Below are 72089 nucleotides of genomic sequence, written 5' to 3'. Positions count from 1 at the left end.
CCTGTCTTTTAGAAATTCTATTTCTTAACACCTTGCACAGCCTCCCGCCAGACTAACAAATATTGTTTTGGAGAAATTGACTCACACACCGGAAGACACTAACGTTTATTTACGTTAGAGCATGTGAATAACAGTTTAACCGAAAAAGGTTGTAATTGTGATTTTGTTAAAATTCAATAAATCGTCTATCAACAGAATTCATTTAGAAATTGTTTTATTTCATAAACTATAAGACAATTAAGAGAGTTTATAGGTCATATCCGTCGCTTATGTTCTTTTAACTCTAGCGTTCAGGATCCAAACCCAGGTGCGGACGATTGTGTTTCTTGAATCTCTTGTAATAATCAAAAGTCGATGTGTAGTCCTTCAGTACTTTCTCGAGTTGTGCCATGGATATTTTATACGATCAATACTTGTCATGCTCTTTTGCATTTTCCTTAACAAACGGAAAAAGTTCAAGGTGTGTTTACGGCTGTGCTTCACATCTACACGAGAGCAGTACAGGACACGGAGTGAGGAGTTCGTGAAGCTTTCAGTTTAGTGCTGAGTTCAGAAGGAGGATTCGCTCGCTGAATGATCAATCAAGAAATCCCGGGTGAGATTCAACAGGTGTTTTCTGCAACAGCCACGACAAGTGTGAAGCAATCTCTGGATTTCCTGACTTTAAACTAAATTATTAGTTCAAATAATTTAGGATTTAACAGAACTTAAAGAGGTACATTTAAAATAGCAGCGCAACCCTGCAGCACGTCGAGTTTAATTGTGTAAACTGCATTTAATTGTGTAAACCTGGCTCTCTCTGAACACGAGCAAAGAGTTCTCACTCAACAGAAGTTTGGGATGCGAGTACTCTAATATAAAAGCACCTGGAGATACCAGGGATTGAACCCGAGACCTCATACATGCGAAGCATGCGCTCTACCACTGAGCTACATCCCCGATGACAAAGTTTATGGAACAGACTTAGAGATGTGCAAATGCTCACTGATCACACCACTCACGAAGAATGCCTGCAGTTTCCCACTTTCGCGTTTCTTCTACTACAGAGTAAATTCATAGGAATGAAGAAATAAGGAAGGAAAAATAATCGCATCGAAGCTTCAAGAGACTGGGCACAAATTAATCTGTTATTTTTGTATCCAGTTACATGGGCGACGGTGGTTGATTCCCAGACGGGGGAGTGCTTTTTTTCTACCTCCTTACTCGACTGTCTTTCAATTCTATTTTATTTGAAAGCTTTTTGCATCTTTTAAGTGCTCTTGATTAAACTATCCATAGAAAAACAGCAGTACTGATGATTTAACGCAAAAGGGTGAAACAACGCCCCAACCACAGGAATGGTAACAGGAAGGATCGTGTTCTTATTTAATATGTCCTTTTGAGATGTCTTGTCAATGCTCACAGGTGGTAGAGCTGAATAATTTACTTTTAGTGGTGTTTTTAAACAAAGATGGAACACGTTCTTTCTATACCAGGAGAAAAGGAGCAGACTTTACCTTTAAGTGGCAAAAATGACACCTTATCAAAGCTAATATTAATTAAAATGATATCACAACAAAGGATTTGAGCCTTGAGCTTTCATTGGACGTCTGTGTCTCCATAACTTTGCAGGTGAGAGAGAGGATTGTGATAATTTGTAGGTGCTTCTCGGAAGTGCGTTGGTGGTACAGGCACCTTCCAAATAATTGAGTCAGGTTTGAATCCCAGCCAGTGCAAACCCAAATCTTTTCAAGATAATCTGTGGTCCGCTAACACATCTTTTGAAACACTACAACAGGTAACACCCCGTGTGAAACATCGTGAGCATCTGTTAAACCTCTCTACCTACCCGTTCCTCACAGAGACATGACGAGGGTCTAAAGGGACATTTTGAGCCGTAGAAACATTTTATCATTCTGTACTTTCCTGTGCGGTCAGGCCAGTTCCACTTTAACTGCGCCCGACAACGGAGGTCGTTTTGAAAACAACGAGAGTAAAGGGACACTGCACGTCTGCAGAACATCACGTCCGAGTTTAAGGACAGCAAGAGATTGGAAGCTAGGGAGTTTCGGGTCTGTGTTTTTATTATAGGTTCAAGAAAATCTGAAGACCTTTTCAAGAAGTATTTCAGAATCCCAGTCAAATCCAGTACAAATGCCGCATAGATCTGCATTGTACAATTAGTTTGTACTGTTTGTCCATTGAATCAAACATGCCTTATGAAGCATTTCTAAAACAGGAGAGATCGTTAGGGAATGCGTCTTCCTGTAAAAATAAAATGACTTCAAGGGCACTATAAGCAGAGGTGCTCTACAGGAAAAACTATAGCCAGAGATGCCAAAGAGGTCGAGATTTCACCACATGAGAGAAAGCATCTCAGAAAATGAAGTTGCGGTCGTTTCCACGCGTTATAAAACCACTAGGTCAAACAACAAGAGCTGAAGAGCCGCTGTTGAGAGTAACACGGCCGAGCGCTCTAAGGAGCTGGCTTAAACCTCCAGTCTCTTCAGGAGCATCTGTTGGAGTCGCACTGCTACAGCGCATCTCCTTGTTAAGTATCCCTTTTATTGTTGTTGCTGCCTCCAGGCGATGTAATCCTGTTAATTTGAAGGCGTGGTGGCCAAGTGGTAAGGCGTCGGTCTCGTAAACCAAAGATTGTGGGTTCAATCCCCACCCGTACCTCTTTCGTTTGTCTCCGCTTACCTTTAGTTTCAAAGTCTTCAAAAAAAATGTAGGAGTCTCAATAGTAAGAGAGCATAACTGTCGCCAGTGATTAGTATTCATGCTTATCCTGCCTTGTTTTTTAGTCGACAAAGCTTGTCTCTCTTCACACCCATCTTCCAAATGATCGCCTCAGCATTGGGAAGGAACCTACGCTTGGTACAGTCCCCCACTCCATGGTCTGATCACAAACAGATCTGGTGAGCTGTCAGTCCAGGTTGGAAGTAACGTTCGAAAGCACTAAAAATCTGACTTAGGAACGAGAAGACCATGTTTTTTTATACGAGTAAACGATAAAATAATATACTGCCTGCAAGACTATGTCAAGTTCAAGTTCAAATTCAAGTTAAAAGTTCAAGTTCAAGTTTATTGTCATTATACTCATACGCAGGTATATGGAATAACGAAATGGTATTTAGCTAGCTCTCGGACATAAGTAGTACAAAGAAAAAAACACAACAACAATACAATTGTATAACAAAAGAAAGAGACAACAGCCGATGTGCAAAAAACAACAACAGGCAGTGTGCAAAACAACAAAAAGGTAACAGGTTATGTGCAAAAACATGCATCAAAAGAATGAAATAAAGGGATAGAAATGATGGGGAGTGAGCTTTTGACATGTAAGGGAGAGGTAGATTTTCAATGTGTGTTTGGGTTTTTGGTAAGAAAGAAGGCACCGTGAGGTTCAGATCATAGGTGAGAGGTGAGGAGAGAGTGAGAGAGGCTGGGAGTTTAATAGTTTGATAGTGCGGGGCAAAAACAGTTTCTGAGTCTGGCAGTCCGGACCCGAATGCAACGGTACCATTTTCCATATCGAACTTGAACTTGAACTTTATTGCCATATGTAACCGGTACTGGTACAATGGAATTCTTACTTACAGAAAGTCTTTCGATTATAAAACAAGTGTAAAAAACAAAACAAAGTGCAAACAGTGCATCGACACAATGTACAAACAAACAATAGAAAATGTGCAAGTAAACATGCAGACAGTTTGAATGTAAACAATACAGACGTGTAAACAATGACTGGAGACGTACAATTAATAAATTACAATGAGGTAGATGGTGATGGTGTAGGTGTGGTCCGAGGGGGATGACTAAATGTGTTCGCCAGTCTCACTGCTTGTGGATAGAAGCTATTGAAGAATCTAGTGGTAATTGTCCGTATGCTCTTATATCTCTTGCCTGAGGGCAGTGGGGTGAAGAGCTCATGCCCTGGGTGGTGACTGTCCTCTGTGATGGGCAGAATTCTACCACGGCAGCGGTCCTCGTAGAGCTGTTTAATCTCGGTGTTTAATCTTCTGGGCCATATTGACCATTCTCTGCAGTGCCTTTCTTTCTCGCGAAGAGGTGTTGCCATACCACACGGTGATCCCGTTGGTGAGGACGCTCTTGATAGTGCAGCGGTAGAAGTTCACCAACACATGTATTGGCATCCCCCATCGCTTGAGGCACCTCAAGAAATAAAGGCGCTGCTGAGCCTTCTTCATTATAGAGTCAGTGTTCACAGTCCAGGTTAGATCTTTAGAGATGTGAATTCCCAAAAACCTAAAGCTGGTGACTGTTTCCACTTCCGTTCCATCAATACTGAGTGGGCTGTGAGTGTGTGGCCTGTGTCTCCGAAAGTCCTATCATGCTAAACGCCACAAATTGTGTTCGTCCAGTCGTATCAATCATCCTAAAGTTACGGAAAATCGCATGCAACTAGTGCAAGCAGCACCCATTTTTTCAGGATAGGCGAGCGGTTAACAACAGCAAATTCAGATTCGTGTCTTTTAAGCTTTGTGTTTCGCTCTCCAAATAGAGGCACGGGTTCAAATCCCACTCCCGACAGTCAGGCGTTTTACCCTGTCTTTTTTACCTGCCTTTACACTGTTTCAGTCTTGTTGTGCTCGCTGACAATCACAGTACGAGGGAAACGGAGAAACTATTTAGCAAAAACATAACGGACAGAAAAAAGCTTTGTAAACACGTGAATGTGGTTAGCAGCAGTAAGGTATGCATTCAAATGTTTTAGGCTGATTTATAAAAGCAGCAGAATAAAGGTGCAGCCTTTGTGAGAATTCGCGGGTTTTTATGCTGCTTGGACTTCTTTCAAGCCTATGAGGTGACCCCCGTTTTATTTTCATTTTCAAACTTCAGAACCGAATAACAAAAAGGTTTCATGTGTGACAGCATTCGGTTGCAAATACCGTTTCCACGATATATTCAGCGACGGGAATGAAATATTTTAGTGCTGGCTCAAATGCGAGGAATTTCAGAAAAACCCGGAAAAGCAACGCTTGCAGTAAATGACAAATTTAAAGCGTGTAGTCAGCATGAACAGAACAACGCAATGCTCTGTAAAAACGATCTGAAGCAGCAACTCTTTTTTCTCGGGCAGTTCATTCCGATACGATGTTTCCGCAGAATAAATGAAATGCCGAACTCCAAACATGTTGTTGCCATTATTGTTACTCCTGCTGCTGTAGTTTTAAGCTTTAATCAGTGGGTAGGTAATGTTGTAAAGGGGCTGGACTACTTTGTTCCGTCAAAATTCCATTATGTGAATTTATGCTTTTTTAATATAAGCATTAACAATACAATGCGTGCTCAAAAACCGTTACTTATTAGCTTAAGAAGCGGCAGTGTTTTGACAAAGTGTGGTATTCGAACAGTAAATGCTGAAGTGTTTAATACTTGCTTGTGAGCAGATCTCCCTCGATTTAGACAAACTCTTGTTCGGCCGATGTGGAAAGAAAGCTGAATTTCGCTGGGTACTGGGTATCACTGTTACGCCATCAGGTCATGCTAGAAGGATTGGGGGATCAAATTGACACAGAGGGACCCGATGTGGGGGCTGAACCCACAGTTCTGAGATTAAGAGATTCTTGCTCTATGGACTGCGCCTATATAACTCTTATGCTCCAGCAGTAATGTTTCTGGGTGTGGATGAACATGACATAATAGACTGACAGTAGGAACACGTGGCCCACAGGCAGTGACAGTATCGCTATATTTGGCTGCAGTATATTGTGTTGAGAGCAGCAATAACTTTCCTGCAGAGATGGGAGTGCCTTTAATACAGCTCTTTCAATCAGACAGAGTAACAGGAATTGACCTAAAGTTTCTGCTGTGGATCCATCTCCACATGGGGGAAAGAGACAGTAAAATAGCGATGAAGAAACAAAAAGATTTGTGCTCGCTGCAAAGTAGGAAAGAGGTGGTCAGACACATAAAACAGCTTGGTGATAATTTGCAGCGACAGTTTTATGTTATTTAGTACACGGATTTCTCTTCATGTTCCTTAAGATGTGTAATTTGTATGTTGGTTGTATGAGAACAGTTTTTTCTAAAGTCCTGTCAATTGACAGTGGAGAGCTAGCTGGTGCACATCTTCAAGAAGACTCTCTTTAAGGCGATTACAAGTTTCTCGAACAAATCTGTGTCATATTTTTAAAATAGTTTAGCTAATGAGCAACGAGAGTATAAATGAATTCTCCCACCCTCCATTCGAAGATAAAACTCCATGTGCGAGTCTAAGTTTCCTTGAAGCTACTGATGTTCGTCATTATTGGACATTCCCGGTGATATTGACTAAGAAGCTCAATTTTTACGTGTTGTAGATCAACATGTGCAAAACATTCGTATCCCCTGCAAATATCGGCAAGGTCAGTGATATTCTCAACAATTTGTGCCATTGCAATTCGTGCAATTCGTGCCATACTTTTTCGAAATGTATCCTGACATCCCAGGATCAGAGGGTCATATTTAAAAAACTGGTGCATTAAAATTTCTTGTACTTCAGGATTTTGATAGTCTGTTACATTGTCTTTCACACATCGGTGTCAGAACTGTGAGACATTTTCATAATCGGGGGGAAGGCCGTAGCAATAAGCAGAAAGTACAGTCACCTTTTCCCAGTGTAAGTCCGTGTTGTGGTGAGTTTTTAAAATTGGTTTGCGATTTTCTGAAATCTATTCCATACAAAAATATAATTTGGACAGTCGCTATTTATTTGGATATTCCTTTTCAGTGAAGATGTCTACAGTATTCCAGCCGGATTAGTACTGATCGAAGAGAGCCATCTACAGGCGAAAGGTGACATAACATCACAGCAGCACCATTTAAGGTGGAACGAAAAACACGCATAAGAAGCTGGCGAATAAGAAGCCAACTTAAGCCTCGTAGCAGACCCTTGGAGGCACGCTCAAAATAATCATCTTTCCCAGTACTTCAGAGTCATATTTAGATCGCTTTACTGCAATTTTATTTGATTGATGGGAGATGTGAAGCCATCGAGCCTGTACTGCACTTTCACATTGAAACTGAAGCCATTTCTCATGCTTTCTCTCAGTTTCGGGGCTGCAATTGAGTGTAAAGGAGGCGACTTGAAATTGAAACGTGTAATCACCTTACAGAGGGTCTTCACGACGGGGTGCGTCAGCTAGTTCTCCATTATTGTCAGTTTACCGGACTTCTGAAGAAACCTATCTACAGCGAAGATACAAACTGCACAGTTTAAGGCACATGAAGAGAAATCTGTTTGCTGATTGACTCAAAAACTGTCGATACAAATAATCTGCCAGGCTGATTTACTTGTCTGACCACCTCCCTCAGTTCCCCTTTGCTGTTAGCACAATTCTTTCAGTTTCTTTTCTTGTATTTTCCTTGCTATTTTAGTGTTCCCCATGTATAGATGGATCCACAACCGAAACCGTTTTCACCCTGTGTTTCTGCAGCGTCAGTCTGTATGAAGAACACAAGTTGCACAGCTCCAGTGGCGCAATTGGTCAGTGCGTGGTAATTATACAGCAGTACACAGCAGAGTCATGCCAAGGTTGTGAGTTCAAGCCTCACCTGTAGCAGTGTCTTTAGCTACTGAGAGCAACTGTCGAGTTTAGATACTCTTAGGTATTTGATGGAGATAAATTAACATCAAACGAACAAGTAAAGATTTATTTCGAGTCACAATCAAAGAAGGCTCCACAGCTGAAACGTTGTGTTTACCTCTATTTTCAGCATGGAATAAACCTATACTTTTCCATTTGCAGCCCACGCATGCTGTGATGCAGCTCCCTACTTAAATTACAGCTGTGTACCTCCAGTTGACCTGTACACAAATATATGAGAGAGGTCTACTTAGACAAGAGGAGCACTGAAGACTTGATAAAGTTCTGCATTAGATTCTGTGTTTATGTTGTTCCCCAGATTTGTTTTTAATGTTCTTTCTCTTTTGAAGTTGTTGCGTTTGGTTTTTTTTCTGATTGGTAGCTACAACGGGTCAGTTGCAACAAACTGGCTGCTGAAATTTGTCAGCAGCTCTGTAGCAAACCTGTTCTCAATTGCAACAAACCTAAAATAACAGCTGCTCCCCATTAGATGTTACTAAAGTAGGAGACTAAGCAGACGAAGTGGAACAATAGATTACATTGGAACTGTCCTGAATGTAGTGGAAATAATATCGTCATTAAGTAATGAACAATTGCTTTCCAGACACTACAATTATTCACAAGGAATTTTATCAATACTTATTTTATTAATAAAAGTGTAATATCTTAATAATGAAGTTTAAAGTTATCTATATCAGTAGCTGTATTACAGGTAATGCATGCACAGACTTTATTATACTATAATGAATTTTCAGGTATCCCGGGGAGAGAACTGAAATGAAGGAAATACATATTTAAAAGGGGTGTAAGTCTTAAATGTGTTCTGTCACATAGGGGTGTTAATTGAATAGATTTGTTGTAATATTATTTGACTCTACACTTCTGTTTCTCAGGAGACAGCATTAATATTGGGGATTTGTGGATACAGATAATAAGTTGTACAATACAGGCAAATGTATGGTTACCTTAATGAAAAAAACTCTTATCATTAACCTTTTCAACATTATTATTTAAGACAGTCTTTCAGAACAGTATTCTCGTATTAGTGGCTATAGTCTAATGATAACGGTGGTGAAACAGGTGAAATGTGCGGAAAGAATTGGAGATGGAACAGGAGACTCATCCAGTCGATAGAAAGCTTGGGTAGGACTGCACAAACACCGTGCCAGTGCTTAGTAGCGTCATTTAAAAATAATACGTGGTTTAACAATATCAACTGCTCTTCTGTGAGCTCAGCTCCACTACTAGTAATACATTGCCCAAATTTTCAAATTAGATACATGTGTTTTCTACATGTATGTAATTGGTACTTTTTTTGTTTTAACTGATTTAAAATATAATCTTTATAAAACAGACAAAGGGTTTATGTGTCGCGCTGAAATTCACACACAAGTAAGGAAAGATATCGCGCTTAGGAAGAAATCCAGAGTGGAGACACCGGCAATTGAAAACAACCACATACAGCCTGTATGTGCTCTACCACTGAACTAAACTTCTGACAACTACTGTATCTTTATCTGCAGCACTTTCTTTTAGGAAGAGTGAGGAGTCTACAAGCCTAGAAAATAAGACAACTAAGTGAAAGATACATTTTCACTTTTTGATTAAAGAACATAAAAAACACCTTTCTTCCAGCCAGATTCAAACCAGAGAGCAAAGAGTTTCCAGCTGTTTCCACTATATTCCTCCGCTCGTACAACTGAGTTATCGAAAACACAGGAAGCCCACCTTTTGTCTTACATAAAGCACAATGTAGTGCAGTGGTCCTATTTATTTAAATCCCAGTTCGAAATCAAATCTCATTCCCATAGTCCTGTTTAGTTTGAATTTAAGCAGTTGTAGCAGCAATACTTGGTAATAAGACAGAATTAAGCGTTGCTGTGCTTTCCTAAATGAGGCCCCATCTCACTCTCCATCTCTGTGGTGCAGCCACAGAGAAAGTATTCATGCAGGCTGATTTAAGATATTTTCTTTTGATAAGGGACAGCTCCCAAACGGGGATGCACTTAGCTTAGCCTGGCTATCATGATCAATGGTCATCCATTGGTGCCTATCTGTCTAGGGAGTGCCGAATGGACATCTGGACTGCATTCCTAAGTGTCAAGAGTAAGTGACTCATATCTCACCTTGATCAACCAATCAGGGATTGGCAGGGCGTGGTAACACCACGTGGGTCTCCAATGCCCGCCAAAATCTCAACCAATCAGCACACATCTGTGTCTTGGTTAAAAAGGGAGCGCAACCTCAGATCGGGGCTCTCCTTGGCCATTTTCGCGCATCCTCAGAGACAATCACATGATAACTGCTGTTGTCTGCACTGGGACTTGGACTTTGTTCTAAGTGCGAGGCCGAGGATCCCGTACGTACTCAGAATTCTACCAACGTGAATGCTCCGCTTGATCAACGGCAGCCTACAGTTGGACCCTCGTCGACAACCTGAATAGCTTATTCAGTAGCAGCGCTGGTCCGGGAACGAACCAGCTTCTTCCCGGGCAAAAGAGTGACTTGTGCGGACTTGCGGTCACACTCTGTGCATAGATACTTTCTACTAGCCAGCCGGACTGCTGGTAGATCCCCTCGGAGCAACGACTGCCCTGCGCATCGCAGTTAGATTCCTCCGCCCGTCCAACTCCGAGCTGCACCTCTACTGGTTGGCCGGTAGCCAGAGGATGCCGAGACAACGCCCATTGGACAACCACTGGAACCAAGGCTGCAACAGAGCCTGTCAGCTGGTTTGGTGTTCGTGCCGGGAAATTCCAAATCCATACACAGTGGATAAGTAAACCCCATGTCCTACATTGCGTCTCGAGAATTCAATTGTACCTCAACACAAGTTGTTATCAATTTAATTCACGAGTATTGCATTTACTTCCGAGTTTAGAGTAACAGTGGGAAATAACACTGATTAGCGATTTGGTAACCGAACGATATATATTGACATATATTCTCTGATGTGTATCTCTTTGTGTTTGCATCTCTTCGAGATTATATTCCTTGTATATTGATAATCCTCACAGTAAGGTCTGCCGCTTGTATCCAGGCAGACTGGTATATGTTTGGTGCACAATTTATATTAATAACTGTATCTCGTGTATTGAACATGTATGTGTGCGTTGTTAGTTGTTCTGACGATTGATTTTCTAAAAACCACAGCGAACCACCTCGTGATTACTGCTACAATGAATAATTGTCTCAGTAAACCCATCAAACCTCTACACAGCTAAGGAAGAGTAGCTCGGAAAATACCCAACTCAACAAGCGAGCGCGTTGGTTGCTCTTGCTCTTAGTGCAAGGAGCTGTTTTTTATTTCGCATTCATCATTATTAACCAGAAACAGCTGCACAACTGGTCGCATTTGTGATTATGTCACTTCTCTGCTTCAGCAAGGTCAATAAAAGACTCTGAAAGTAGTAGAGAAAAACTGAATTAAAATCATATTAGCAATTCTGAGCGATATCTGCATACAGGCAATCCAACAAGAACGTTGAAATCTTTGAATATCATCTCTCTATATAGTGCGCTGCTTTTCACTTGGAGTAAAACTATTGGATTGAAGGGTTAAAATGTATTGTTGTTATTTGGAGAAATCAATGAACTCGTGATTTTATATGTTTTAAAAGGCGGTCATGCGCACAGAAAAAAGACAGTGCTGATTATTTTTCTGGAGACGGAGCACTGATGACCTATCCGAGCCAATTGATAAAGCCCACCCAGTGGATACTCTAGCAGAACGTGGAAGAACGTTCACCATTGTAACCAAGGCAACCACAGGCACAACATCAAGAAGCACAATCAATTCCCCATTTAAATCTTTCGTGTAAGGTATGCCATGTGAAAGCATGAAGTAAATCCCCTGATCTCTTTTGAACATGGACAAGGTATTTCTGATGGAGCACAATGAGCAAAGATTTAATAAGCTACTCCTGCCGATGATTCAGCTTAAAGAAGTAAAAGCTTCACAAACAAAAGCAGCTCGCTACCACAGCCAATATTAAATGTACTTGGTGGCACATTACCATTTGCACTGGCTCAAAAGTGGTCTCGGCAGACGTTGTTCCCTACGTAAAGCTGAAAGCGCCAAAGAGCATTTCCATTGAGAAAAAAAAAATCTTTCTTGATGTTAAACATAGAGAGCCTGCCTTTTAGAAGTTCTCCCTCTAAACACCTTGTGCAGCCTCCCGACAGACTAACAAAAAGCGCCTTTTCACCAACTCAATTTATAATACGCCCCTCAAAACTCACAACCGAATAACAATCCATCCGTATATTTGATTTCCAAGATCCATTCAAGGCAACTTGGGTCTTCGCAAGCAAATAATTTCAGGGAAGAAACTCAGTTTAGTCAACTACTGGTGCATTCAGCACACCACTTGCTTTTGCTTGTCAGGGTGGCCGAGTGGTCTAAGGCGCAAGGACATGTGTCCTTCCAGCTGGCTTGGGTGTTCTGGTCTCCAAATGGAGGCGTGGGTTCAAATCCCACTCCTGACAGCTTCTGTTTTTACCTCTCTTGAATTGTTCCAGTGCTAGCTGACAGTGAATGACTGAAATATAAAAGCAGCAGAAGAAAGCAAGCAACTCAGTGCAATTTGTGAGTATTCTGCACTGTTAAAATGCACAGGTTTTCATACTTTTTGGAATTCGTAGCTCAAGAAGTGACTCCTGTTTCATTTTCTATTCAACAACTCGATTTGCATTCCGCCCCTCACACCTCACAACAGAATAACAAACGGCTTCATGTGCCACAGCATTCCCCTGTAGATTCGGTTTGCACTATGAATTAGGTGACCCCGAATGAAATATTTTAGTGTTGGCTCAAATGTGAGGAATTTCATGAACCCTCAAAAAGGAACGCTTGCAGAAAATCCCAGCAATTCAAAGCGTGTAGGCACCATGAACAGACCAATTCTGCAATTTCTTTTATCACTGGCGGTGCTTTTCGATGGCTCTGCATTAGAAATGAGAAGTGCTGAACTCTAAACACGTTCTTGCATAACTTCTACTACTGCTGCTACTCCTTCGTCCTCGAAAAAAGAAAAGACAGGCATGTTTTGAGTCTCAAAATGATCTTCTGGATCCACAAGAAACATGTACATTTGATTGATTCCGCAGTATTTTGGATGTACTGTACTTATAACTTCCATCGAAGAGAGATTTCATCAGTTGCATGAAATTGAAACTTTCGACTTTTTGTCTGGTGATTGAAAATATGTTTAAAAAAAACCATAAACAATTTTCTAACGAACAACTCATGAATTATTGCCAGGATCTATATTTAGCGTTCGGTAGTGATAACTCTGCAGATATTGATTGAGTAGAAATCTATGATGTATTGACAGCTTTATCTGAAGCGAGAAGTCCTAGAACGCCATCTATAAAGTTTTAGGATTCATACCAAGAAATGCCTTTTGTTTCCCACCCCAACTGCTGCTTTGGCATTACACATTATGTGAACATTACCAGTTTTGGTAGCTTCTGGGCACGATTTTCCTAAACTGAAACTTATTACAAAATTCTTGTAAATCAGGACTAATTTTAATATCAAATGAAATTACTACAGAAGAAAAGGCTTAACTGAAATATGAATAAGACTATGCAAGCCTAAAAAGTAGAACAATTCAATTTCTATAACTTATTTTTTAATTTTTTTAGAAATTGGCTCACACACTGGAAGACACTAACATTTCTCTTTGTTAGAGTATGTGAATAACAGTTTAACCCCAAATGTTTGTTGTTGTGATTCTGTTAAAATTCAATAAATCGTCTATCAACAGTAAGAAATTATAAAGAAAGAAAAAAATTGTTTTATTACATAAACTATAAGACAATGAAGAGAGTTTACTTTGCTTTTGTTCTTTTGACTTATGCGTTCAGGATCCGAACCCATCTGTGGACGGTTGTGTTTCTTGAATCTCTTGTAATCATCAAAAGTCGTTGTTTTGTGCTTCAGTTTTTTCTCGAGTTGTACCATGGATATTTTATATGATCAATACTTTACATGCTCTTTTGCATTTTCCTTCACATACAGAAAAAGTTCAAGGTGTTCATATCACTGTGCTGCACATTTACGCTGGACCACCTGTATTAGTACAGGACACGCAGTGAGGAATTCGTGCAGCTTTCAGCTCAGTGCGGAGTCCAGGGGGAGGACTCGCTCGCTGAATGATCTCTCAGGAAATCCCAGGTGAGATTCAAAATGTAAACCTGGCTCTCTATGAACACGAGCAAAGAGTTCTCACTCAACAGAAGATTGCGATGTGAGTACAGTAATATAAAACACCTGAAGATGCCAGGGATTGAACCCCGGTCCTGTGGAGCAGTAAGTGACTTGTAGCGCTGACATAAGAGATACTTACATAAAGTGCTTTTACTGACCATATTACAAATCTCAGGAAGTAAGGTCTTAAAACATTGGGCAGTAGTTTGATTTAAACCCACGCCCCTGAGAGAGTGGAGCCTAAAAATCCAGCATATTAGACCATTCAGCCACACTACCTCTGGCCCCTTCTCCTTTCCTCTCGTTGCTGAGTATAGGTGCCTTCATGCAATTGAGCCAGGTTTGAATCCCAGCCAAATCTTTTCAAATGAATCTGTGATCTTGTAGCACATCCTCTGAAACCAGCAATCGAAATTGGAAACGTCTTCTTCAACACTGAAAAGCTCAATTAGGACGAAGCATTTGTACACAGGACAGCAGTACCATATGTGTTCTTGATTTATTTAGACTCGTTCTCAGTGGTTCTTGCTCACCAAATATCTTAAAAGCTGAGGAAGAACGCTACGAAAAATACTAATCAAAATTCAAAATAATAATCATTATTAACCAGAAACAGCAGAAAAACTGGTCACAATTGTGATTATGTCGCTTCTCTGCTTCAGCAAGGTCAATAAAGGACTCTCTGAAAGTAGTAAAGCACTAAAGCACTGCAAAACTGAATTCAAAATCATATTAGGAATTCTGAGTGGTGCCTGCTTACATGCAATCCAATACAGATGTTGTCTTTAAATAAGAATTCGCTATGTTTCCCTGCCTTTTCCCTGGAGTGAAACTATTGGATTGAAGGAATTCTTATGACAGGTTTACAAGGTGCTGTTGATATTTGGATAAATCTATGAACTCGTGATTTTTATATACTTTAAATAACGGCCATATGCACAGAATAAAATTACTGATGATTTTTCCTGAGACGAAGCACAGCTTATCTTTCCAAGACATCTGATAAAGGCAAGCCAGTGGATACTCTAGCAGAAAATGGAAAAACGTTCAGCTTTGTAACCAACCAGGTATGCTTTGTGATTGCTTGAAGTGAAACCCACAATCTCTTTTGAGCTTAGACAAGTTATTTCTGATGGAGCGCTATGCGGAAAGACTTAATCAGCTCTACCCCTGAGGATGACTCGACTTGAAAATGCAGAACATTAACGTTTCACAGATAAAAGGAGCACAACCAACATTAAAATTGAGGGCGCACTGTGATTTGCACTGACTCAAAAGTGATCTTGGTAGACAAACTTCCCTGCTGAAGGTGGAAAAAAGAATTTGTGTTGAAAAGAAGAAACACTTTTTTCTCCCTGCTTTGATGTTAAGCTGATAAAGTAGCTTTTAACACATTGCTCCACTTGGTGGTTGTAACACAAAAACTCTTAGCAGCAGTGGGATTCAAACACACACCTCCAACAAGACTGGAGCCTTAATCCAGCACCTTAGACCCCTCAGCCACACTAACCACTGTGTCCTGTCTCTTTGTCTCATTACTTGCCCGGAGGAAGCCGGGTGGCTTTTGCTCTTGTCCGACAGTGGCGTTATGACTATGGAACCGACTGCACCTGCTTTTTCTGAGATGCTTCCCCTCTCATGGTGAGATCTCGAATTCTTAAACACCTCTGGATAAAGTTCTTCTGTGGAGCAGGCTACAGACCTCTGCGTACAGCACCCTTGATGTTGTTTTATTTCTATAGCAGCACCCATCCGGAATTTGTTTTTGTTTTACTTTTTATTTGAACAAAATAGATTCAATATAAACAAGAGCACATATAACGTATTAATAGACTCGTGAGGGGCACATAAATAATACAATCAGACTTTATGGAAAAAAAGGTTAAACAAAGTAAATAAAAACAAGGTCCACACAGCTTTCATGTTCCTACATTTCGAAAGAGTCTGTAAATATCCATTTACATCTATTTAGAACTATTCAAACGTAGAACTCTTTGCTGATTTAGGTGGTATATTTCCTCAATTACAGGACAGCACAAACAGTTCTTAATGCAGAAATGGAAGCCTGTCTACATTTTCCTTTCTGTTAAACACATTTCGGGAAGCACTTTTTTTGGGACACTGATTTTTCTCCTTTGGGGAGCTAAAGAAGACTATAGGGTGTGGCACAGTGGTAGTGTAGTTGATTCTAGATCAGAAAGTTGTGCGTTCAAATTAGGTTGGGGTCAGCTAAGAGTTTTTCACCATCTGCTGGTGCTGAACCCAGACTTCTCACCATGTAGTTGAGTTCTTCTCAATATCTCAGCATCTCCAAAACATCATGGCCAACTTTAGAGACAGCTACATCAGACAATGAAAGTTTGAGACCACTTTATTATTACAGGTTCTAGCAAACCTGAAAGCTAAGGCGTTTCAGGTCACTTTTTTAATTAAAAAAGTGTCTGAAACCTCTAAATAAAATTAGGCTTTTTTAATTGTGTATGAAATTCACTCCCATGGGCTCTGAAAGGGGAAATATACTGTTGGGATCCTCGCAAGTGAGGTGTCTCTTCTTGTGGTGAAGCACAGTCATACCTGACTTGTCCGGAATGACCCACGACAGACTTTATCCAGAAGCGACGGCACCACTCCAAGTAGAAAGAGAGAGAAACACAGCACGACACGGGGAGTCAAGAGGCTCCCACAATTCACCTTTCCTCACATGACTGATTTCTTCACTAACATTTTGACCGTTTTACAGTCACAATGACCGTTTCACATTAAATACGTTTTTAAACCATCAATATTTAAGAAAAGAAATAGTACATTTTTTTTCAATTATTAAAAAAATAACGATTTGCATTGACTCAAAAGTGATCTCGGCAGACGTCATTCCCTGCATAACGCAAAAGGTGGCAAACCGCATTTGGTTTGAGTGGACGCAAGAAAGTTTTTGTTTTCTGCCTTGATGTCAAGCTGACAAAGTATCTTTAAACACTTTGCTTAGTTTCTCGAGAGACTGCCAAAAAGCAGCTCCTTCCCTTTTGAAGTCAGTTGGAAGAGGCTCGGTTACCACTGTACTGTGTCTCTTTGTCACATTACTTGCTCAGAGAAAGCCAGGTGGCTTTCGCTCTTCTGGTCCGACTTAGTGGCATTACGACTGTGTAACGAACTGCACCTGCTTTTTTTGAGATGCTGCCATTCTCGTAGTGAGATCTCGACTTCTTTAACACCTCTGGATATAGTTCTTAAATGAAACAGGCTTCAGACCTCTGCGTGCCCTTGATGTCATTTTATTTTTACAGCAGCCGCATCCGGAAAGTTGTGTCTTTTACGTTTTATTTGAACAACAAAACTACATACAATACAAACAAGAGCACATATAACGTATCAAGAAAATCGTCAGGGGCACATGCTATAATACAATTACACTCTATGAAAAACGTTTACACGACGTTAATAAAGATAAGGTCCGCACAGCTTGTTCTTACATTTCGAAAGAGTCCGTAAATACCCCTTTACGTCTATTTTGAACTGTTCAAACGTAGGACTCTTCCCAGACCATTTCACTTTATACCACATTCCTAAATGAGGATGCATCTCCCGTTTTAGAACTATTTTGGGCGGTATGGCTTATACAACACACCCACAGTATTCTAATGGTGGACTGCAGATCTGTGCTATAGTTCAGTCGAATTCGAAGGATCCAGCAATCGTACTGGATTTGACTAGGATTCTGAAATGTCACTTGCAAAAGTATTCGGGTTTGCTTGAACCTTTGATAAAAAAAAAGTGATCTAATCTGAAACTACCCAGCTTACAATCTCTGAGGTAGTTGTCACTAAACTCGGACGTGATGTGGCACACATGTGCCGTGTGCCTTTACTTTTCTAAAAAACTGGTATCGGGAAAAGTTTCTTAATATTTCTTTTGATTAGCATGCAAGAAAATGTGATCATTACCTATGGAATTTCCCGCCAGCGTGGAGCTTGAATTCACAACCTTGAGATTTAGTGTTCAAGAGTCACAGAAGAGGTCGGCCTGCTCTTCAGTTTGCCAACGATAAGCTCCGGCAGTGCTCCTCTGTAAAGCAGCTTGTTTGGATCGGTTATGTGGGACGGCAAATACTAAGATCATTTGCAGTGCACTCAAAAAACATAGATGAAGAAGGTGTCACAGTAAGGTGAACCCAAGGGCGAGGGATGTTCCTGCTTCGTGTACATCTACACCACCTAGCAATACAAACGGGGTGCTAGGGCCCCTCTACATTACCACAGGCTCTGTTTGTCTCCCAGAATCACCAATGCACACACAGACCAGCGACAAGCATTTGTATTGTATAAGTGCCCTTTTTATTTTCCAACTACATTCACATTCACTGTCACCCAAAAACACAACGAAAACAGAATTCACAGCAGCAAAAGGTCCTTCCCAGGGTCAAAATGAATACAGAGGGGCAGCAGTCTTTCCTGTAAAATACATAAGAGAGGTTACTCGATCGTCTCTACTTAGTACCTGTAGTCTCTGATGGCCCACTTTGAGGAGAGGGGTATCGCCCAGTCCTATTTCCCCAGTCTCTGTTCAGGTAACAATAGAAATCCTCTGTGACTATATTACATTCCTCTCAGTTTGAATCGGCTAACTGTGCCAGTTTCCTTGTTCCTCACCTTCAGGTGTTAAAAGTCTCTGTACAGTACCTCTGTTCCAATGCCAATGTCTCTCATTGTCGTCAGTTACTGAACCAGTAGATCCTTGCCTCCAGGTATTAGAAGTCTCTGCAGAGTTCCTCCGGGGTCTTGCACTCTGCAGCTTCCCTTGTGCTGCCTGTGTCGTCTCCAGGATCCAGTGGGAATCAGGAGCCCCCTCTGTTCTGTCTCAGGTCTTTTTTATCCCTCTCCTTAGCCAATCCCTTTCAGGGGGGTTTCCACTGTCCCTGTCAAAATCAGGTCTGCCCAGTATTTTTCCAGGAGGAAGCTTGTGTTGTTTGAGGGGTGTTGGAGTGCTGAGCTAGGTGTCATGGAACCTTATCAGTTCACCCGTTGGTCTGGCTAAAACTGGCTCAGCGACTCCTCACACCTCCAAGTCTCGATACCTAATTGCTCCCTGAACGACTTGGGTTTGACTGTTTTTACTGACTGTTCCTGTATTAATTGGGACAACTGCAGTCACCCCCTTGAGTGAGAGGCAACATTGACACCATCCTGGAAATCAACATAACCTAATCAATCACAGCCTGTTACTGCCTCAATGACCAACACCCTGTAACACAAATCAACATAACCCAATCAATCCCAGCCCGTGACTGCCTCAATGACCCACATCCTGCGACACAAGCTTCACCTGGAGCACAATGGCTGTGTTTTCAGCTACGGAAACTTCCTGTTGACAAGTCGGTGTTTGTGTTGCTTTTTCTGCTCAATGGAGCTGTATTAATGCAGGCACACGTGCTTCCACGGCAAGTTATTTTATTAGTGCTCACAAACCAACACACTGCAGACACCTCTGATACTGTCACTGCTTGTGGGCCATGTGTTCCTGCCGTCAGCCTACTATACCATGTTCATGCACATCTAGAAATATTACTGCTGTAGTACAGGAGCGAAAGACGAAACAAAAGCACACCCAGTTTAAAAAGGCACATCTGTCAACCGCTGAACTTCACAAGGATGGGATTCACACCCACATGTGCAGAGCACAATGGATTAGTAGTCCATCGCCTTACCACTCCACCACCTCATCCCAGAAGTTAGCCTCCTGACATGAGTTAGTGCTCAAGATGGTCGTCTTTCCTCTACTCAAGGATCATTTTCCTCTTCCACCTGCGATTTCACCATTTTCCTTGAAGATGTCAAACATAAAAAGCATATTGAGCTCCTTGAACTTGAAATTACCAGATAAAAGCCATTTCTCATCACTTGCTCAGCGAGCAGGCTCAGCGCACACAGAACGCAGGTATCTCAGAGCGGTGTGTCTAAGAGGCTGTAAAAGGATAGCGTTCTGTTGGTGCTGTGGCTTAGCTGGTTAACGTGCATGTCTAGTAAATAAGTTTCTGGGTTCAAATCACCACAGTGCTTTTCTTCCTCTCTTGCCATGCAGAGTTGGTCATTGTGGACACCAACAGGTGTCTGCCTTAACTTTAATGGAAGTGTTCATTTCTGGAACAACTTTTTTAAAAACAAATTCCACACATATTGTGATAGATAAAATACTAATCTTCCCTGTCAGTGCAGAATAATTAGTGCCAGCTGGCATGAAAACGACAAAAAAAATGTTTTTGTCTTTAGCGTAAAACCTGTGAATGTAGAAGAAAAGATGACGAGTGTCAATTTTTATGGCACCATGAGCTTGTCCTTCAGTCAAACACGTAGGTAATTCAAACACACCCAGAGATGCACTTTCAATTAGCTTTGACCTAAATACTATCTACTCCAGATGTGATTGGGCCTCTTTCCACATCCTGATATATGCAGAGAACACAAGCTTTTGGCACGAGTGAATATAAATATAAACATAAATACTATTCAATATATTGGAATTTTGTTGTATTTAAAAAATATTTTAGCTGGGGATCCTCAAATCAGGAGTGTAGAAAAGAACACCGTTAAACACCGGGAGTGCAGAACGTGATAAAAGTGTTCTTTAAACAAAAGGGGAAAATAGTGAATTTGTCTTTCACTTAAACGTTCATTGAATGCTCAGTAAACGCTAAAGCAGAGGCTCGTTTTGTGAATTCTCCTCGCATCAGATTGTCTTGCTTCAACCTTTAAATTGTACACTGTGTAGACCCTTCACTCTCCCTAACTCAATTAAAGAGCTGCAGGCAAAAGTGCCTATCAGTTTAGTTCAGTGGTAGAGCACTTGCATCTCGTGTATAAGGCTTTGTTTTCTACTGCCACTCTGGATTTCTTTTTAAATGCAACATCTTATCTGTGATTGTCTTTCATGTGACATCCCCCGTGTGTGAATTTCAGCATGACACATAAAATCGTTTGAGATGCTATTTTTAAAACAGACCAAACGAAAGACCTAGTAGCTAAATACAAGTAGAAAACACGTGAATCTAATTGAGAAAATTTGGACTGGAGCGATGTATAGTATTGTAATGGTTGGGGGTTCAGGTGGGCACCCTTGCCATTGCCACTTAAGTCAGCCCCCCACCGTCGGGGACTCAAACCTGCGACCGCCACCATAGCTCAACAGGGACCCAGCCGCTTGAGCTTAAGGACGGTCTCCCTTTAGTTCAACAGGCTGGGTTCCTGTTGAGTGATGCCAGAGGTCTGGGTTTGAGTCCCTGACGGTGGGGGACTGACCTGATGTGGCAGTGGCGAGGATGCCCATGTGAACCCTGGAGCGTTACATTGGTGTCAGCAGTGGGATGGGATAGCCCTTTGCTGAGGTTGGTGAGTTAAGCGGGGGAGAGTGTAACGCATACGGCCACCATTGAGTGTGTAAGAGCCGGCTTACCAGAGCGGTGATGTCACTGCCCTTCCCTGTAATAGCAGGGCCACAGCCGCAGGACTGAAGGGAGATTGCTCTTTAGCTCAACAGGCTAGGTCCCTGTTGAGTGATGCAGGAGGCCTGGGTTTGAGTTCCTGGTGGTGGGGGGCTGTTGTGAACACCGGAGTGCTACAGTATTACTAATAGCAGCACAAAGCTCACAGTGGTGGCTTTAGGGTATCAGAGCCAGTGGTGCAATGGATAATGTGTTTGACTTTGGCTCAGAAGATTGCAGGTTTGGCTCCTCCCTGGCTCGTTAAGCTTTTAAACTACACTTCTCAGCGTACACAACCCTTCTATCGACTGGATGAGTCTCCCGTTACATCTCCAATTCTTTCCGCACATTCTGCTTGTTTCACCACCGTTACTGTTGGACCACAGTCACATAATCGAGGAGAGATACGGTTCCGATAAACTGTCTTAAATAATCATGTTGAAAAAGGTGACAAAGTTTATTTTTCTTTAACATAACCTTACATTTGCCTGTTCAGTTCAAGTTATTTTCTGTACCTGCAAATTCCCCAATTTTTCTGCTGTCTCCTGAGAGAGACATGTGTCAAATCACAATAAGTAATACAATCTATTCAGTTAACACCCAGATGTAACAGAACACATTTAAGACTTACACCCCCTTTAAATATGTATTTCCTTCATATCAGTTTTCTTACCTCCAAAGGATACCTGAAAGTTCACTATCCCATATTAAGGACTGTACATGCATTACCGGTAATACAGCTACTAATAAAGATATACATTAATCTTAATTATTAATAAATTACACTTTTATTTATAAAGACATGTATTCATCAAATTCATTGTGAATAGTTGTGGTGTCTAGAAAACAATTTTAGCTACAGTAAATATTTCAAGCGAGTGGTGCGTATGTTCGTTACTTTGTGACTATATTATTTCCACTACATTCAGAACAGTTCAAATGCGATCGACTGTTCCTCTACTGAACTACAAAAACCCTGTGAAGAGGTGGTTTAAGTTAGTCTCCTACATCGGTAACATCTAATGGGCAGCATATGTTATTTTAGGTTTGTTGCAATTGAGAACAGGTTTAGTATGGAGCTGCTGACAAATTTCAGCAGCCACGTTCGTTGCAATGACCCGTTGTAGGGTCATTGCCAATCAGCTGCAAGAAAAAAAAACATCATTTGTGCCTTTATTTAAAAAAAAGAAAAACAGAGTAGTAGTTTATGTGGTAATTTCAGGTACAATGTAAGAACTTAAGTTAACTAGTCCCACAGTAATGCGTGGGGTCCTATCAATAGAAAAAAAATACTTGTAACCCAAAAACACAACAACCACGATGCGAGAAGCCTTCCGGGAACCTAGGTAAATCACTGTAGTAGTCTAACGACTACAGAAAATAAAATAAAAAAATACTTAAAGGAACAACTTCAAAACAAAAAGAACATTAAAAACAAATCTGGGAAACAACAAAAACAGAATCTAATGCGAGAGCTTTTTCAAGTCTTCGGTACACCATCGTGCTCCCTTAGTCCCAGTAGACCTCTCATCTAAGAAGATGAGATATCTCTCATCTGTCTGTGTAGAGATCAGCTGGGGGTCCACAGCTGATGGGAATTTAAGTAGTGACCTGCGTCAGCTGCAAAGGAAAAAGTATAGGTTTATTCCATGCTGAAAGGAGAAGGAAACACAACGTGGACCCTTCTTCGGGTGTGACGTGGAATAAACCTTTACCTGTTCCTTTGATGTTAATTTAGACTGGATCTCCAGCAAACACCTAACAGGCTACAATCCCGTTAGATAAGGTGTTAAGGACGACCTATAAGTAACAGTATCTAAAGTGGACGGTTGCTTTCGGTAGCTAAAGACAGACCACACTGCTCCAGGTGAGGCTCGAACTCACAACCTCGGCATGACTCCGCTGTGCACTGCTGTATAAGTACCGTGCGCCACTGGAGCCACATAGATCCCTTTCCCTTCACACACTGACGTTGCACAAACACAGGGTGAAAACGATTTCGGCATGTTTTCCGTCTCTCCGTGGGAGAAAGGGACAGTAAAAGAGCGAGGAAACTACAAGGGAAGAAAATGAAAAAATAGTGCTCACTGCCGAAGAGGGAGGAGAGAAATGGTCAGACACGTAATCAGCCCGGCAGATTTACACTACAAATTTGTCATTTGTAGTGACATTTATGAGTCTTCATGTGTCTGAAACTGTCCAGTTTGTATTTTCGTTTCACAAATCCAGTAAACTTGAATAAGACAAGGCACACTGCACATCTGCGGAACATCACGTCCGAGTTTACAGTAACACCAGAGATTGAAAGCGAAGTAGTTTTTTATTAAAGTTCAAGGAAACCTGAATATGTTTGCTAGAAGTATTTCAGAATCACAGTGAAATGTAGTAGGATTGCTGCACAGATCTGCAGTCTGCAATTAGAATACGGTTTGTGCGTTGTATAAAATATACCATTCAAAACTTTTCTAAAACTGCAGAGATACATTTCGGAATGCGTCTTCCTGTAAAAATAAAATATCTATTTTATTTGACGGGCGCTATAAGCAGAGTCTGAAGCCAGCTCCACAGAAGAACTATATTCTTTACTTCTCCTGCCATTGCAATTTGCGCACAGATTTTTTTTTTCAAAATGTATTAGCCTTGATGGGAAAAAAAACTAAACTGTCTGTGCGGTGGCCAAGTGGTAAGGCATCGGTTTCGTAAACTGAAGAGCGCGGGTTCAAACCCTCTCCGTGCCTGGTTTGCGTGCCACGATATACCTTTATCTAAATCGTCAATTGTCTTGCAATGTAGAAATCTCTGTAATAATAAGAAAAGAAAAGTAGTTAATAATCCTTTGACAAAGTAACGGGCATCCTCCACTGCTTGTCAGGATGGCTGAGTGGTCTTAGGTGCCAGCCTCAAGAACTCAGTCGTGTGTAGTGACAGTTGTTATTTACAACCCGGATTTCTATGGAAGCCCGTTTCCGCCAGGGAGTAAAAAAAAAACCGCTATGGTATCTCAGAATTGCGACTTAGCAACTCAGAATTCCGACTTTATATCTCACATTTGCTACTTCGAAATAGCCCATATTTCAATGTCTGTCCTTTTGTTATTGTAACGGATTCGGGTTCTAGGGCTTGTGCCCTCTTGAGTTTAGCTCAAGATGCAACAGGATTATAAATGAATTCTCCCGCCCTACATTCCAAGATATGGAATCTTATTTTTCTTGAAGTTTCTGATGTTGGTCGTTATTGGAAATTGCCCGGTGATATCGACTCAGGTAGTCAGTTGTTACGTGCTGTAATTCGATACATGCAAAGCACTTGTATTCCCTCAAATTATTAATTATTAAGGTCAATAATGTACTAAACAGTACATGCCACTTTTTCTCTAGATGATGTTCACGATGGAACAGTGAGAAAGGCGTGCCTAGATGTGCTTGAACCAACACCTTACTATCATTTTAGTACCGACCTGCCTGCACTGACCAATGGTACCACAGAGACTCCAACGGGTCGGTTTTACCCAGTTTTTGGGTAAAAAATAATCTGCACTTTTAAGCAAGCATTTTATTTCAAATTGTGAAATTTTTGTGTAAGTTTTTCCCGAAAAATGTTGTTTCAGAAAGAAACTGAGTTGACGATAATAGCCCTGTCAGTAGAATATCGAACTTTTCATCTCAGCTAGTTCTTCTGTGGAACAGGCTTCAGAACTCTACGTACAACGCCTTTAATATCATTTTATTTTTACAGCAGCCGCATCTGGAAAGTTTTTTTTTTACTTTTTATTTGAACAACAAAATAGATTCAATATAAACAAGAGCACTTATAACATCAGTAGAATCGTCAGGAGTACATAAAATAATATAATTATACTTTCTGAAAACGATTAAACTAGGTAAATGAAGATAAGGTCCGCGCAGCTTTAATGTTCTTATATTTCAAAAGAGTCTGTAATTAACCCTTTTCGTCTTTTTTTAACTATTCAAACTTAGGACTCGTACCAGACCATTTCACTCTACGTACAGTATATCTCATTTCGTAACGAAAATGTATTTCCTGTCTTAGAAATGCTCTGGGCGGTATGTCTTACACAACGCACCTAAAGTATTCTAATCGTGGACTGCAGATCTGTGATATTGCCGAATTCGAGGGATCCAGCAATCGTACTGGATTTGACTGGGATTCTGAAATGTCTCTTACAAAGGTATTTGTGTCTGCTTGAACTTTTAATAAAAAAGTGATCTGAGACTTCCTAGCTTCCAGTCTATAATCTCACTGTAACTAAACTAGGATGTGATGTTTCGCAGATGTGCAGTGTGCCTTTACGCTTGGCATGTTCAAGACTATTCGTTGCGTGAGCTCCTCACTGCATGTCCTGTACTGTATTGTGATTTCGTCTTATCTACGAGGAGTACAGCGACTAGAACGCCTTGAAATTTTTTTCGGTATATAAAAGAAAACGCTAAAGCACATACAAAGTAACTAACATTTCCTATATGTTGGTTTTCTGACTATGTCTCTACTTTCCTTAAATTCATTAGTGACAGGCGATTTCTTTCCGATATTTGTTCTGGCGCGGTTATTGATCCCATACTAAAGATTACTTTTATAAAGAAAATGTCACCTGCAAACTGGTATCGGGAAAGTTTTATAATATTACTTTTTATTTAAAAAAAGTAAATTTATCATAACCTATATGATTTCTTACCAGCGTGGAGCTCGAATTCACAACCCCGAGATTAAGTGTTTGGTACTAGTTGCGCCACAGAAAATTGAAATCTCTTATTTATATTAAATACTGTGGCTCCTGTCCTTTTCTTCTCGTCAGAGAAGAGGTCGGTCTGGTCTCCAGTTTACCAACGATAAGCTCAGGTAGTGCTCCTTTGTAAAGCAGTGTTGGTTCACATTGCTTATGTGGGGCAACACATCAACTCGATGACCGCTCGCTGTACACGCATGCCCCCCCTTCACTGAAATAACATAGACGAAGGAAGCTCTCTTGTCTTGGGCTGCTGTCACCCGGATTCAAAGCGCGGGTATTGCGGTCACAGCACAAAGTACTGACCACTATACCATCGCGGCGAGCTGGGACAGACTATCCTTAATTTTATTCAAACTCACAGTGCCTTTAATCTGAAGGATTCATATACCGTGCTCATGAGAAAGTCACAAACCTGTCATCTACACACTGTTCCCAGATACAGTACTTATAATGAAGTATATATTTTATTTCTTTCTACTCGTTGATAAGAAAAAAGTGAAATTATGTAATTAGGGATATGTCTTTTTTTCATGGGGAAAACTAGCCCGAGCAAATGTAAAGTTTAGAGTAGCGCTCAATAAAAATGATCAGAACCCAAAAGCGCTTCTTATGCGGATCAGTATATTCCGATACCACTGGTTCTGCAGAAGAAATAAGAAAAGCCAAACTCAAAGCACTGCGGTGCCATTACGGGTACTCTGTCTGCTGCTGCTTTAAGATCTACTCACACCGTGTTGCCATTAAGGCTACCTAGTTAAAAAAAAAACTTATCGTCACCTTTTTGAACGTGATTATTAGACACCCGTTAAATCTCCACCGAGGTTTCTTGAGAGATCGTTAAGCGAGCGAGTAATAAAAAAACTACTTTGCTTCCAACCTCTGCTGTCACTGTAAACTCGGACGTGATGTTCTGCAGATGTGCAGTGTGCCTTTCCTCTTGTCGTATTCAAGAGTACTCACTGTGTGAGCTCCTCGCTGCGTGTTCTGTACTCTACTGTGATTTAATTTAGATGATTAAGTGGAGTAGAGTGACAAGATCTACTTGAACATTTTCGGTTTGTGAAATGAAACACTAAATACACTACTGTAAATACAAGTAATGGACATTTAAAATAACCACAGTACAGCTAGAAGAGTGAAAGATAAAAGACTACTTAGAATGACATTCACAATAGACTTAAGAACGGCGCAGCCGCCCGAACAGGGACTTGAACCCTGGGCCCTCAGATTAAAAGTCTGATGCTCTACCGACAGAGCTATCCGGGCTCTGAAAAGAACCGACACTGTCGGGATCCTGGCAAGTCACGTGTCTCTTGTGCCGAAGAGCAGTCATACCTGACCCGTCTGGAATGACCACTGACAGACTTTATCATGAAGCGACGGCACCACGCCCAGTAGAATGAGTGAGAAATACAGCATGACATGGGTAGTTAAGCGGCTCCTACAATCCATCTTTCCTCACATTACTGATTTTTTTCAATAGCATTTTGACCTTTTTTCACATTCAGATTTTTTTCACATTTAATAAAATCTTTTAATCAACAACATTAAAAAGAAAACAAATGGAACATTTTTTTGGAACAATTATTAAAAAAAAACTTTCAATGCCTTGGTTGTATACGTGTGCACACCCTTTATAAAGGGAGTTGCAACAGTGCTGAAATTTAAAGAGCATTTCTGTAGAGAAAACAGCATTTTTTCTGCCTTGATGTTAAGCTTAGGGAGCCTGTCTTTTAGAAATTCTATTTCTTAACACCTTGCACAGCCTCCCGACAGACTAACGAATATTTTTTGTAGAAATTGGCTCACACACCGGAAGACACTAACGTTTATTTACATTAGAGTATGTAAAACTCAGGCTTTAACAGATGTTCATGATGTTTCACACGGGGTGTTACCTGTTGTAGTGTTTCAAAAGATGTGTTAGCGGACCACAAATTATCTTGAAAAGATTTGTGTTTGTACTGGCGGATTCAAACCCGACTCAATTATTTGGAAGGCGCCTGTACCACCAACGCACTTCCGAGAAGCACCTGCAAATTATCACAATCCTCTCTCTCACCAACAAAGTTATAGAGACACAGACGTCCAATGAAAACTAATTTTATTCACTCAAGGCTCCACTTTTTGTTGTGATGTCATTTTAATTGATATTAGCTTTGATAAGGTGTCGTTTTTGCCTCTTAAAGTCTGCTCCTTTCTTCCTGGTATAGAAATAACATGTTCCATCTTTGTTTAAAAACACCACTAAAAGTAAATTATTCAGCTCTAACGCCTGTGTGCATTGACAAGACATCTCAAAAGGACTTATCAAATAAGAACACGATCCTGCCTGTTACCATTCCTGTGGTTGGGGCGTTGTTTCACCCTTTTATGTTCTTCTACAATATTTGCAGACAGGGCTTTATCACTCGAGTTGTACAGAACAAGTGTGCATCGGCCCATGAAAATAATCAGTAGTGCTATTTTTCTATGCATAGTTTAATCAAGAGCACTTAAAAGATGCAAAAAGCTTTCAAATAAAACAGAATTGAAAGACAGTCGAGTAAGGAGGTAGAAAAAAGCACTCCCGCGTCTGGGAATTAACCACCGTCGCACGTGTGACTGGATACAAAAATAATAGATTAATTTGTGCCCAGTCTCTTGAAGCTTCAATGCGATTATTTTTCCTTCCTTATTTCTTCATTCCCATGCATTTACTCTGTAGTAGAGGAAACGCGAAAGTGGGAAACTGCAGGCATTCCTCGTGAGTGGTGGATTGTGATCAGTGAGCATCTGGACAAGTCTGTTCCATTACCTTTTCCATCGGGGATGTAGCTCAGTGGTAGAGCGCATGCTTCGCATGTATGAGGTCCCGGGTTCAATCCCTGGCATCTCCAGGTGCTTTATATTACAGTACTCACATCGCAATCTTCTGTTGAGTGAGAACTCTTTGCTTGTGTTCAGAGAGAGCCAGGTTTACACAATTAAATGCAGGCACACTCGACGTGCTGCAGAGTTGCGCTGCTGTTTTAAATGTACCTCATTTAGTTCTGTTAAATCCTAAATTATTTGAACTAATAATTTAGTTCAAATTCAGGAAATCCTGAGATTGCGTCACACTTGTCATGGCTGTTGCAGAAAACACCTGTTGAATCTCGCCCAGGATTTCATGAGAGATCATTCAGCAAGTGAATCCTCCTTCTAAACTCCGCACTAAACTGAAAGCTTCACGAACTCCTCACTGCGTGTCCTGTACTGTTACAAGTGCTTTCGTGTAGATGTGAAACACTGCCATAAACACACTTTGAACTTTTTCCGCTTGTTAAGGAAAATGCAAAACAGCATGACAAGTATTGAACGTATAAAATATCCATGGCACAACTCGAGAAAGTACTGAAGGATTACACATCGACTTTTGATGATTACAAGAGATCCAAGAAACACAATCGTCCGCAGCTGGGTTTGGATCCTGAACTCTAGAGTTAAAAGAACATAAGCGACGGATATGACCTATAAACTCTCTGAATTGTCTTATAGTTTATGAAATAAAACAATTTCTTAATAAATTCTAACTGTTGATAGACGATTTATTGAATTTTAACAAAATCACAATTACAAACTTTTTCGGTTAAACTGTTATTCACATACTCTAACGTAAATAAACGTTAGTGTCTTCCGGTGTGTGAGCCAATTTCTCCAACAAATATTTGTTAGTCTGTCGGGAGGCTGTGCAAGGTGTCAAGAAATAGAATTTCGAAAAGACAGGCTCCCTAAGCTTAACATCAAGGCTGTTTTCTCTACAGAAATGCTCTTTAAATTTCAGCACTGTTGCAACTCCCTTTATAAAGGGTGTGCACACGTATACAACCAAGGCATTGAAATAGTTTTTTAATTATGGTTCCAAAAAACGTTCCATTTGTTTTCTTTTTAATGTTGTTGATTAAAAGATTTTATTAAATGAGAAAAAAATCTGAATGTGAAAAAAGGTCCAAATGCTATTGAAAAAAATCAGTAATGTGAGGAAAGATGGATTGTGGGAGCCCCTTAACTACCCATGTCATGCTGTATTTCTCACTCATTCTACTGGTAGTGGTGCCGTCGCTTCATGATAAAGTCTGTCAGTGGTCATTCCAGACGGGTCAGGTATGACTGCTCTTCGGAACAAGAGACATGTGACTTGCGAGGATCCCGACAGTGTCGATTTTCTTTCAGAGCCCGGATAGCTCAGTCGGTAGAGCATCAGACTTTTAATCTGAGGGCCCAGGGTTCAAGTCCCTGTTCGGGCGGATGTGCTGTTCTTAAGTCTATTGTGAATGTCATTCTAAATAGTCTTTAATCTTTCACTGTTCTAGCTGTACTGTGGTTATTTTAAATGTCCATTACTTGTATTTACAGTAGTGTATTTAGTGTTTCATTTCACAAACTGAAAGTGTTCAAGTAGATCTTGTCACTCTACTCCACGTAATCATCTAAATTAAATCACAGTAGAGTACAGAACACGCAGTGAGGAGCTCACACAGTGAGTACTCTTGAATACGACAAGAGGAAAGGCACACTGCACATCTGCAGAACATCACGTCCGAGTTTACAGTGACAGCAGAGGTTGGAAGCGACGTAGTTTTTTAATACTCGCTCGCTGAAAATCTCTCAAGAAACCTCGGTTGAGATTTAACGGGTGTCTAATAATCACGTTCAAAAAGGTGACGATAAGTTTTTTTTTAACTAGGTAGCCTTAATGGCAACACGGTGTGAGTAGATCTTAAAGCAGCAGCAGACAGAGTACCCGTAATGGCAACACAGTGCTTTGAGTTCGGCTTTTCTTATTTCTTTTGCAGAACCAGTGGAATCGGAATATACTGATCCGCATAAGAAGCGCTTTCGGTTTCTGATCATTTTTATTGAGCGCTGCTCTAAGTACCACAGGCAAGATGACACACTACGATGTCAGTGTTGAGTAGTGTGGTTTAAAAGCTTCTTCACGAACCAGGAAGGAGTAGAAACCTAAAGTTTTCTGATTCGTAATCAGACACGTTATCCATTGTGCCATTGGCGTTTGTATTGCATTCAAAGCCGTTACTATTCATGTGTTTTGTACGTGTGTCTAGTTACAACGTCTTTCATTATGGCTGGTTTAAAATAATGTATCTTTAAAACAGAAAGGGTTTACGAGTCTCCCTGAAATTCAAACACAAAGAATAAAAGATATCGCGTTTAAAAAGAATACAGAGATGCCGGCGATAGAAAACGGAGCGTCTTAAGTGCGCGCTGTCACTGAACTAAATTCCTGATCGGTAAGTTTGTCGGCGGCTTTTTAATTGTGTTAGAAAGAGCAAACACCACAGTGTACATTTTAAAGGTCTAAGCAAAACAATCAGACATGAGGATTATTCAGAACAGGAGCCTCTACTTCTTTGTATACTGAGCTTTCGGGTGAACGTCAAAATGAAAGACAAATTCGCAATTTTCACTTTTTGATTAAGGAACAAGAAAACACCATCCTTCAAACTGGATTCAGGCCAGGGAAATAAGAAATACTCGCTGTTTTTTTCTACAGTCTTAAGAGCTAGCAACTGAGCTATCGAGAGGTCGGAAAATAAACGTTTTGTCACACGCGTAGCCCAATGTAGTGTAGTGTTCCTCTTTATTTAAATCCCAGTTCGACATCAAAATACTCACTCCCATAGTCTCGTTTAGTAGAAGAAATGGACCAGGCTTCTACTCTATACACGTCCAGAGTTCTCATAAAACATTTGAAGGATGTCATTGCAGGCGGAAATTGACTCTTTTTCTAGTGGGATCAGGATCACATAAAACCTTTCGTTTGGATTGAGAAGAGGATCATGGTGACACTCAAAACATACTAACCTTTGCTTCTTTCGAGGACGAATGGATTATTGAGCTGCGAACATCGGTTCAAATCAAATCTCTCCATGTTACGGATTTTGGTTTTCTTTTTATCGAAATTGTATTAAAATTCGAGATTCTTTCACAGTTGTATAATACTTTCCCCTGCATCCTCAGATAAAAATTCTAAATACCACAAAGTTACAATATACGGAATAGCATTTATTTTTACATGTTTTTTAAAATTTGCATTTATTTAGAGCTACATTTAGTGCTAGGTAAAGATAACATTGCTAATATTGATGGGATATAAATGTACGATGAATTTATGAGCTAAAAGTTGTACGCAGGTGCCTTTTGCGTACTTTAATCAAAGACAATAAATAACTTTCACTCAGACGTTGATCAGAAGCTCAATAAACGATGAAGCAGAGGCTCCTGTTCCGAATTCCTCCTCACGTCTGATGGTCGTGTTCTGATCAAGATCAATCTAAATTGGTACAAGGGATTTTAACAAATCTGGTCTTTCTGGTCTTTCAGGGACTGCTCTGTCTGCTTTGTAATTCAAAAATAGATACAAATGTCAAGTTTTTTGTAGATAAAGTGTTGTCTGTTTTCAAAAGTTAGGTACTTAATTGACTTTATGATTTGGTTTTGATTTTGAATCATTATATTATTAAGTTTGTGCTTTCTCTGTTTTATCGTATTGTAAACTTATTTTTTAAACAAATGCTTACAAAGGCAAACAGGGCACACAGTACAAGCTACTGTGCACTTTTGGGAGTATACCAGGTTCGATATAAAATCGCAAAAATGTAAAAGGAGAAAATACCCCCAGACTGCGTGTAAAGTCCACCTTGAGGTATGCTTTCAAAATAGCTGCACCAGGCACTTGGACACAGATAAACACAGGGATTTAAAATTCAGGAATATGAATGGTCAATTGCTTACAGTTGGGTTTTTTACGTTTCGTATTTAGCTATTTGTGTATAAATCTTTTAACAATTCATTAAAATGCTAACAATATGTAAAATAAAAACAACAGCACCGTTAAATGCAGGGGAGACGGGTAGTTTTTTTTTACAGATTCCAATCTCTAATGCTGTGTTTGAGAGCTGTGTGTGAGAGCTTACTGTCCATACAGTGCCTTGCGAAAGTATTCGGCCCCCTTGAACTTTTCAACCTTTTGCCACATTTCAGGCTTCAAACATAAAGATATAAATTTTTTATTTTATGTGAAGAATCACCAACAAGTGGGACACAATTGTGATGTGGAACGAAATCTATTGGATTTTTGAAACTTTTTTAACTAATAAAAAAATGAAAAGTGGGGCGTGCAAAATTATTCGGCCCCTTTACTTTCAGTGCAGCAAACTCACTCCAGAAGTTCAGCGAGGATCTCTGAATGATCCAATGTTGTCCTAAATGACTGATGGTGATAAATAGAATCCACCTGTGTGTAATCAAGTCTCTGTATAAATGCACCTGCTCTGTGATAGTCTCAAGGTTCTGTTGAAAGCGCAGAGAGCATCATGAAGACCAAGGAACACACCAGGCAGGTCCGTAATACTGTTGTGGAGAAGTTTAAAGCCGGATTTGGATACAAAGAGATTTCCCAAGCTTCAAACATCCCAAGGAGCACTGTGCAAGCGATCATCTTGAAATGGAAGGAGTATCAGACCACTGCAAATCTACCAAGACCTGGCCGTCCCTCTAAACTTTCAGCTCAGACAAGGAGAAGACTGATCAGAGATGCAGCCAAGAGGCCCATGATCACTCTGGATGAACTGCAGAGAACTACAGCTGAGGTGGGAGAGTCTGTCCATAGGACAACAATCAGTCTTACACTGCACAAATCTGGCCTTTATGGAAGAGTGGCAAGAAGAAAGCCATTTCTCAAAGATATCCATAAAAAGTCTCGTCTAAAGTTTGCCACAAGCCACCTGGGAGACACCCCAAACATGTGGAAGAAGGTGCTCTGGTCAGATGAAACCAAAATCGAACTTTTTGCCCACAATGCAAAACGATATGTTTGGCGTAAAAGCAACACAGCTCATCACCCTCAACACACCATCCCCACTGTCAAACATGGTGGTGGCAGCATCATGGTTTGGGCCTGCTTTTCTTCAGCAGGGACAGGGAAGATGGTTAAAATTGAGGGGAAGATGGATGCAGCCAAATACAGGACCATTCTGGATGAAAACCTGTTGGAGTCTGCAAAAGACCTGAAACTGGGAGGGAGATTTATCTTCCAACAAGACAATGATCCCAAACATACAGCAAAATCTACAAAGGAATGGTTCACAAATAAACGTATCCAGGTGTTTGAATGGCCAAGTCAAAGTCCAGACCTGAATCCAATCGAGAATCTGTGGAAAGAGCTGAAAACTGCTGTTCACAAACGCTCTCCATCCAACCTCACTGAGCTCGAGCTGTTTTGCAAGGAAGAATGGGCAAGAATTTCAGTCTCTCGATGTGCAAAACTGATAGAGACATACCCCAAGCGACTTGCAGCTGTAATCGCAGCAAAAGGTGGCTCTACAAAGTATTAACGCAAGGGGGCCGAATAATTTTGCACGCCCCACTTTTCATTTTTTTATTAGTTAAAAAAGTTTCAAAAATCCAATAGATTTCGTTCCACTTCACAATTGTGTCCAACTTGTTGGTGATTCTTCACATAAAATAAAAAATTTATATCTTTATGTTTGAAGCCTGAAATGTGGCAAAAGGTTGAAAAGTTCAAGGGGGCCGAATACTTTCGCAAGGCACTGTAACTTTCCTTTTCTCACATTTTCTGACAACTATTCCAAAGGGGCACCTGTCACGGACGTCCAAAGGGACTAACCATGGGGAGTAGGAGAGCGGAAAAAGACCCATATGCGTAGAGGCGAGACTGGAAAAAGGCTCATTAGTGCAAAGAGTTCAGGAATGCCGTAAAGAAACCTGTGCCCTCAGGGAGCGGACGTGGGGCGCCCTGGTGCTAGGCGGGTCTCAGGACATCCGAACGTCAATGCTGAGCGAGGACAGAGTGCAAGACCCGGAAATATATAGCCCAAGGGAAAGAGAGGGACAGGAAGGACAGCAGGCTGGAAACTAGGGACAGGACAGAGAAGGAGCGCCCTCTGGCTGCAGAGGGCGTGACAGTACCCCCCCCCCCTTTCATGTCAGGCATCCTGTCAAGATGTGAGTCGCTCTTGAATCAGAGCGGGGTGACACGGGCTTCTGTTCTGATATGGTTGTACGAGAAGCAGGAGGAATCGCTTCACTCGTATGGAGCATGAGCTGAATCAGGAGTGAGACATTTCGTGTGCTTGTGCATATGTCAACGCCTGATCTACATCGTAAAACTAAAACTAAATTAAAAACTAACATTAAGTTGTCAGAGACATTCATTTATATACAAACAAGAGACAGACTAAGTAATAATTCTTCATTAACTTGTCCTACACTGATCAGACTATTTGAAATGGTCTGATTCAGCCTGTGCAGTTCGTGCTAATTAGAACAACGCCAGTACTGAACCCTCATCACCGAACTGACTACTTAGCACAAGTTCAGCTGCTCGCCAGCTTTGTTACGCACAGTTTTGCATTGCTATTGAGCTCAGAGCAGGAGCTGATCTTCAGACAGTACCGTGTTAAGTAGTCTGCAGCTTCGTGCAAAACAGTTCGACAGTTCATTGCAATTTACCCAATGTGTTTTCTATAGCTTTCAGCTGCAGTTAATTTACATAAAGAAAATCTACTACTGGTTTAAAAGCAACATGAGTCAGACAGGAGTCAAACCTACAATCTTCTGATCCAAAGTCAGATGCATTATACATTACACCACTGGCCCTAACCTTATGGTGCTCAACAGCACCATAGTGACCTCAGTGCCACTACTAGTAATGCATCACCCCCATCCAAAATTTCTAAGTAAAAAACTATACTAAGTAAGACAACTATACTTGTCTGTTTAAAAATATGATATCTTTAAAAAAGACAAAGGGTTTGTGTGTCACGGAAAAGTTTTGATTCATTTCGAATGCAAAGTAAAACCATTTTCTTCCAAGAAATCATAAATTTGTCTCATCCTCCATACTATAATCCTCTCTTGTAGTAGTAAAGCATTTTGAATTCAACCGAACAATATATTAAAGGAACAAGTAATAGGTTTATTTCATGCTGAAAAGAGAAGAGAGAAAACACAATGTTTCAGCTATGAAAACTTCTTCAGGTTTGTTTTCTCTCTTCTCTTTTCAGCATGGATTAAACCTACAATATTTCTTGTTTCTTTGCAGATATGCATGCTGAAGTAGCTATCCACCTGAATATATTAAACGTTTCATCTATACGATTAACATAATGTTCTCCTGAATAACTACTCAAAAGAAGCCACAGCTCAGGTGTTAGAGAGATTTGAAATCAGATCGATGGATTTAGAGTCCAGAATGCGAACCGACAGCTGACACAGGTCTTTTACAGAACCGTTTTGATTTTTTCTACTTTGTCCCCGTGACATCATTGTCCTGCTCACAGCCGAGCCCGACACACGGTACCATCTGGTTTCTGTCGCTGGGCGCTCACCCTGTGGTCCATGTGGGTCCTAATGCCCCAGTATAATGACGGGGACACTAAACTGTAAACAGGTGCCGTCCGTCGGCTGAGAAGTAAAACTGAGGTCCTGACTCTCTCTGGCCTTTAAAAATCCCAGGTCGTCTCTTGAAAGAGTAGGGGTGTAACCCCAGCATCCTGGCCCAATTTTCCAATGGTCCTTACCAGTAATGGCCTCCTAATAATCCCCATCTATGAACTGGCTTCATTACTCTGCTCTCCTCCCCACTGATTGTTGATGTGTGGTGAGCATTTTGGCACAGTATGGCTGCCGTTGCATCATCCAGGTGGGGCTGCACATTGGTGGCGGTAGTGGGATTCCCCATTACCTGTAAAGCGCTTTGAGTGGAGTGTCCAGAAAAGCGCTATATAAGTGTAAGTGATGATAATAATAATTATTATTATTATGTAAATTGCAATAAAAATATAATATTTGTTTCAAAATCGATTCATGTAAAAACTGATAAAGCTAAGGCTTTTTTCAGGGCTATATCTACTTTTTAAAAAAAAGAGAAGTGAAATTTGGAGAAGATGCACCAGCGGTTGCCTTCACATCTCCAGCTTCAGTCTCGCCTGTAGCTGCGAGAAGGTTAAAAGCACACAAGTGATCTGTAGACGATGTTTGGGGAAGAGCTAATTCTGTTTTCAACACAGGGAGTGAGAATGAGCTCAGTCCGGCTCCCAGAAGAATCCATTCTGGTTTGGTTACTGTTAGACTGTGCGTCTGAGGCTCTTTGGATCGCAACGTGAAAAAAAAACAATTGCTCACATCGAGAGGAAGGGAAGATATCATGTTTAAAAAATCAGAACCGAAGATTTGGATCTGGGGCCTCATACTTATCAAATTATTAAAATAACAGTTATTAAAATATTAGATTGTGTTTCTGCAACATTTCGTGCACACTACGCCATTTTTATCTAAAAATAAAACAACAGCCACAACAAGGGCTTTACACGCCGTCTGGGGTATTTTCCCCTTTTAGATTTTTGCCACTTTATATCGAACCTGTTATACTCCCAAAAATGCACAGTAGATTGTACTTAATAAAAATGTACAATTCACCGCTGGTATAAACATATGTGTGCTGTGTCTGCCTTTGTAAGCATTTGTTTAAAAAATAAGTCCACAATACGATAAAAACACAGAAAGCACAAAGTTGATAATACAACGATACAAAATCAATACCAAATCATAAAGCCAATTAAGTAGCTATCCTTTGAAAACAGAGAACACCTTTATATCTACAAAAAACTTGACATTTGCATTACAAAATGTATTTTTGAATTACAAAGCAGACAGAGTAGTCCTTTAATTCATAGATCAGATCTTGGCCAAAACAAGACAATCAGACAGGAGCTGAATTCGGAACAGGAGCCTCTGCTTCGTCGTTTATTGAGCTTTTGATCAACGACTGAATTAAACAGATTCACTATTTTAACTCTTTGATTAAAATACACAAGAAGCACCTTCCTTCAAGCCAGAGTTGAACCAACAACCTAAGGATTCCCAAGTGTTTTTATTACAGTTCCCCACTCTACCAACTGAGCTATCGAAGGGATATCAGGAGCTGCTCTCTGGCACATACTGCCCAATGTAGTGAAATGTTCCGGATGAGTAAAATCCCAGATCGACATTGTTTCCAACTCGTTTCCTCAGTCTTTTTTACCTTGAATTTAAGCCACAAACCGGGATTCTACTGTATAAACTTCCGTGGATATTAAAACATGTTTGATGGGGCATCAATCATTCCAGGCGGAAATTGACTCCTTTTTTTTTCTTGGGGGAAATGAGGAACAAAACTAAATGTCATTCTGTGTTTCTTAGAAGCATTATCACAGCTAATGCATGTAATGCCTTTAGTATGTGAAGGTGAGAGTTCAGTTATGCCAGGGAGTAAAGAGAACTGAAATTTAGAAAATTCATATTTAAATAGATTGCAAATCTTCAAAGTGTTCTGTCACTGCAAAATTATTACAGGGGTCTACCAACTGCGATACGTGCTTGTTTTGGGACTATTTCCAATACGTGTCGCATTAGTAATTGTGTGTCCTTACTGGTATCTTTTAAACTGTGAGGGACATTCGGTTATATAGTCATAATCTGCTTTTAACGTGTCCTGCATTTTAATTTACTGAACAGATAAATTGAAACGTTCTGATTCAGAGCCCCTGCAGTTCGTGCTAATTAGAACCACAACAATGCTCCCGTGTCCTGAGCACCACACTGAGCACACGTTCAGCTGGGCTCTGACTTTGTTCAGCATGACTTCTTCTTGCAGTTGAGCTCAGAGCTAGAGATGATCTCCATATTCTACCGCACTAAGTAGTTCGAAAGTTAGTACACAGTACACACTTTCAGGTTGTTAAAAAATTAAACCAACCAGCACCCTGTCACAGAAAAGTACCCCGGTCTCCCGCGCAACAAGCGTAGGTACTCAACACTGTACTAAAGAGAAGCGCTTATTCGCAGCTGAGCGTGAGCCCTGTTTACAGTCAGCAGACATTTCCTCATTTCCAATGACGTTTTCGCCTTCTCTCAGCTTTTTAAAGACGGTCATAAACGCTCATGAAGTAATTCATGTCAGTTTGAAGTCTGTTTCTGTTGTCTCTTGACGAAGAAAAGCCGTACCTGGGAGACTCCCTTTCTGAAGAAGTTTGCCGTCACCCTGCAAGGGAGAAGAGCTATCAATCACTGAGACAACATTAAACAGGTGAAATGCGAGATGTTGTGATTTTTTTCCCACTTAAGGCTTCTATCGTTTCTACTCTAACGAGAAAAGCTTTTCATCAGAAGTGGGATTTGAACAAACGTCTCCAGGAGAAACTGCTAACTGAATGCAACGCTTTAGACAACGAGCCTTCCTGCCTTTATTTATTTGATACGAAAAAAGTGAAATCAAGTAATGAGGGAAACGTATTTTTTTTCATGGAGGAAACTAGTACGAGCAAATGTAAAGTTTAGAGCAGCACTCAATTAAAACGATCAGAAACCGAAAGCGCTTCTTTTGCGGATCAGTATATTCCGATACCGGTGGTTCTGCAGAAGAAATAAGCCGAACTCCAAACACTGTTGCCATTACGGCTACTCTGGCTGCAGCTGCTTTAAGATCTACTCAGCGGGCACAGGTTGTAGGAGGTCAGACTGGTTGGCACTGTCTAAATAACAGTGTGCCAATTTAAACTTATTTAAATAAGGAACAAGTAATAGGTTTATTCCATGCTGAAAAAAAGAAGAAAGAGAACACAACGTTTCGGCCGTGGAGCCACACCTGAAGAAGGCTCCACGGCCGAAACGTTGTGTTCTCTTTCTTCTTTTTTTCAGCATGGAATAAACCTATTACTTGTTCCTTTGCAGCCTACGCATGCTGACGCAGCTATCCACCTGAACTATTTAAATAAGACTATTTACAATATAATACATGCTCCAAAAGCGTTAATACTGCACTGGCTGCTATTTGAAACGCCTTCATAAATGACGCGTAATAGAGATTGATGCAGCTGGCTTTTATGCTTCACAATACATTGCAATCAGGAAAATATACTGTATTGTAATCAGGAAAATAAATCAATTATTAATATGCAATACAACGTCTGTTCTTAAAAATGATAGCTGTTTTACACTGACGTCGCTCTTTATGAGATAATCCAGATTGTGAAGACGACTGCACCCTAGCAGATCAAAGTATTACACGAAGGCTGTAAAGCACACTGAATTTATCCGAATATTTGATATCCGCGATCCGTTTAGGCTACAACAGGCAACTTGGTGCCTCTCCAGCAAACCATTTCTCAGTTTTGTGAATTACTTGTGCTTCCAACCCACCACCATCTGTAGCTTGTCAGGATGGCCGAGTGGTCTCATGTGTCAGATTTAAGGGCTCATGTTTTTCCATTGCTTCTAAAAGCTGCCGTCTTTTCCCTGCCTTGCGTTTTTCCTGTCTTCTTGTGCTCGCTGACAACAACAGGAAGAGGAAAACAGAAACCAGCTTGGGGGCACATGATGGGCAGGGAAATACTTCTTGAACACTTATGTGATTAGCAGAAAGTCAAATAGGCTCCGATTTTTTGCCTTAAGAACTCTTTGGGCTGCCTGTAATCGAGGAAAGATTAACTGCAAAGTATGCATTCAAATGTGAAAGACCGAAATATAAAACCTGAAGACTTATTAAAAGAAACACTGTTTTCCTTTCAGTTTCTCCTGTATTTCACTGGCTTGAGACACTGTGTCCGGGCTCAGCGGTTATATAAGAAAAGACACAGGCACGGTTCATGGTTCTGCGCTCCCCGTGCGGAATGCGCGTCTCTTCTCTCCTTTAATACCTTCATACACTCCTCTTAAACCACAGCTAATTCCCGGAATATTTCAGTTTTACCTATTTCACAGGTAGTGGGTCTTTCTTTCCGAGATCACAGGTAGAAACAATAAACACGGGGAAATCAGGAAGGTATTCCTGATCGTAGGCCAAGATGTGCAAAAATAAATTTCCTAAAATCCAAGAAGGTCCAGTCACGTTCAGGTACTATTCTGATGTAGATGAATATTTTTGGGACAGCTCTTACAACAAACAGGCAAATAAACATTTTTTATTATTTCATTCGAGCTGTAGTTTTGAAAATGTTTTTTTCCATTCACTAAATAATACAAAACACAAACCCACCATAAACGTCTGACCATTGATATTCCTGAATTATAAGCTCGTACACACGTACCGCGAAATTTGTGCAAGAGTCAGAGCTGGCAGGCAGTTGAACGAATATGATGCCTTTCAGGGGCCGAGTATTAGACACGCGTTATCATGCGGAGCTTATTCTTCCTCTACCGCAGTCTTTGCCTCAGACCACCCCTCTTGGCACATTAGCACTTTAATTTTCGATTTTCTGTATAGAACACCGAATATCTTGAGGAAGTCTGTCAAGCAAAGACTGCTGGATAATTGAGGTGCAAACATGGTTCAAAATCAACATCCTCTGCTATTGCCGTTGATTCTTTGAGAGTTTCTTCAAGTTCTTCATCTGACCTTCAATATCGAGGGATATTGAGCATAATACCGTATTATTTGTAGCTTTCTTTTGATCGCCTGTTTTATTAAAATGCCAGCCTCTTTTACTGTTATTTTAGATGTTTGGCAAGGTGTAATATCCTCCCTCGCATCCTCAGCTAAAATATTTTAAAAGTACAACAAAATTACATTATATTGAACAGCACTAGGTTAACATTTAGAATTCAAATTAAAGTAAATATACGAAAATATTAAAATACAACTCCGGCGATCTGTCGTTTATGCTTGTCAAGTTCTCAGATAATTTTGCATTGTATTTTTAATTATTTTAGCTGAGGATGCAACAGGAGTATAAGTGAATTCTCCCGCCACCCATTGGAACATACATTTCCATGGGTGAATACTATCTGCTTGGAAGTTGCCCTTGTCGGTAATTATTGGAAATTCCCGGTAATGTTGACTCTACCGCAGTCTTTACCTCTGACCAACCCTCAGTTGTTTACTACTGCAAATATCAAAATAGTTAAGGTTTTGCGGACAAATTAAATATCTGTGGTGATGATGTTTACTATGGGAGGAAATGCGTCCCTGGGTGGGCTCAAAACACCCACCTTTGGGTTAAGAATCGAACATGCTAACCAAATGCACCACAGAAACGCTTACACGGCGCTTTTTTTCCATTTACATACTTTTGGTGAACAAAAAAATCGCTCACATTTCATCTTTCGTAAGATATATGATTTTAAAAAGTTCCACAAAGGAAATTAATACATGCATTAAACCAAATCAAGCCCTCTGTGAGTGTCCCGAATGATCTGTTCTGTAAAACAAGACAGGAAGAAAGGTACAGCTAGAACTTGAATGCAGGACTTCCTCTTTATTAAACAGGTGCTTTATGCAGCTAAACCATGGCGCCGGCAGAGCGCTATTCTTACAGCCGCTTGGACACAATGCTCTGAGACATCTGCGTTCAGTGTGCGCTGAGCCTGCTCGCTGAGCAAGTTGCCTCCTTTTCATGCACTAGCAGCCCTGATACTAAGAGACAGGATGAGAAATGGCTTTTATCTGGCACTTTTCATATCCAAGGAGATCAATGTGCTTTCCGTGTACAACAGGGTGTCCTCTATATCGCCACTGAAGCACAGGACACGCCTGGTGGATTGACATCACTCAACAAAATAGTGAAATGGCAGGTGGAAGAGGAAAATGACCATCAAGAATGAAGAAATTAAGATGATCTTGAGTGTGCCAACTCACAACCGAAGGGGCGGGCTTTCTTGTTGAGGTGGCCGAGTGGTTAAGGCGATGGACTGCACGTGTGGGTTTGAATCCCATCCTCATCGTTGTGAGCTTTTGACTTGTGATCCATTTCTAAGTCGGGTTTGTGTATTTTTGCTACTGTAGTAGAGCAGTAATATTTCTAGCGTTGGCTGAACATGGCTTACAGCAGTAGGGGACAGACAATAGTCTCTTAATATTTAGGTTATATTTATGTTTTGTACTGCTTTCACCTGACATTAATAGTAGTCCTGATGAACGATTTAGGGACATGGTGCATCTTGAAAAATGTTCTTGTTAATTTCAATTTGGAAAAATTGCACTCACCAGAAGCTGAAACAGGTTGTGTTTACATAATGCGCAATGCAATAGCAACGTTTGGATTTGAATCTTACTATGAGTCCTTACCTGTTACAGGAGGTGTTATAGGACTTTTTTAGCTCAGATACAACTATCAATTCATCTTAAATTTCTACTACATCAGTATTAGCAATGTTATCTTTACCTAGCACTAAATGTAGCTTTAAATAAGAGTAAAATTTAAAATATATGTAAAAATAAATGCTATTCCATATATTGTAACTTTGTGGTATTTAGAAAGTTTATCTGAGGATGCATGGGAAAGTATTATACCTTGTGAAACATCCAAGAAAAGGTAAAAGAGGCTCATATTTTAATAAAATTTTCGATCAAAATAAAACCACAATCTGTATGATATTATCTTTAATATACCAAGATATCGATGTTCAGTTGAAAGATTTGAAGAAACTCTCCAAGAAGCAACTGCAGTAGCAGAGTTTTGATTTGAACCGATGTTTGCACCTCAATAATCCATTAGTCCTCGAAAGAAGCAAAGGCAGGGATGTTTTGAGTGTCACCATGATCCTCTTCTCAATCCAAAAGAAAGATTTTGTATGATCCTGATCCCACTAGAAAAAGAGTCAATTTCTGCCTGCACTGATATCCCTTCAAACGTTTTGTAAGATCTCTGGTAGAATATACAGTAGAATCCTGGTCCATTTCTTCTACTAAAAGAGACTATGGGAGTGAGTATTTTGATGTTGAACTGGGATTTAAATAGATAGAAACACTACACTACATTGGGCTACGCGTATGACAAAACGTATGCATTTTGAGTTTACCTTTCCATAGCTCAGTTGCTATAGCGTAAAACTGTTTCAAAAAGCAGCGGGTGATTGTTATGTTACTGTTTTGAATCCCGCTCGAAGGATGGTGTTTTCTTGTTCCTTAAAAATTAAAAAGTGAAAATAGCGAATTTGTCTTTCACTTTTACGTTCACCGAAAGCTCAGCAAACAGAGAAGCAGAGGCTCCTGTTCTGATCTATCCTCACATCTGATTGTCTTGCTTTGACCTTTAAAATGTGCACTGTTGACGGTTCACTCTTCCTAACACAATTAAAGACCTGCGGAAAAGACTCGCTATCAGGAGTTTAGTTCAGTGGTAGCGCGCATGTACTCTATGAAGCTTCGTTTTCAATCGCTGGCGTCTCCACTTCTTTTTAAACGTGATATCTTTCCTACCTCTTAGGACTTCCCTCGTGTGTGAATTTCAGGGAGACACATAAACCCTTTGTCTGAAGAGACAAAAGAGACTTTTTTTAAACCAGACAAAATGAAAGACGAGGTAATTATAGACACGTACAAAACACGTGAATCTAATTGAGAACATGTGGACCGGGGCGATGAATTTCTAGTAGCGGCTCTGAGCTCACTATAGCGCAGTTGAGCAAGGTGCTAGTAGGGCCAGTGGTGGATAACGTGTCTGACTTCAGATCAGAAGATTGTAGGTTCGATTCCTGCCTGGCTCGTGAAGCTTTGAGACCATGCTATTCAACACTGTCACCTAGTGTGTGCAGTCCTACACAACCTTACTATCGACTGGATGAGTTTTCTGTTCCAGTTCATTCCACACATTCCGCCTGTTTCACCACTGTTATTGTTGGACCACGGCCACAGATACGAGAAGAGGTACTGTTCTGAACAACTGTCTTAAATAATCAAATTGAAAAAGGTGACAATATGTTTTTTTTCTTTAACGTAACCTTACATTTGCCTATAAAGTTCACACTATTTTCTGTAGCCGCTTTTTCTGCTGTCTCCTGAGAAACACAAGTATAGAGTTAAAACACAATAAATAATACCACAAATCTATTCAGTTAACACCCAGATGTGACAGAGGTAACTTGCACCCCCTTTAAATATGTATTTCCTTAATTTCAGTTCTCTTCCCTCCCCAAGATACCTGCAAATTCACTATCACATATTAAAGGCTGTACATGCATTACATTAAATAACATTAAAGTTAATTATTAATAAATAATACTATCATTCATAAAGACGTGTATTCATAAGATTCATCGTGAATAGTTGTGGTGTCTGGAAAGCAACTGTAGTTAAATATAGAAAAAAGAGTTGTAGTTATTGAGGTTGTAATTATTGAGTAATTTCAGGTAGAATGTAAGAACTAAAGTTAACTAGTCCAACAGTAATGCGTGGGGTCCTATCAATAGAAAAAAAAAATAACCCGAAAACACAACAACCACAAAAGGAGAAGTCTTCTGGGAACATAGGAAAATCCCTGTAGTGGTCTAACAACTATAAAAACAAATAAACAAATGAAACAACTTCAAAACATAAAGAAAAAGAACATTAAAAAATATCGGGGGAACAACAAAAACACAGAATCTAAGTGCGAGAGCTTTTTCAAGTTTTCGGTACTCCATCGTGCTCCTCTCGTCTAAGTAGATATCTCTCAGGTCAGTTGGAGGTCCACAGCTGATGGTAATTTAAGTAAGTAGCTGTGTCAGCATGCATGGGCTGCAAAGGAACGAGAAAATGTTTATTCCATGTTGAAACGAGAAGAAAACACAGCAGTTTGGCTGTGGAGCCTTCTTTGGGTGTGATACAGAATAAACCTTTACTTGTTTATTTCATGTTAATTTAGACCCAATCTCCAGCAAATACCTAAGAGCACCTAAACTCGTCAGTTGCTTTCAGTAGTTTAAGACACAGGCTACACTACTTCAGGTGAGATTTAAACTCACACCCTCAGCATGACTCTGCTGTAGAAGCAGACCAATTGCGCCACTGGAGCTGTGTAACTACCTCTCCTCATACAGACTTGAGCTGCAGAAACACAGGGCGAAAACAGGGTTTCGGTTGTGGATCCATCTCCACTTGGTGGAAAGGGACAGTAAAATAGCAAGGAAAATACTAGATAAGAAACTGAAAGAATTGTGCTCACTGCAAACTAGGAAGGAAAGAGGTGACCGGATACGTAAAACAGCTCGGCGGATAATTTGTAACGACATTCTTTGGTTACAATCAACAAATGGATTTCTCTTCATGTGCAGTTTGAACGTTTGTTCTCCCAGATTGGGTGGTTATATAAGATAAGCTGATATAAATTAGGACTAATCAGAATCAATACAATTGATGTCTGGCGAAGGCAAATAACCTTTGTACATGATCTGGAATGTGACTGGTTAAATTTCAGCACAGATACAACCTCCTTTATAAGGGTGTGCACACTAATACAACCAAGGCATGGAAAGTTTTTTTTTTAATTATTGTTCCAAAAAATATTCCATTTGTTTTTTTTTCTTAAATATTGTTGATTAAAAGATCTTATTAAATTTGAAAAAATCTGACTGTGAAAAGTAACAACATGTTAGTGAAAAAATCAGTAATGTGAGGAAAGATGGATTGTAGGAGCCCCTTGACCCTCCATGTCATGCTGTATTTCTCTCTCATTCTAGTGGGAGTGGTGCCGTCGCTTCTGGATAAAGTCTGTCAGTGGTCATTCCAGACAGGTCAGGTATGACTGCGCTTCGGCACAAGAACAGACATGTGACTTGCTATTACCCTGACAGTGTCTCCATTCTTCCAGAGCCCAGATAGCTCAGTTGGTAGAGCACCTGACTTTTAATCTGAGGGTCCAGGGTTCAAATGCCTGTCTGGGTGGTTGTCCTTTGCTTAAATCTATTGTGAATGTCATTATAAATTGTCTTTTATCTTTCACTCTTCTAGCTGTCAGTGGTTATTTCAAATGTTCATCACTTGTATTTTCTTTGGTGTTTCATTTAACAAACCGAAAGTGTTCAAAGTGATTTGTCACTCTACTCCACGTAGATAATCTAAATGAAATCACAGTAGCGTACAGGACACGCAGTGAGTACTCTTGAATACAACAAGAGGAAAGGCACACTGCACATCTGCAGAACATCACCTCTGAGTTTACAGTGACATTGGAGATTGGAAACGATGTCGTTTTTTTTTTATTAAAGGTTCAAGGAAACCTGAATATGTTTGCTAAAGTATTTCAGAATCACAGTCAAATCGAGTACGATTGCTGCACAGATCTGCAGTCTGCAGTTAGAATACTGTTTGTGCGTTGTATAAATCCGCCGTTCAAAGTTTTTCTAAAACTACAGAGATACGTTTTGGAATGCATCTTCCTGTAAAAATAAAATCTCTACACGGGCGCTATAAGCAGAGTCTAAAGCCTGCTTAACAGAAGAACTATATTCAGAGGGCCAAAGAATTGAATATTTCACCAAGTGAGAGGAAGCATCTCAGAAAAAGTAGGTGTAGTTGCTTCCACGCATCACAACACCACAAAGTCAGACTACAAGTGCTGAAAAGCCACTCAAGGGTAACCCAGCTGAGCGCTCTAAGGAGCTGGATTAAAGCTCCAGTCTCTTCGGGGGCATGAGTTGGTATCCCGCTGCTGCCCCATATCTCCTTGTTAAGAATCACGGTTCTGTTGTTGTTGCTTCCATGTGATTTAATCAGTTTCAGTAGAATTAATTTGAACAATTATATCATAATCATATTTGTTTTATTTCTCCTACCATTGCAATTTGTGCACAAAGATTTAATTTTTGTGCACCCCTTGTGTAGGGGGTCAGATCTATAGATGTAGTAAACACATAAGTGGAGACGCTGTGTCTGCTCTCTGTGTGAGAGCCAGGCATGAAGAATAATCTGTGGTCTGGGAAGAAGAGACCCTCTTCGGCAGCGCTCCTCACAGGAGAGAATTAAAAAATATATTTTTCAGTGACGCTAATTTTTCTCTTTGGGGAATTAAAAGCACTTGGAGTGACTGACCTCATGGCACCATGGTAGCGTGTCTGACCCTGGATCTGAAAGTTGAGTGTTCAAGTCATGTTGAGGTTAGCTAGTGTGTTTTCAGGTGTTGCTGCTGCTGAACCTGAAAGGCTCCCCATGCAGTTGAGCTTTATCTGTACACATCTAAATGAAATAACAGAGCAGTACAGGACATGCTGTCCACATTGTGGAAACAGGAAGGCAACTCAGAGATTGCTTCAGAGAACGTGTTAGGGATGTGAAGATTAAAGATCTCTCCAAGCCCATTGTTTCTCATTTCACCTCTGACGGCCATGACCACACTAATTTCTCCGTCTGTGTTTTCAAAGATGGTTTTCCGAACTCAAACATCAGAAAGACTACCGAAACCAAAATTATCCTGCAGCTTTGATCACACCTTCCCCCTTCTCTTAACAACAGACTACTCTTCTTCTAAATTTTCTCCATTCATTGAAATGTTTCATTTCACACCTCTTGACTGGCCTCTCTTTCTGTCCCCTGCTCCCGCCTCTCGCTCCTCCTCTCTCCATGCCTTTGTTCTCCTGCTACATTACCTTTGCTTACTGCCTTGTCTTTCTCACACCTGAAGAGGGCTTCATGGCTGAAACGTTGTGTTTTCTTTCTCCCTTTTTTTCAGCATGGAATAAACCTATTACTACTTCTTTTGCAGCCTACACATGCTGACGCAGCTACCCACCTGAACTATTATAATAATATATATAGATAAAATAACACACATATAAGACCACTTTATTGGCCATATACAATTTCAGGTATTAGGATTTTGTCTTTTAAAAAAACCCACAACTTGCTCTCATAGCACAGGGTGAACCATTTATACAGTGTCCCTGGAGCACTTGGGTTTAAGGGCCTTGTTCAGAAACCCAACAGAAGAGGATTTCTCTGATGGCCACGAGACACGAGCTGACAACCTTCCAACCACAGGCACAGCCACCACACAACCCCATATACCTTAGATAGTACGACGGCGCTGAGCTCACTCTGGTGCAGTTCTGCAATGTGAGGAAAGGCAGTAATGCAATGGATAACGCAGATCAAAAGATTGTAGGTTCATCTCCTGTCTGACTCATATTGCTTTTAAAACTATCGAGCTCCTCAGTAATAAATGTCCTTTATGTAAGTGAACTGCACCTGACAGCTATAAAACATACTTTGGGTCAATTGCAACAAACTTTCAAAAGGAGCACACAGCTGGAGACTAGATAACACGATTATATCTTGAGATCATCTCCAGCTCTGAGCTCAATTGCAACGAAAAACTCTGCGGAACAAAGCTGGAGAGCAGCTGAACTTGTGCTCAGGTTTCAGCATTGTTGTTTTTCTAATTAACACTAACTGCAGGAGCTCTGATTCAAAGCTTTTCAATTATTCTGGTCAGTGTGTTAATATGTAGGTTATGAGGTATATGGGTATATGTAATATCATAATTGTTACTTTTTTTGTCTGTCCAAGTATATAACTGGATATTGTCAATTTCCAATTAATTATTACATATATTTTAAAATATTGCAGATCTGGGTAAGTTGGCTCACAAAAGCAAGAAACTTAGAACGGGACTTAAACAAAGAGACTTTGGCTAGGTTTTTTTTCTTATACTTCATTGACCCAATGGTGTGTTTCAGTCTTCCATAAAACATTCATAGCAGAGGATGGTTTTGGTGCATCAAATTCTAGGTTATGAGCCCAGCACACTTCAGCTGCACCACTCTGCTGTGTGATGAAGGTGTTAACACAGCCGTTCTTTCTATGCCTCCTAAAAGCACACCTGAGATGAAAAGTTGCAACGGTAAAAGATGTCACCTTAAGCACTTGGTGTTTTTTAGTACAGATCTTCACACTGTGCTTTACATGGTAGATCTCAAGATCGCTGAGAAACAGAGCTCCTGCTTTCCGACGCTACTGATACTTTAATCGTGAATCACCAAATCTGAACAAGAATCGGCAAATCAAAACCCAAACACATATTCACATCGGTGTCCTAGTCAATAACAATATGATGCATTTAAGAATCTGTGTGGTCTCGTGTTATATTTCTTACCATAAGAACCATAAGATTGTTTCCCAACTTGTCGGGATCGCAGGAAGAAAGTCCAGATTAATCCATTGGGATCGTACTGGATTTAATTGAGATTTTGAAATGTTTCTTGCAAAGTTATTCAAGTTTGCTTGAAACTTTAATAAAAAAGCTATTTGAAATTTCTTAGCTTAAAATCTCTGATGTTGCGGTTACTAAACTTGGACATGATGTTCCGAAGATGTGCAATGTGGTTTTATTCTTCAAGAATTCTCACTGTGCGAGCCTGTACTATGACATTCGATTTTGTTTAGATTATCTAGGTGGAGTACAACGAGAAGAACACCTTGAATTTTTTTTTGGTATAGAAAAAATGCTAATAAAGAAGTCTTTGACGCTATGAATAATAATAATAATAACAGTTTTGAACTGATCAATCTGTATTCCCTTGCAATAACAACTTATAATGTGGGAAGATTGGCTCTGGGTTTTTCTAAGTCCTAGTGAATGGTGTGAATATGTTGAATGCACTCTTGGGATTATCTACGCAAAAAAGGAAAGAAATTCATTTTAATCAAATACGTTCATTATCATGTTCTTCAAGGTACCATTGTGGTGCCAAATATTCAAGGATGTAAAGGATACGACTTTAAATAAGAACACCCGAACAGCACAATGAGTAAAAGTCTCAAGCCAGTCCCCCTAAAGAAAACTGACATTTCCGCTTCAAATTAAATACTACAGTCCCTGACCTTTACGTTTTGGCTTGAAATATGTCGGTCCCAATAAGCTCGGGTAGTGCTCATCTGTGTAAACTGTAAAGTCGATTACATGTGGCAGCAGATCAATTCCGTGAAATTTATGTTGTCAAGACCTGGTTTCAAAACAGGGTTATTATTGCCACAATATAATAGACTACCACTATATTGTTTCAAGATCTATTCAGTGAGCACAGAAAGTTGTATAAGGGCTAGACTGCTTTGCACTTTCTAGATACCAGTATGCGAATTTGAGCTTTTTAAAATTATTTTAATAATAGTCTTTACAATAAAGTTAGTTAAAAAAACGTAACTTATCAAAGTAAGAAACAGTATTGTTTCAACAAATTTAGCCTTTTTATGCTTTTATTTTTTATTCTTTTTATACTTTAATATTTTACACATCACATCACAGACCATCTTGAAATTAAACAATTAGAAAACTGGAACACAACCTCAGTTCCCCAAAGAGAAAAACTGTCTTACACTGACCTCATTCCTTATTAGGAAACCAAGGTTGTGAAGACAATCTGTTGTTTCTGTTCCTCCAAGGCATCAGCGAAGGAAAATATTATGCTAAAGTTGGGAAACACACTCCGAATGGTCCATATATTTGATTTCTGTGATCCGTGTAGGATACAATAGGCAACTTGGTGCTTCTCCAGCAATGTGTTTCAGGGAGGAACCTCAGTTTAGTTCAGTTTACTGGTGTATTCAGCACAGCTCCCTGTATCACTCATGCAGCTGGCCAAGTGCTCAATGGCGCCAGACTCAAGGACTTGTGTCTTTCCAGCTCATTTAGGTGTTCTGGTCTCTAAAAGGAGCTCAAATCCCCCTCCAACCACAAGCATTTTTTTCCCTGTCTTACGTTGTTCCAGTCTTCTTGTGCTCGCTGACAGTGACAGGAGGAGAAAAACAGAAAAACTGCTTTCCTGATTCATATTTATTTTATTAAAATACAAGTATATCTTTCAGCTTTTGTCACATGGCTTCTAGCAAACTCAAAGCATGACTTAATGTTGGCCTTTTCAGAAGCGGCTTCCTTCTAGCCACTCTCCCAAAGAGACCGAATCTGTAAACTGCTGAAGAGATTTTTCATGTCTGCACAGTTTCTCCCATTTCAGCCAAAGAGCTCTGCAACTATCAGTGACTCTTGGTCACTTTTCTGACAATCACCATTCTTGTCCGGTTGCTCAATTTGGTAGGAGGGCCTGATCTTAGTAGTGTCTGGGTTGTGCCATGTTTTTCCTATTTTGTTACAATGGGTTTTTAACGGTGCTTCTAGGAAGGTTCAAAACTTTGCCAATCTTTTTATAACCTTCTCCAGGTTTTTTCATCCTAACAACTTCATCTCAAAGTTCCAAAGGCAGCTCCTCAGTCTTCATGACAGCAGGACTGATCTGATCTGCTGTTTCAGTTGCGAGACCTGACAGTGATATTTACTGTGCAATCAAGCAATTGAACACTGGTGAATTTGAAATGAACACAGGTGTACCTTGTCAACGTATTTAGTGTGATCTCTCAAGATAATTGACCCAAATTAGGTTGTTAAAACAAAGGGGGTGAATACTTATCAATTAAGTAATTTTCCATTTTTATTTTAAATATGTCTTCAGAATTATAAATACTTAATTTCATTTTAACATTATAGAGAATTGCTTCTACAGGAGTGGAAAAAAACATTTAAATAATTTGACTTTGCAACACAGCAGAAGGAGAAATAAACAATGGGGCATGAATACTTTCTGAAGGCACTGTATATATTGCTTGTCCTGTCTTGTTTAAAAAAACAGTTGCATTGGAAAAAAATATATATATATGGAATTATTACAAATGGTGCCAAAATAGATTTTCCTATTAAAAGAGATTCATACAGTATCTAATTCTTTATTATTTACCCTTTATTGCATAAATATTTATTGTATTTGATATATATCCTCTCTTATCCACATAAATTAAACTCCATGACAAGAACTATTTCTGTTTTAGTCAACTGTAAATAAGAGTATAGTCAAAATTTAACTGACCAGATGAACTCAAAAGTGGGTGACTTCAAAGTGACTATGACTAATAGACATTTTGGGAACAAGTAAAGTTTTGTTCCATGCTGAAAAGGGAAGAAATTAAACGTTTCGGCTGTGAAGCCTTCTTCGGATGTCACATGCTGACGCATCTACCTACATATCTACCTTGACTTGACTAAGACTATGATTAAATAAAAAACCTGGTGACTAAATTGATGTTTTTAAGTCACCTAACTGGATAAAACTCTTCCCACACTGACTGTAGTTGAATGGTCTCTCTCTTGTGTGAATGCGCTGATGTAGTTTTAAGAGGTGTGAGTGACTAAAACTCTTCCCACACTGGCTGCAGCTGAATGGTCTCTCTCCTGTGTGAATGCGCTGGTGGGCTATTAAGGTACTTGACTGACTAAAACTCTTCCCACACTGACTGCAGCTGAACGGTCTCTCTCCTCTGTGAATGCGCTGGTGGGCTATTAAGCTACTTGACCAACTAAAACTCCTCCCACACTGACTGCAGCTGAATGGTCTCTATCCCGTGTGAATACGCTGGTGTCTTTTTAAGTCACTTGACTGAATAAAACTCTTCTCACACTGACTGCAGCTGAATGGTCTCGCTCCTGTGTGAATGTGCTGGTAGGGTTTTGAAATACTAGAATGACAGAAACGCTGCTTCTCCCTGTGCCATAATGGCAGTTTATCCACTCCATCTGAGCAAGGCCTTGACTGATTCTTCCTCATCCCCTGATCATGCTGGGGACTCTTATTCTGCCAATGCTCCATGGAATGGTCTTGCTCTTTGTGCTGAAACTGAGATCTGTTTTCTCCACCATGTCCCTCAGTGTGCTTCTCAGCAGTGTGAATCATCTGGGGCTCCTTCTTCAGCTCTCTGAAACTTAAACCGTCCAGTTCATTCAGTTGTTCCTCTCTTTGCCCAAGAACAGACATAGTCTCCAGTTCATTAAAACTTTCAACAATTTTCTCAGTAATCAGATTATTAAACCTGTGTGTAAAGTCATTAGATACAAAGGGATCATATGATTGTTTGAGACTCTGCAATGACAGTCTCTCCACTTGAACAGAACAATGCCTAATTATCAAGCCCTGTAGGAGCTGCTGTTGCTCCTCCCTGTACTGACTCTTCTCTGTGTGCTGTGACTCAGTACTGTTCTCTTCACCAGGTACATCAGTCTGCTGCTCTTCAGGGTCAATCAACTGGGGCTCTGTGTCCTGTTCTGTGAGATTTAAAACATCCAGTTCTTTACTGTGCTCTTGTACAGAGACACAGCCCAGTTCATTACAACCTTGTGTAATATTGTTCGTGTCCAGATTATTAATCTTCTCTGTAAAATTATCACATACTAAGAGCCCAGATGTCTCACTCTCAGGCTCTGTCTTCATCATGGGCACAGAGTCCAGATCATTGACACTCTGTCTCCTCTCTGTGTGCTGCTCACTTACTGTCTCTTTCCCTTCTGCAGCAGTGAGCTCTGTCTCCTGTATCAGAATGGAGACCCACTCCTCCTCACTGCGCTGCTGTTCAAGAGGAGCCCTGTCCCCAGCGTCAGAGAGAGCACTGGCCTCTGAGCCTGTAAGCACAGGACAAGAGGACGAGACCTTTATAATAATAAACTTTATTTTATATAGCACTTTTAAAGGTGGCTTCTCAAAGCACTTTAAAAAAGGCCAACAACAAAAAATACACAATATAAGCACGGTGAGAATGCACAGTTAAAGGAAACAGTAGATGGTGGTACTAAGTCCAGTAGGAGCAGAAGGGTAAAGGACAGTTAAATAAAGGCTCTTCTGAAGAAGAAGGTTTTGAGTCTGGATTTGAAGAAGTTTAGAGAAGATGACTCTCCGATATCCTTAGGGAGAGAGTTCCAGAGCTTGGGGGCATAACAGGAGAAGGCCATGTCACCCATAGGGTGTAGAAGGACTGGGGGACAAATAGTTGTACACAATTAGAAGAGCGAAGGTTGGGAGGTGGGGAGTAGGGCGATAACTCAGACAGGTACTGAGGTGTCAAGCCATGGAGAGCCTTATAGGCGAGCAGGAGGATTGTTCAGTCGATAAGAAACTTGACAGGAAGCCAGTGCAAGGACTCCAGAATAGGAGTAATCTGAACAGTTGCACTAGACCTGGTCAGGATTCTGGCTGCCAAATTTTGGACATACTGGAGTTTGTTCAATGTGGATTTAGAAGAGAGTAGAGCTTTACAGTATTCGATTCAAGATTAGACAACACTTTTCAGCCACAGTTAGTGATAACATAGGGCATAGTCAAGCAATATTTCTGAGGGGAATGAAAGATGTTCAGACAACATGCTGATCATGTGGGTCGAACATCAAATATCATCCTCAAGTGTTTCCAATATAGACTGAAGCTCAAGTACAAGACCATCTACAGATAGGGTTACAGCACTGGTTTTATAAAGTTGATGGGTGGTGCCAATAAGCATGACTTCAGTCTTGTCACAGTTAAGATGAAGGACATTTTGAATCATCCAAGATTTTATATCGGAGATACAACTAAATACATCCACATCAACGTCAGGTTTGGTATGGATTTATATTTGAGTATCATCAGCATAGTAGTGATAACTGAGGCCATGTGATCTTAAAAACTTTAAACTACACACTCATACTAGTACACCCACAATCAATTTGGGTTGTTTAAACATAGCGGAATAAGTTGGTATAAGGGGGTGTTCTGATTTAGCTTTGTCAGAAACCTAACTACCATGTAAAAAGTAAGTCTACTGTAATAATATCATAATTACATTACATTTACATTAACACTGCAGATAGAAAGAGAGTGGTTAATACAGACACACTGACTGGACATAACAGTACTTTAACAGTACTTTGCACTGAGAGAGAGAGGGGTTAATATAGACACACTGACTGGACACTACAGTACATTAATTCTGCACAGAGAGAGGGGTTAATACAGACAAACTGACTGGACACTACAGTACTTGAACATTGCACTGAGAGAGAGAGGGGTTAATATAGACACACTGACTGGACACTACAGTACATCAACACTGCACTGAGAGATAGGTGTTAACACTGACTGGACACTACAGTACATTAACACTACACTGAGAGAGAGGGGTGAATACAGACAGACTGCCTGGACACTACAGTACTTTAACAGTACTTTGCACTGAGAGAGAGAGGGGTTGATATAGACACACTGACTGGACACTACAGTACATCAACACTGCACTGATAGAAGGGGGTTAAAACAGACACAATGACTGGACACTCCAGTACATGAACACTGCACTGAGAGAGAGAGGGGTTCATACAGACACACTGACTGGACACTCCAGTACATGAACACTGCACTGAGAGAGAGAGGGGTTCATACAGACACACTGACTGGACACTCCAGTACATGAACACTGCACTGAGAGAGAGGGGTTCATACAGACACACTGACTGGACACTCCAGTACATGAACACTGCACTGAGAGACAGAGGGGTTCATACAGACACACTGACTGGACACTCCAGTACATTAACACTGCACTGAGAGAGAGGGGGGTTAATACAGACATACTGGATTAATATTTCAGACACAGACCCTGGAGGACTGTAATACTTAAACTAATTAAAATATTTTTATATACACAATCATTAGTAGACATATAAAAATCTAGACCAATACAATGTAAATACAATATTAATAAATGTTGTTTCCTAATGACGTTGGAGTACAAATTGATTCAGTGAAACAACTGTTGAATCTGAACAAGGTGTTTTCAGCACAGTAACCGGACAAAACAGTTCAGTTTCCAATAAAGAATCCCATTGCACACACATGTCTTTCCCACGTCACTCTGCATCTCTCCACTATATTCTCACCTCTTTCGGAAAGTTTATTTGATGACAGTTTGATACTTTGTTAGAACGCGTACTGATAATGAGAATGTTTACTATTGTGAGATGTTTTCTTTAAAATAAAGTTTGTTATTTAAAAAATCTCAGCAGTGAGTTAGTTATAGACACTGGTTTTTAACACACACACACTCTGACTTCATACAAGTCACCACACTGACCTGACAATCGTTTCATGTCCATTTCTTCTTTTATTCCTGCAGTCACTTCACAGGGAAGCGTCTGGGTACCCTGATCTCTTCCTCCTCCCAACTCCTTCTCCCACAGCTGCAATCTCCACTTCAGGCTCTCGTTTTCCTTCTTCAGTTGCGCCATTTCACTCCCGACACTGTCCTCCACACACTGTGTGATTTTAAACACGGGCCGTCTCACCAGGATCTGGGAGACGCTGCGGAGTTTGTCTTGAAACTCGTTCTCGGAGTCAGACATCCTGTTTCCAAAAACTTCTGACACTTCATTCACGATCGATTTGAGCAAAACGTGCATGAAAGAGTCAAGCTGGGTTTGCAGATTTAACAAGCACTCCGCCATCCTTCTTCAGAGTCGGTCAGAAACAAAGGCTGACTTCCGGAGTTTAAACAGAACAACTTATTTTTTATTCTTCACAGATCCTTTTGTCAGGGCTGTGCTCTGTTCAAGCATAAACACAGTCGACAAGACGTTACGTATTCAGAACCTGAAGTTATTTTAAAGAAAAACAACAACTTCCTTTATCTAAATAAAATGATTCAGTCAGCCCACACGTGGGTGAAATACATGCAGGGTCGCGCAGTATAATGACGTCATTCGTTTGCGCGGCCGCAGCTTCAAAACAATCGAGAAGCAGAGCTGAGAAAGAGGAGTTTCTTTAACAGGATATAAACTTCTCTGCACCTCCTAGCGCCACCTAGTCAAGAGGAGTGAATCACCTGCGACCTTTGCCGTTCGTGACGGAACAAATTTATTTTTTTGCCCTTCCACAACCCTCCTCCCCAACGAAAACGTCTCAAGTGGATTTTTTCAAGTGGATTTTGATCTCCCTATGCAGGTTTTTGGTTAAAGAAAAAAAATGCTGTCGTTTCTTGCCAACTGGCAGTATTTCTTCTGCACTGATAAGCAGGATTTCTATTTCATATTTCATGTTTGAATTTGTCCATTGTCCATAATTGTTGTTTATGTTTGATAACAGACAAAATATGACAACCCCTCTATTGAGCATATACTTTATTTTCCTGATCTACTGTAGCAGCCCCGACACTGAAAAACGAAGAGAAAATGGCTTTTATCTAGCATGTTTCATGTTCAATGCGTTTGACATATCCCAACAGCGACAGAGTTCTGTTGCGACACTGTTTCTACTTTTATCTTCTTTCTTTACGCTTTGATAAAAAAACGAGAAATCGTGCAAGGGGAAAAATGTATTTTTTCATAGAGAAAACGTGCACCAGGAACTGTTGTGTTGAGACGTGACCTTATTTACCGGAGCAAATGCTCACCCAGCAAGGTCTGGAGAACTTGGAGAGTCTGGTGGATGTGATAATTTCACGGTATTGTGGAAGAAAACAGTCTTTCTTTGAATTCTCAATCAATCGGAATTTCAGTGCAAAACATAAACCCTTTGTCTGATTTAAAAAGATTATATTTTAAAACTCATAAAAATTCAGAAAACACGTTTCTCACTTTGACATTTTAGACGGGGCGGTGTATTACTAGTAGCGGCGCTGAGCACACTACGGGGGAATTCAGGTTATGTGATATACTAGAGTTTTAATAAATAACGCATCTGATTTCGGATCATAAGATTGTAGGTTCGACTTCTAGCTGGTTCGTGTAAATTTTAATCAGGCTCTTCAGTAATAGATTATTTAATGAACCGGACCTGAAAGCGAACGTTGGGTCTGTTTTCTTTGTTTTCCAGCATGAAATAGCAAATCGTTACAAAAAGCACAAGCTAATGTCCAATAGCGTTTTTTTTTTCAAATTACATTTTCAGGTTTAAGACACTTTTTAATAAAACACAAGTGTCCTTAAAATCTCCAACTTTCAGGTTTGTTTTACTCTGTAATAAAACAGAGGAGATCTGAAACCTCCAGGATTCCAATCTCTGATGTAGCTGTCCCTAAAGACGGAGGTAATGTTTAGCAGATGTGAGTTGTGTTCACATCTTGTATTCAAGGGTATTCGCTGCGTGAGCTCCTAAATGCGTGATCTATATTACTCTATTTTGTTTAGATTATCTATGTGGTGTACAGATAGAACTCAACTACATGGTGTGAATTCTGTGTTCAGCACACGCAGAACTTGAAAAACCTCGACGTGATTTGAACACGCAGCCTTTTGATATGAAGTGAGACGCGCTTCCGTTGCGCCACGAGATCACGGGGGCTACTTTTAAGCCCCCCATCAGCGTCGCAAATTTTCTTTTCCTCTTGTGAGGAGCGCCGCTCTTCCAAAATGAGTCTCTTCTTCCCAGACCACATTTTATTCTTGCTGCGCAGCCCAGTGGGCAAAAGACGTATAATATACGTCTATTAAACGTATACCTTAGACGTCTAAATGTGGTCTACAATTCGTCTAGAATGAAATTCTAATATACGTCTAAAGTTATACGTCAATTATACGTCTATGTTTAGACGTTCATTATACATAAATGGTTGGAGTTCTATTATACGGATAAATTTAGAGGACTATTATACATATATGGTTGGAGTTCCGGATAACTTTAGAGGTCTATTATTCGGATAACTTTAGAGGACTATTATAAGTATATGGTTAGAGGTCTATTATACGTATAACTTTAGACGTCTATTATATGTATATGGTTAGAGGTCTATTATACGTATAACTTTAGACGTCTATTATACGTATATGGTTAGAGGTCTATTATACGTATAACTTTAGACGTCTATTATACGTATATGGTTAGAGGTCTATTATACGGAAAACTTTAGACGTCTATTATACGTATATGGTTAGAGGTCTATTATACGGATAACATTAGAGGTCTATTATACATCAAAGATAGATTTTATAGGTGTAGAAACAAGTAAACCAAGCCAATGATTAGGTTTAGAAATTTATTCTGAAAATACACATCCACACCTGAAACATACGTATTTCAAATTATACATTGTATACAATCAATCAACAATCAACACATGGGCAATAATCATAAAAAACACAACTAGTCTTAAACTTCAGCTACAAATTCTGGTAACATGACAATATACAGTATAGTAATGACAAACACAAAACTAATTACATTAACACACTAACTCAAAACCACATTTTGATTCAAATATACATTTTAAAATGTACAACTTCTATATTTCCAAGAAAAAAAATATTACAATGGAAGTTAAGACGATTTTTGTCCACTATTTGCAAACCCTGTCTAATTGTCCTAACAGTTAGAACCAAAAACCTATTATTTTCAGAGTCCAGATCTCCTGGCCCCCTGCCTTGCATATGCATTCTTCAAGTAACACATTGCGTGCTCCTTTATTTCTTTTTCTGTTGATGTAGGGTGGGACTTCAGCACCGCAGCTAGGAGAAAATTATATAATATTACTTCCCAAATAAATGATGATTAATATCTTCTTTAGTATAATCTAAAAAATGAACGGTTTACTAAGCTCAAAGCTGAAATAAATGTATAAAATTTGGCTTGCATCATAGCAGTTGAGCAATAAAGTCTGTCCTAATTACCCAAAGTTTGAAAGTACAACATAGAATAAGAATAAGAGAAACGGCAAAACGGTTTTGTGTCATCTTCCCCATTCACACTATTTTATGTGCCATTTTTTTGCTTATTCACATACTATTTTAATCAAAATAATATTAAGAAAGATCTGTATGTATTCAGATAGTATTATTATTGTTCATACTTACTCGTCAAAAGAGGATTGCTGAGATATTTGCAGATATACTTCTACGTTTGAAAAACGTGTCCAAAATGGTGACCAACGAATACTAGCAATGCATTGTGGTATATAACCGGAAAATATGCTGGGTTCGATATTTTCTCAACGTATGCGTTTATTAATGTTGTCGATATTATGGTTGAAATTTAACATTGATAATACATCGCGGCCATGTGCCCCCTGCTATGAGCTGATGTGCAATTTTAACGCATGCAGTTAGTAAGGATCAGTCACTGTTGTATGGTATTATATATAATGACATTATGGAATAGGATGGGGACAGGCCTGGCATCACGGGGGGAGGGGGGAATGTCGCCCCTTCAGTTTTGGGCAAAAAGTTTTACCTAACTTAATTTGTGCCCTAAAAAAATAGTTGTACTTTGTCAATGGTCAGACAACACTAAATGACACGAACAGTCACTCAGTCTGTTTGATGGGCAGGAGGGCTATCCGTCCAGGAACTGCACATATCAGTGTCGTTATTGAGTGTCAACATTACGATCCTGTTTGCTCAGGTGGACCGATTCCTTGCAGTAGTTTATCATTATACTTAAAATCGTTATATAACTAGGACTAGTTATAGCAGTCTGCAGTCTGTGCTTTCTGTTGGTTTTACAACATTTTTTTCTTAACGATTCAGAACGTCCATGTAGCTGCAAAAATGAACGCTTATGGTACTTTTCGCTCCAGGCAATACAAACCATGAGAGTGACGAAAAATGTAAAACTGAACTTCATCGCAAATACCAGATTGCTAGTCGTTATCTTCTATCATGAAGCACTAATCAATGGCATAGCTGCGAGATTTCATTTGGGTAGCTGCACCTTACAGCTCCGTTTCAACCGAAATATCACTCCCCCCTCAGAATTTCAGACGCCCCCCTACAGATTTTTCCCCGGGCACCGCGCACTGATGGGGGACGGGGTGTCCAGGAAATGGTATCAACTTTTGTCAAGAAAATAAAAATAGAAACTCTTTAGGCACTCAAACATTTTACTGTTTTTTTTCAGGCAGGTGGCAAGACCCCCTCAGCAAAACCCTTGTATGCCAAGCTGTGGGCATTGATTCGTCGAATATACGTATATTCACGGCGAAATTACGTCCATACGTATATATACATCGCCTCGACGAATAATCAACGTCGAATTGCAACCGTAATGAATAAACGCATATATAACGTCGAAAACATATCTAACACAGTGCCTGAGGCTTTTTACTGTATGTATCGTGTGTGCCGCAACTAGGAGTATACGGCACAGTGCACGAAGTAAATTATTTTGGCAGTAATTAATTTATTATATTTACTATATGTATTATACACGTGTAAATTAATTACTGCCAAAATAATTTACTTCGTAATTTACAGTAAAAAGCCTCAGGCACTGTGTTAGATGTGTTTTCGACGTTATATATGCGTTTATTCATGTCGTCGATTTTACGGTTGCAATTCGACGTTGATTATACGTCTAGGCGACGTATATATACGTATAGACGTAATTTCGCCGTAAATATACGTATATTCGACGAATCAATGCCCACTGGGAGCTCTTGAGCAGGTATTGTTCTCGACAACAGATCCAGGAACACTGATTGTTTTTTTTTTCCCATTAAGTACCCCATGGTGCAACGGTAGCACGTCTGAGTGTTTTAAGTACATGGGAGTCAACTGATACTGAACAGGTTCTGCTGCTGAACCTGCAGCCTTCACCATAAGGTCCAATTCCCCAGCCTTCTGACCTTATATGTCCATCCCTTCTCGTCAGAATTCGTATTTTCACAGGGTACCCTTCAGAAATCGCAGTATAGAATGAAAAAACTCCAATAAATTTCGGCCGCTGTTGGTGATTTTCCTTTAAAAACAAATGAATCTCCGAAACTTTTACGGAGTGTATCACTTGCACTGAGACCGAGACGTGTTAAGCTGTACATGAGTCTTTGTGGCTCGGCTGTTAACCAAAAAGGTGGTGTTTTGAGCCCTCCCAGGGACGCTGAGCCTTTTAATGAACACACCCTCCTCACTTCATTTCTCCACAGGCGGTCTTGTACCGCAATCAAATACAGAGCCTGTAGGGGGCAGTAAGCTCGCAAATATAGCTCGCTGTGTATATAATGCAGAAGCAGAGGTTAGTTTCTCATCTGCATGTTGCAGAGCCTTAAGAAACACGTACCAACAGCTGGGGTTTGATCCCTGCACGGGCTATTAGTTGAAAGGCCATTATAAATGACATGTAACAGATTTTCCAGCTGGCTTTTATGTTTCACACTAAATTGCGATCTTGAAACCAAAATAATTAGAAATATGGAACACAACCGTTGTTCCCCAAGAAGGAAAGCTGTTTTACACTGACATTACTCCTTTTAATATTATCCAGATTGTGAAGACAAAGGAAAATATTACACAAAAGTTGGAAAGCACACTCTCAATCCATCTGTATATTTGATTTCCGTCATCCATTCAAGGGTGCTTGGTGCTTCGCAAACAAATTATTTCAGGGAAGAAACTTAGTTTAGTGAACTACTGTTGTATTTTCACTGATTGAATTTGAACTTGTACTCTCTTTGCATTCTCAGATATAATATTTCAGAATTACAGTTCAAATGTGTTGGAAAACTTCACAGGCATTATTAGGTTAGGACTGTACAATTGTATTTTAATATCTTGGTATATTTACCTTCATTTTAATATAGAAGTAACCATAAATGTTGTTATTTTGTACTTTTGTCGCACTTTTTAAAACATTTTAGCTGAGGATGCACGGCGACTATTATACCTTGTGATACATGCAAGACATCTGTAAATGAAGATGTAATTACAATAAAATTGGCAATTAACAGAAAACCACAATTTGTATGATATTATTCCTTGATATCGATTATCAGTTGAAGGATTTGATGAAACTATCAAAGAAACAGCAGCAATCGCAGATGATTTTGGTTTTTGAACCATCTTTACACCTCAATAATCCATTTGTCCTTGAAAAAAAGAAAAGACAGGCATGTTTGAGTTTTGAGAGGAACGATCCTCTTCTGGATCGAAAAGAAACTTATAAATTTGATTGCTTCAGTAGAATTTTGGATTTTCTTTCGAAGATCTCACAAAGTATTGCCAGGATCTATATTTAGCATTCGGTAGTGATAACACTGCTGATATTGATGGAGTAGAAATCAATGATGTATTGACAGCTTTATCTGAAGCAAAAAGTCCTAGAATGCTGCCTATGAAGTTTTAGGATTCATACCAAGAAATACTCTTTGTTTTCCACCCCAAATGCTACTATTACATTACACATTATGCAAACATTACCAGTTTTAGTAGCTTCTGGGCGCAATTTTCCAAAACTGAAACTAATTACAAATTATTTAAGATGAACCATGTCCAAAAATTGTAAATCAGGATTAATATAATATCAACTGAAATTACTACAGAAGAAAAGATTTAACTGAAATATCAATAAGACTATGCAAGGCTAAAAAGTAGAACAGTTCAATTCATATAACTTTTATTTGTTATTTTTTGACACATTTTTTGACTCACACACTGGAAAACACTAATGTTTCTCTTTATTAGAGAATGTGAATAACAGTTTAACCCCAAATGTTTGTAATTGTGATTTTGTTAAAATTCAATTAATCATCTATCTATAGTAAGAAATTATTAAGAAAGTAAGAAATTGTTTTATTTGATAAACTATAAGACAATGAAGAGAGTTTACTTCGCTTTTGTTCTTTTAACTTAAGCGTTCAGGATCCAAATCCATCTGCGGACGGTTGTGTTTCTTGAATCTCTTGTAATCATCAAAAGTCGTTGTTTTGGGCTTCAGTTTTTCCTCGAGTTGTACCATGGATATTTTATATGATCAATACTTTTCATGCTCTTTTGCATTTTCCTTCACAAACAGAAAAAGTTCAAGGTGTTCATGTCACTGTGCTGCACATTTACACTGGACCACCTGTAACAGTACAGGACACGCAGTGAGGAATTCGTGCAGCTTTCAGCTCAGTGCAGAGTCCAGAGGGAGGACTCGCTCGCTGAATGATCTCTCAGGAAATCCCGGGTGAGATTCAAAAGGTAAACCTGGCTCTCTATGAACACGAGCAAAGAGTTCTCACTCAACAGAAGATTGCGATGTGAGTACAGTAATATAAAACACCTGGAGATGCCAGGGATTGAACGCAGGAGCTGTGGAGCAGTAAGTGACTTGTAGCGCTGACATAAGAGATACTTACATAAAGTGCTTTTACTGACCATATTACAAATCACAGGAAGTAAGGTCTTAAAACATTGGGTAGTAGTGGAATTTAAACACACGCCCCTGAGAGAGTGGAGCCTAAAATCCGGCATATTAGACCATTCAGCCACGCTACCTCTGGTCTCCTCTCCTTTCCTCACGTTGCTGAGTATAGGTGCCTTCATGCAATTGAGCCAGGTTTGAATCCCAGCCAATGCATCTCCAAATCTTTTCAAATGAATCTGTGATCTTGTAGCACATCCTCTGAAACCAGCAATCGAAATTGGAAATGTCTTCTTCAACACTGAAAAGCTCAATTAGGACGAAGCAGTTGTACACACGACAGCAGTACTGTATGTGTTCTTGATTGATTCAGACTCGTTCTCAGTGGTTCTTGCTCACCAAATAACTTAAAAGCTGAGGAAGAACGCTACGAAAAATACTAATCAAAATACAAAATAATAATCATTATTAACCAGAAACAGCAAAAAAACTGGTCACATTTGTGATTATGACGCTTCTCTGCTTCAGCAAGGTCAATAAAGGACTCTCTGAAAGTAGTAAAACACTAAAGAACTGCAAAACTGAATTCAAAATCATATTAGGAATTCTGAGTGATGCCTGCTGACATGCAATCTAATACGGATGTTGTCTTTAAATAAGAATTCTCTATGTTTCCCTGCCTTTTCCCTGGAGTGAAACTATTAGATTGAAGGAATTCTTACCACAGGTTTACAAGATGCCGTTGATATTTGGATAAATCTATGAACTCATGATTTTTATATACTTTAAATAACGGCCATACGCACAGAATAAAATGACAGTACTGATGAAGCACAGCTTATCTTTCCAAGACAGCTGATAAAGGCAAGCCAGTGGATACTCTAGCAGAACATGGAAAAACATTCAGCTTTGTAACCAACGCAACCACAGGAACAACATCAAGAAACAGATTCAATTCCCGATTTAGATCTTTTATCACAATCACAAATGCGACCAGTTGTGCTGCTGTTTCTGATTAATAATGATTATTGCGAGGAAAAAAAAACAGCTCCTTGGATTAAGAGCTAGAGCAACCAACACGCTCGCTGGTTGTGTTGGGTATTTTCCGTGGTGCTCTTCCTCAGCTGCAAAGTTATTTGGCGAGCAATGACCACTAAGAAAGAGTCTGAATCTGTCAAGAAGACAGGAATTCTAAGATCGCACTGCCGTTTTGTGTACAGAGATCTGCTTCTTCCTTATTGAGTGTTTTGGTGTTTAAGAACACGTATCCTACCTTGAATGCTAGTTTCAAAAGATGTTACCGGATCACAGATTTTCTTGAAAAGATTTGGGGATGCACTTACCGGGATTCAAACCCGGCTCAATTATTTAGAAGGCACCTATACCACCAACGCACTTCTGAGAAACACCTGCGAATTTCCACAATCCTCCTGTCACGACTATAGTCCCCCCTCCTTAAGGGTGCTCCAGCCCTTTCACTAAAGACTTCATTCTCTGCACCTGTTTCCCATTCCCTGCCCACCTTAAAAGCCAGGCGCTGACGCTCTTCCGGGCTCTGCATCTGATTTCCATATCGTGCGAGTCCGGGACCAGGAAGCGCCTGGTCCCGTTAAGGTTTTAACCTCGGTTCCCGTTCCTGTTCCCCGTCCGCCGGTTCCGACCCGGCCTTCGTGGTTTTTATCTTGTTCTGATGGATCTTCTGGTTTTGGACTTACTCGTGTGTTTTTGGATATTCCCTAAGGATTACTCTTGGATTGTTCGCCTCGGCCACACCTCCCCCGTGCACCAGCGCACCTTGGACACGCCCCCCTGTCTTCAGCCCCGTTTTCCTGCATGACGTTTCCCCAGTGTTCCCCCACTTCGTCGGATTGTGCCGTCCGCATAGGGTCCGGAAAGAACTGTTCATTACACCTCCCTCTCACCTACAAATTTATGAAGAGACAGACGTCCAATGAAAACTAATTTGATTCACTCAAGGCTCCGCTCTTTTGTTGTGATGTCATTTTAATTAATGTTAGCTGTGATAAGGTGTCGTTTCTGTCTCTTAAAGTTTAAGTCTGCTCCTTTCTTCCTGGTTTAGAAGTAACATGTTCCATGATTGTTTACAAACACCACTGTAAATTATTTGTCCAGCTCTAACGCCTGTGTGCGTTGACAAGGCATCTCCAAAGGACATATTAAATAACATGATCCTTCCTGTTACCATTCCTGTGGTTGGAGCGTTGTTTCGCCCTTTTTTGTTCTTCTACAATATTTGCAGACACGGCTTTATCACTCGAATTGTACAAAACATGTCAGTCCATGAAAATCATCAGTACTGCTGTTGTTCTATGCGTAGTTTAATCAAGGTAGTTGAGTGAGAAGGCAAAAAAGCACTCCCCCATTGATAAATCAATCATCGTCGCCCGTGTGACTGGATATAAAAATAACTGATTCATTTTTACCCAGACTCTGGAAGTTTCAATGCAATTATTTTTCCTTCCTTAGTTCTTCATTCCTATGAATTTACTCTGTAGTAAAGGAAACACAGAAGTGGGAAACTGTAGGCATTCTTTGTGAGTGGTGGATTGTGTTCAGAGAGCATCAGCACATCTCTAAGTCAGTTCCATTGATAGGTCTGTTGGGGATATAGCTCAGTGATAGAAGGCCTGCTTTGCATGTATGAGGTCTCGGCATCTCCAGGTGCTTTATATTACTGTGCTCACATCGCAATCTTCTGTTGAATGTGAACTCTTTGCTCATGTTCATAGAGAGCCAGATTTACACAATTAAATTCAGGCACACTTGAAGTGCTATGGTGTTGCTCTGCTGTTTTAAATGTACCTCTAAAGCATTTAGCTCTGTTAACTACCAAATGATTTGAACTAATTTTATGTCATATTCAGGAAATCCAGAGGTCTTCAGACGTGTCGTGGCTGTTGAAGAAGAACCGGGGTAAAGTGAGCTTGAAGTTCGAAAATGATTTTGGCACGCCTGTAGCGTTTACACAAAACCTCTAAGAGTTGCGAGAATACTTCCTTTGTGTATAAAATACATTGTGAATGCTTTCTCAGCCTTTACTTTTTCATTTTTATGACATTTTTTTTACCAAGCACGAATATTCTTTTGTCCATATCTCCGCAATGGAAGCACAGAACGCCATCAAACCAAATGCATTTTAAAGACCACGACTTGTGGATATTTCCACAGCCTTTACATCAAACTATCAGTGTGCTAATTATCTTTTTTAAAACCTCCGGTTTTTCATCGATGCGTAATTACGCACGAACTGGAACCCGGGGGACCGCTGTGTGCTCACGTTCACAACGTGAAAAATACTGTTCAATATGGCTTCATGCGAAAAACGTGTATATGACCATAGGAAGCAGAGCAGAGCAGTCTCCAATTACCCAGACTGTAAGCACGGGAATAAAGCTTTGTTTGATTTCTGAAACCCTTCCTTTACGTCCTGTTTTCATTCAGGTAAGGGTCAACTATATTGACAATACCACTGACAGCAGGAAGATTAAAATATTCTTTACTCAGCAGCTTATTAAAAACAGCTCCCATGATGTTCGAACCGGCTTTTTACACAGCACACTGACACAGCTTTGTGTTCTGAATCTCTTTTTCTCGTGCTTTTATTTAATATGGCACAATGCACTGGGATAGGGGTATTCTGTTCACAAACCAATAGCATTTAAACCACACCACCCACAATGCTGCAGGTAAGTGTTTTGCACACTAAGCAGGTCCTCTGACTTTTCCCAGCTTTGTTTTGGGTTGTGGAGCCTTTATTGTTTTATGATTTTTTGAAGATATTACTACAGGTAATACACTGGGACAGGTGGGTCGTCTTCATGGCTCAATAGCATTTCAAATACAACAGCCACTCTGCTGAAATCAAGTGTTTTTCAATATGGCACCATTAGATAGGCGGTACATGGGGATAGGGGAGCGCTATTCACGAGTCAATAGCTCTTCAAGCACAACAGCCACAGTGCTGCAACCAGGTGTTTTACACACCAGACAGCTCCCCTAACCTTATACAACCTTGCTTTGAGTTGTGGAACATTTCTTTCAAATCACTTGGGTTCATCAATCATTTGATCATTTTTCAGCATGGAATAAACCTATTACTTGTGAACTTGAACTTGAACTTGAACTTTATTGCCATATGTAACCGGTACTGGTACAATGGAATTCTTACTTACAGAAAGTCTCTCGATTGTAAAACAAGTGTAAAAAACAAAACAAAGTGCAAACAGTGCATCAAGACAATGTACAAACAAACAATAGACAATGTGCAAGTAAAAATGTAGACAGTTTGAATGTAAACAATACAGATGTGTAAACAATGACTGGAGATGTGCAATAGATAAGAAATCATAAAGAGGTAGATGGTGTAGGTGTGGTCCGAAGGGGGTGGCTAAATGTGTTCGCCAGTCTCACTGATTGTGGATAGAAGCTATTGAAGAATCTAGTGGTAAGTGTTCGTGTGCTCTTATATCTCTTGCCTGAGGGCAGTGGGGTGAAGAGCTCATGCCCGGGGTGGTGACTGTTCTCTGTGATGGCCAGAGATTGTTCCTTGGAGATTACCATCTGCTGATAAGATACAGATGCAGCCATTCAAAATGGGTGAGGTATTTCTCGGCATACCCCGGTGGGTGTGTCGCGGTATCACGCGGTATCACGCATTTCACGTGTGTCACGTGACTAACTATCCGGCGTCGCCTTGTAAAACCGCCAGGGGGAGCTTAACCTCTCATGTACAGCATTTGAGCCTTTAATTTTGAACTGTGTATTACAGCATGTTAATCATCAGTCATTAAAATGTTGGTATATTTTATGAAAGCAAGATTGCTCAGTTGGACAAAAGTACACAACCTACCTTTATCAGAAATATTTATGCATCAAAGCCTTTACTGAAGATATTACTAATAGTATTAATAATGGATGACTTTGGACAAGCTGTATACTCAAAGTATAATTTCTTTAGCACATTTGTACAAGCACTTGGAATCTGTCCAAGCCATACTTTGTCAGGCATTTTGTTTTACTTCAACGGGCATAAAAACTTCCTTGCTTTTAACAGGGCATTTCATAATTTCTAGCTACGAAAATGATTTAAAATGCGACACCTATCATTCAACTAGAGCTTAAAATATCACAAGGAAAAATACACACCGGTATTCCATTTCTCCCTAAACATTGTAAGCTTCGAAGTCTTTAACTAACGTGATACCGGAGTCAACAAGCATACTTTTAGAATTTGATTAAAAGGGAATATAATATGGAATCGCGAATCTAAAGAATTTAATAACGGTATGATTATATCCGTGTACTGCGGCAGGGCTGTGTAGGGCTGTTTCGCCTGCCTGATCATGTGAGCTGTCTTGTAGCCTACTGGTCTAGGTGCGTGACTACCAGCTGGCAGGTTGTGTGTTCGAATCCAGCTGGTGCTGGACTTTTCATTTTTATTTATTTATTTTTTAATCGCGTAACATAAACATATTACCGTATGCAAACTGTACTGTATACAGTATGTATATGTATATTTAATGTCTTAACTGTGCCCGTTTAATTGAATTTAAAAAAAATTGTTTAACACGAACATTAAGCTGTTTACATCTTCCGCCTGAGAACAGTCACCCGTTGCTACCCAACGCAGAATGGTGATTGGCTGACACTATCTGACACCCCTCTGATTGGAGAAAAAAGACGTGCTGGTTTGCTATACATACTGTACCAGGAAGAGGATTTCTTTCTATTCAAAACGTGTATTTTAAAAGTTTAAGAAGTAAAAACCTTACAGCGTACACAGATTTCTAAACTGATCAGGATCGTTATCTTTGTCTTATGCATAATAATGTTCACCGCTCTGTCCAGCAAATTAATAAGAAACTTTATTTTATATAGCGTTTTAAACGAATAAGTAATTAGATTGCTCATAAACCTCATCACTTGCTTTTTCTTTTTATTTAGGCTCAGATTTCAACTATAGATCGTATTATTAATAACCATAATAACAACCAACCAACAAAAACAACCATATAAACATAATGGTGGTGCTGGACCTTGCAGTTTTATTTATTTATTTTTTAATCGCGTAACATAAACATATTACAGTATGCAAACTGTACTGTATACAATATGTATATGTATATTTAATGTCTTAACTGTGCCCGTTTAAGTATTGAATATTCATATCTAATTTTACCACTGAAGGGAAATCTTAACATAAACATACAGTATATGGCTGGTCTCGGTACTTTAAAGAAAAAAATACACACCGGTATTCCATTTCTCCCTAAACATTGAAAGCTTCGAAGTCTTTAACTAACGTGATACCGGAGTCAACAAGCATACTTTTAGAATTTGATTAAAAGGGAATATAATATGGAATCGCGTATCTCAAGAAATTAATAACGATATAATTATATTCATGTTGCAAAAGAACTGCAACGGACATAAAAACTCCCTTGCATGGTTTCATTACGACCAGAATCGGTCTTGAGATATTTTTAACTTGATTTACAGTATTTGAGAGGTATGTCTTAACACCGATACTACAGTGCTTAAGTACTGCTCACGTATATGTTTCTAGGTTTATATTATGCATTTCATACGGTCAAATTACTTTTGAGCAACTAATAAGAAGCACGAAACGGTATGTGTTTTACTTTCATTTTGTGCTGGGACCCGTGGATTGATTAGAGATATCAAGTACATACAAGTCATTTTTTAAATGTTGTAGTTCGTCTTGAAAAAATGTTACGAGTACATCATCTATCAACAATTACACAGGTTCTGTTTCCATATTGCGGATTTTGGTTACGTAATATTATTTTCTAGATTTCACGTTGTGAATATGATGGGATGTCTGATGGGATGTCTCTAAAAATCCATCCTCTGTAAAACGTCTTCTCTAGTTGTCCTGCATATGTATTCGCTAATAAAGCTGTGTGTTCTGAGCCTGGATTTCTACATTTCTGTATGAACCAGCTTAGAGGGCTAAAGACAGCTTGTGTTTAAATTGAGTGTAAGGCAATTTATGCTTCTAAAGTCATGGTCAGCATTTATCTTTGTACTGTGCTGTAAACTTGTTCTGTGCCAAGTCACATTATTTTATAGCGTTTTTATAGCGTTATCAAATACGGTGTTACTGTAGTTTACTGAGTCCCATGTCACATGGTCTGTGATTGAAACCTGTAAAACCGGTTTAATTCGTCACAGCCAGCACTCTTCAGGTGTGAGGGTCTTCTGCTCAGAATGAAACGCTAAAATGTTTGTGTATATTCTAATGGTAGTGGGGGCGGGGTGTGTGGGAACAGGTTTGGTTGAAATTGCATTGGAGATCTATGTTCTTCACACCTGAAACATTTTCTCTGAAAGCATTTTCTTAACAGTTTAACCGAT

The 72089-nt window shown here is 39.9% G+C and overlaps 1 long non-coding RNA gene and 6 other non-coding genes across 9 annotated transcripts; 4 read left to right on the top strand and 3 right to left on the bottom strand.

Moving 5' to 3' along the window:
* Positions 1–867: 867 nt before the first annotated feature.
* trnaa-cgc (transfer RNA alanine (anticodon CGC)) lies at positions 868–939 on the bottom strand. The gene has a single exon. It is a non-coding gene; the product is annotated as a tRNA-Ala (tRNA).
* Positions 940–2589: 1650 nt separating this feature from the next.
* trnat-cgu (transfer RNA threonine (anticodon CGU)) lies at positions 2590–2661 on the top strand. Its single transcript has one exon. It is a non-coding gene; the product is annotated as a tRNA-Thr (tRNA).
* A 24538-nt stretch (positions 2662–27199) lies between these two features.
* trnak-uuu (transfer RNA lysine (anticodon UUU)) lies at positions 27200–27272 on the bottom strand. Its single transcript has one exon. It is a non-coding gene; the product is annotated as a tRNA-Lys (tRNA).
* Positions 27273–28813: 1541 nt separating this feature from the next.
* trnaa-cgc (transfer RNA alanine (anticodon CGC)) lies at positions 28814–28885 on the top strand. The gene has a single exon. It is a non-coding gene; the product is annotated as a tRNA-Ala (tRNA).
* A 1316-nt stretch (positions 28886–30201) lies between these two features.
* On the top strand, positions 30202–30274 carry trnak-uuu (transfer RNA lysine (anticodon UUU)). The gene has a single exon. It is a non-coding gene; the product is annotated as a tRNA-Lys (tRNA).
* An 11227-nt stretch (positions 30275–41501) lies between these two features.
* Positions 41502–57321, bottom strand: LOC138243028 (uncharacterized). 3 transcript variants are annotated; one of them, XR_011191885.1, is made up of 3 exons: positions 56719–57321; positions 51121–54238; positions 41502–45543 (listed from the first exon to the last, which is right to left on the bottom strand). It is a non-coding gene; the product is annotated as an uncharacterized lncRNA (long non-coding RNA). The 3 variants fall into 3 exon arrangements; XR_011191886.1 differs by lacking the exon at positions 41502–45543 and having other exon boundaries at positions 50977–53544; positions 54111–54238; XR_011191884.1 differs by lacking the exon at positions 41502–45543 and having other exon boundaries at positions 50977–54238.
* On the top strand, positions 46617–46689 carry trnak-uuu (transfer RNA lysine (anticodon UUU)). The gene has a single exon. It is a non-coding gene; the product is annotated as a tRNA-Lys (tRNA).
* Positions 57322–72089: the final 14768 nt, after the last annotated feature.

The sequence above is a fragment of the Lepisosteus oculatus genome, chromosome 14, assembly GCF_040954835.1.
Source record: "Lepisosteus oculatus isolate fLepOcu1 chromosome 14, fLepOcu1.hap2, whole genome shotgun sequence".
Taxonomy (NCBI): Eukaryota; Metazoa; Chordata; class Actinopteri; order Semionotiformes; family Lepisosteidae; genus Lepisosteus; species Lepisosteus oculatus.
This window is presented reverse-complemented; position numbering and strand designations above follow the sequence as displayed.